At 37.9% G+C, this 72,089-nt stretch overlaps 2 protein-coding genes across 2 annotated transcripts; one reads left to right on the forward strand and one right to left on the reverse strand.

Annotated features, from left to right (window-relative positions):
- Nucleotides 1-21,379: 21,379 nt before the first annotated feature.
- On the reverse strand, nucleotides 21,380-23,016 carry LOC143574063 (small ribosomal subunit protein uS15-like). The gene is made up of 5 exons (XM_077058786.1): nucleotides 22,885-23,016; nucleotides 22,717-22,789; nucleotides 22,151-22,289; nucleotides 21,864-22,050; nucleotides 21,380-21,534 (listed from the first exon to the last, which is right to left on the reverse strand). The coding sequence occupies exons 1-5, from the start codon at nucleotides 22,905-22,907 to the stop codon at nucleotides 21,501-21,503; spliced, it is 456 nt and encodes a 151-aa protein (XP_076914901.1). The 5' UTR covers nucleotides 22,908-23,016; the 3' UTR covers nucleotides 21,380-21,500.
- A 20,985-nt stretch (nucleotides 23,017-44,001) lies between these two features.
- LOC143574060 (uncharacterized) lies at nucleotides 44,002-44,391 on the forward strand. The gene has a single exon (XM_077058784.1). It carries the CDS (start codon nucleotides 44,002-44,004, stop codon nucleotides 44,389-44,391), a length of 390 nt encoding a protein of 129 aa, XP_076914899.1.
- The last annotated feature ends 27,698 nt before the right edge of the window (nucleotides 44,392-72,089 follow it).

The following is a 72,089-nucleotide window of genomic DNA, read 5'->3' on the forward strand; positions in this document are numbered from 1 at the left end:
AAAAAGGCTCGTAGGCCTTAACGAAAAATTTTAATTCACTAATGTAAATGAATAAAACTTTTATCGACTGATTTATTATAAGCAGGATCTATTCTGAGCATGTAATTATCTCATATACTATTGCAAATAACCTTATTTTTAACACAAAAACATATATATGTAATATGTATAAAAAAGGTTTATGCCCCGAAACTTATTTGCCCCGGTCGATGGTGCGAGTCGCACACCTCTGAGCATCCCCTGATATTTCCGTTTTAGGTGATAATTAATATGAAAGTGTAAGGTCTCAACAAGTAGATCTTTTATTGTTCACCTAAGTCAACAAATTAAAATTGATAACGTTTGGTTAAACAAAGTGATCACAAGCAAATACCATATTAACATGACACTAGTATTAAACAATTAAAAATATGTAACGAATCAATACCGATAAATAACATTAGAATGTAAAAACAATGTATTTGTTAAGAACGTTGAACAAACACGTTTAAAGATCCTTCTAACCCTTTTAATCCTCTGAGCTACAGGTCTCACTGTGTCTTCGCGGGATCTGTTTCCGGAAGTACCCTAAAAAAAGGAACATTTGCTCTCCCAGCCATTTCGGGTTAAGTAGATGTCAAAGTGCCTTTATCTCTGTTGTATCTATATAAGAACGCCGCGTTCCGAGGTGTGAAGTGGGAGAGAAGGGATGTCGTAATTGGGGTTTTGAATAAGACGACCTTTTTATTTTTCAATTTTTTTTCATTTTGAAAAAGTATGAAGACGGGGAGGTGTGAAGTTTTTTATCATCCTGGCGTCGAGCTATTTTTTATCCCTTACAGTATCGTCACCACATTAGAGTTTAACCACCAAGTTCGGAATGGGTTGGTATGGTTCCTCTACGCCTAGGACAACAGAATATCGTACCATGAACGTAGAAAGGTATGAGATAAAACAGTCATTGCGAGGCCCCAATTATTGACTGGGGGTTGGGGAGGGGGCACCAAAGGACTCTACCCTTCCATCCCTTGGATAGATAGTATAACATCGTGAAAATATTGAATCAAAAATATCAAGTTTCTAAAGTTAAATGATCAAAAATGAAAAATTCTAAACCTTAGGGTTAAAAATGAAAATTCTGATTTTCCGTCCCATAGCGATACGCGACGGGACAAGAGACAAGCCCATCGCGTATCGCGAAGGACTTGGTTATAACTCCAAGAACAGAGGTGCATGGTTATACGCGATCGTCTAAAAGCCAACGTCATCGCGTATAGCCATGACGTGATTTGGCATGTGTGACACGTATTGCCACGTGTCAGACGGTGGCATAGTGTATCGCCACGTGTCATCACGTGGCAAGCCTAGTGATGGCAGCGTCGCGATACGCGACGGGCTAGCCAAAGAGCCATCGCGTACCGCGATGGGCCCACTAGTTTGCCTATAAATAGAGGGCTTGGGTTCTCTTTCTCTCTCCTCACACCAATTCACAACCACTTTCTCTCTCTAAAATACTCCCTCTCTCACAATCTCGAAGTTCGTGCCAAGCCTTCTCGTAAACCATGCCAAAATATTGACGTTTCCTCGATTTCCATGCCACACACCGACGCCGTTACAACAAAGAAGGTGTTACCATCCCGACAACCCGCCTCGTAAAGCGTGCCGACATGAGAAGACTTGGAGTGCATCGTTTTGCGTGCCAAGGAAAAGAGTGTGATCAATAAGATAAAGAAAAAAAGTCAAAAACGTCGAAGTGTTGCTCGATTGTGTAGGGTGCATCTAAGCCAAGAAAGGTAGGCATGATGCCCGAATAAAATAATAATAAAATATTGAAAAGGCTTAAAATCCTAAGTCGAGGATATACTTAGATAAATAAAAAGAAAATATAGCAAAGAAAAGAAAAGAGAAGAATATGAATATATATATATTTCAATGTGATTACTATATAATTCTTTGTTATAAAGAATACGTTTCTTAGTAAAGAAGAAACTTAGGGTTTTGAAGAAAAGTAAAATAAGATTTAACTAAAGGTTTATCTTATAAAAGAAAGGAAACGAACATAAGTTAAAAGAAAGACTTTTAATTTATAAAAAAATGCTTTTTAACTAAGGTTTTAAAGTAAAGAAAATATAATCGAGCTAAAGATTATAAAAAGACTAAAGGTCTTAAGCCGGATTGTATATCCGACTAACAACAAGTTATACTCGTACTATAGGTACGAGATATCAAGAAAAGGGAAAGACCCTCGGACAGTGTATTGAAGCTGATCCAAATCGAAAAAGGTCAATACGCCCCAAACTTTACAAACTTGTTTAAAACGAGTCAAATGAATTAAATGAAAAGGTTTACATGAGACTACGTGTCTTTAAAACATTATAAACAAAAGTAAGCGCTAGCCCTCAGGCTTTCGTTACGTTTGTCTGGATCCTTACATATGTGGTAAATGCGGTGGGCACACCGCACCACACCTGGTCATATGACGCTTTCGGTGACCATGTGTATACGTACGGTACCTAACTAGTGTCGAACGTTGCGGTGTTTGCTGGGATGTTTTGTGTAGAGACTTGAGTTTATAATTATGTTGTTTCAAAGCTTAATTATTCTTAAGCCACGATGGGCCGGTCATAACTATGTCTCGAGGGGTAATCAAGTAAAAGAAAATATTTTAGCGTCAGCATATTCACCAGCATGTGTTGCTGACGTATTTTCTAAACATTTTGCAGGTAATCAAGAATAGGCTTGGAAGCTCGAAGTGCTCAAGATATCCGATGGCTCGGATATTTTTGTTAAATATTAAAATATGAAATGGTGGTTTTGTAATTAAACAAGTAATTCTTTTGTTAAACTTAAAACGGGTATTTTATAATCCCGTCTTTTGACTGTAAATACAATATCTTAAATCCACATATTTATAACTTCCGCACTTAACTTTGATATATTTACAAATGTGGTACCAACATATGTGTCGCACGCCTAGGCCGTGGTCTGGGTGTGACAAGTGTTGGTATCAGAGCCATCGATCTTAGCGAATTAGGTATTAAAAGATAATACCTAAGCTTCGATCCAAGTATAAGAAAAATGTTTTATTACTTGTTTCAATTTAAAACACGGATAAGATAAGCTGGTAAGCCTTTTCTATCCCTCCTCAATCTAAAACACCCAACCTTTAGATGTCATTCAAGAAGATCATGGATGGATTTATGCTAGACGCACGAAGAGCTGGATATAACATCCGGCCCCTCGCACCACCAATATTGTCCGCTCTGCCCACAAAGAGCTCACGGATTTGGTTTTGGTTGCCCAAAACGCGTTGGTGATTGAAGAGGCAGGACATTACTTATGAACCAGTGATCTCTCTTGTCCACGGCCGATGTGGGATAGCCTAAGAGTGGGACAATGTTGTGTTTGCCAAGGGTGTTACAGACAACCCCCCTTTGGACTCATCGTCCTCGATGAGGCGTGTCCCAACATCCCGAACAGCACAAGAGTGACTTTGATACCAACTATAACATCGGCCCCTTGCACCACCAATATTGTCCGCTCTGCCCATGAAGAGCTCACGGATTTGTTTTTGGTTGCCCAAAACGCGTTGGTGATTGAAGAGGCAGGACATTACTTATAAACCAGTGATCTCTCTTATCCACGGCCGATGTGGGATAGCCTAAGAGTGGGACAATGTTGTGTTTGCCAAGGGTGTTACACTGGAATTCCCGAACCTCTACCAAAGGATAACATGAGTGAGGATTATTACGAGCCTTTCATCAACCAAGACCAATTCATTGACCGAACCAAACCAATATACCTCCCTGTAAACGAGCAATGTTCGATCAACCTACCTGATAGTCCACCGAAGCAGAATGATCCCCTAAGACACTTAAGCTATCACACGTCAAGCATACCGATATACCAACCGTCCGAGATCCCGACATATCATCCATCTGAGATCCCAACATACCATCTGTCCGATGTTCCAACATATCAACCACCCAATCCTCATCCGTCGTATGCATTCCTCTCCAACAAAAAAATCAAGGAGGAGCCTGAGTCTGACTGGATGCGATGCCACTTTGACCAACGAAGATGGCACACTGGAACATCTGCTTTTGACTCTGTTGACTCTCTCCCCAACACACATGATGAACCTTCCCGAAAGCCAAGAATGAGGGTCATGATGTCGTATGAGAGTTTCTGTATGCCCCCGATAGTGAAAAATATTGCCCAATTAATGGAAGAGGAGGATCCTGAAGAAGAGGAAGAACCGGAGGAAGAAGAGGACCTTGAGGAGGAAAACCCCAATGAAGTGACAACACCAATGGAAGAACCGTCCGACTGTGACTGCCCGCCTGGGCAAGGATGTGTGCAACCACTCTTCCACAAAAACTTGGTTTATGGCTCCGTTGATCCCTATGTGAAATACCTTGAAGAACTCAAGAACAAATCGTCATCAAGTTTCCCACAATACCAAGGCATGATCCATTCAATTGAAGAGCAATCAAATGAGATCCACGAGCAAAATGAAGCGGCCGAAGCTTTCTTCAATTATCCGTCTGACGTGACATCATTGCCATACCCAACCCCAAAGAACCACTATGATATAGTCATGATGGGGTACCGCGATCCGCCACCTCGATATGGATATCCGAATGAGATCCCGCGATCGCAGGAAGAACATCTCGACAGGGCGTTGCACGAAACTGATGATTTGAGGAAGAAGGTGGTCGTTGATGGTGTTAAAAAGAAGAAGATAGGAGATAAGCTTCTTCGAAAATGTAACAAATTGACCAAGATTGTGAAGAAATACATGAAGGACTGAGAACCCATAATGAATCGAATAGGGATGTGTGTTATGTTGTGTTGTTATAATGTGTGTTGTAATCAAGGACATGGAAACGTTCTATAAATAAGGATAGGTATATATATATATATATCATATTTATGATATATATATATATATATATAAATGTGTGGAATGAATAAAACATGTATTTTAAGAAAAGAATATTGTTTAAATTTCAGGTGAAAAAGAAAAGAAAATGTGAAGCTTATCGAAAAGAAGCAGATAAAAGAAAAGAAAAGGAGAAAGAACACGAGAAAGAACAACAATATAAAATACCCGAAAAATATATGAACCAAATTCAACAAATGATAAAAGAAGCTGTTAGGGCTGAATCACAAGCTAGAACTCACTCTAGACAATCCCAATCTGTTGAACCCTCTCGTAAGTCCGTCAAATCTCGTCCGAAACCGTCTCACATAGAAGAGAGTGTTCATGAATCAAATGTTGATGGTGATGTGAAGTAAAAGTCTAAGAAAATGAAAATCGACAGTTGTTCGTTTAAGGATTTCAAGTACTTTGGACCCAAGGAGTTTTATGGCGACAAAGGCGCCATTACGACCGTTAGATGGCTCGAGGAAATGGAATCAATCGTGATTATATGAAAGTGCTTCGAGCTGGAAAAGATTCAATACTCTGCCCAAATGTTCAAGGGTGAAGTGTCAAATTGGTGGAATACACTGATAATGAGCAAGGGGAGGAAAATGTTGTACAACTTATCGTGGGAAGAATTTAAGGAGATGATGATGGCGAAATTCTGTCCGATGCATGAAACCGACCATATCCAAACTAAATTTCTTAAGGTCGTAGGAACAAATCTTCGTGAATACAACACGAAATTTCACGAGTATTGCCGACTTGTTCCTCAGCTGGTTAACCCTGAGTCTAGCAAAGTCACTCGATACATTTGGGGACTCCCACGGGAAATCCGCGACATGGTGAGGTCACACATCCCACAAACTGTCGACTCCACAATGGAGTTAGCCGGATATCTAATGGGCGGCCTTGCCCGTAACAAGGAGGAAGACAAAGAGGTCGTGCCGACGAACGAACAAATGAGGACTTGAGGAAGGGGCCGATTCAAGGGTAAAGGCGTAAATCAACATAGAACTGGATTCAATTCTAATTCTACGCCATGCTAGACGTGCAATAAGTACCACAAAGGTCAATTCCGTTTTGATCCGTCTTCAACCATAACTGTTTGTGATTCGTGTCACAAACCCAGCCACACAACGGCCGATTTCTGGAAAAAGACGATGACTTGCTTCAGTTGCAAGAAAATGGGGCATCTAAGCTTTGAATGTACCAATAACACACCCGCGACTGGTGGTGCGGGTGGAAGTGGTCAAGCCAAGAAAGGCAATGCAAGGGTCTTCATGCTCGATGCCCGAAAAGCAGCCGACATACCGGAAACCATCACCGGTACGTTCCTAGTTAACGACAAGTATGCTACAGTTTTATTTGATTATGGTGCCAATTAAAGTTTTATAGATTATAGTAGTCTATTAAATGAACCATTAACGAAACTTAATAAAACTCTAAGCGTCGAGACCGCTAGTGATGAAATAGTTAAAATCTCCGAAGCTCTAGAAAACGGAAAAATCTTGTTTGTTGGTTATATTCTGTCTATTCAATTGCTACCAATGACTTTTGCTGGTTTTGACATTGTACTTCGTATGGATTGGTTATCCAAAAACCATGCTCGTATCATTTGCAATAGCAAAACCGTTGAACTTCGAGCCCCTTATAAACAAACCATTCGATTTGAAGGGGACAAAGACGTTGGCCAAGTTAACATAATTTCCATGATTTGGGCTAACAAATGTTTGAATCAAGGATGCTTAGCAATCTTGGCCTAAGTCACCGAAAAATCCAAACCAAAGGAGATAAAGGACGTACTTATTGTCTCCGACTTTGACGATATTTTTCCCGACGAACTTCCCGGAATCCCTCCCGATCGTGAAGTAGAATTTAGGATCGATCTTTTGCCTGGTACCACCGTGATCGCCAAATTCCCGTATCGACTTGAACCGACCGAGATGAAAGAACTAAAGAAACAACTTGACGAACAGCTTGAAAAGGGTTTCATCCGACCAAGTTCATCACCGTGGAGAGCACCAATCTTATTTGTCAAGAAGAAAGATGGATCAATGAGCATGTGTATCGACTATCGAGCTCTAAACAAAGTTACAATCAAGAATCGATATCCACTCCCTCGAATCGACCATCTTTTTGACCAACTCCAAGGCACGAGCTATTTCTCAAAAGTCGATCTTCGTTCTGGCTATCACCAACTCAAAGTTCAATCCGAAGATATCCCGAAAACCGCATTTCGAACAAGGTAAGGACATTATGAGTTCACGGTCATGCCGTTTGGTCTCAGTAATACGCCAGCCGCGTTCATGGATATGATGAATCGAATCTGTAAGCCTTTCTTGGATAAATCTGTTATCGTATTTATCGACGACATACTTATTTATTCTAAGTCTAAGGACGATCATGAAACTCATCTTCGAACTCTACTTGAAATACTTAGAACCGAGAAGTTGTACGCCAAGTTCTCAAAATGCGAGTTCTTGTTGCACGAAGTGCAATTTCTTGGACATATCATAAACGTCAATGGTATTCAAGTGGACCCCGATAAGATTGAAGCTATCTCTAAGTGGAAGATTCCAAAGTCGCCAACCGAGATCCGAAGTTTCTTAGGTTTGGCCGGCTATTATCCTAGGTTCATAGAAAACTTCTCTCGTATAGCCGTTCCCCTAACCTCGTTGACTCGTAAAAACATCAAGTATGAATGGGGAACCAAACAACAAGAGGCGTTCGATATACTTAAACAAAAACTCACTCAAGCACCTATATTGGCCTTTCCAGAAGGTACCAAGGATTTTGTTATCTTTAGTGACGCGTCTCATTCTGGTTTGGGATGCGTACTAATGCAACGAAAAAACGAGATCGCTTATGCCTCTCGTCAATTCAAGGTACACAAAAAGAACTACATAACTCACGATCTAGAGTTAGGCGCCATAATCTTTGAATTAAAGATATGGAGGCACTATCTCTATGGAGTTAGATTTATCGTGTATACCGATCATAAAAGCTTAAAACATATATTCGAACAAAAAGAACTCAACCTGCGTCAACAACGCTGGATGGAAACTCTGAACGACTACGTCTGTGAGATTGTCTATCACGAGGGTAAGGCCAACGTTGTGGCCGAAGACTTGAGTCGTAAAGAACATGAAAAGTTAAGAAGAGTCTGAGCATTAAGGTTAGAACGTCAAATTTATCTCAACGAACAAATCAAATCCGCTCAACTCCAAGCGATCAATGAAAACAAGATCGCCGACGAAAAATGTAACGGCACAATTGACGCGTTAGTCAAAGGTGACGATGGTATACTTAGAATGGGAAACGAATTTGGGTACCAATCGTTGGGGACTTGCGTGAGAAAATTATGAATGAAGCTCACAAGTCCAAGTACATGATGCACCCCGGTAGTGACACAATGTACCAAAATCAAAAACTGAACTACTGGTGGAATGGAATGAAAAAGGACATCGCTTCGCATGTTGCGAAATGTTTAACGTGTTTGAAAGTCAAGGTTGAACATAAAAGCCATCGGGATTGCTTCAGCAACCCGAACTTCCCGTTTGGAAGTGGGAGTTAATAACCATGAATTTCATCACAAAACTCCCGAAAACGACTTGACAACATAATGCTATTTGGGTCATTGTGGATAGACTAACAAAATCCGCACACTTCATACCCATCAATGAATCATACTCAATGGATAGATTAGCGCGTATCTATGTGAACAACATTGTTGCTTTGCGACTACCCAAGGAAATGCAAGGGATACATGACGTATTCCATGTCTCTAATTTGCGAAAATGTTTAACCGATGAATCTTTGTCGATGCCCTTAAAAGACGTTGAAATAAATGAAAACTTAAAATTTGTTGAAAAACCAATTCAAATAGAAGATTCAAAAACAAAGAAATTAAAGAGACGAACTCTAAAGATAGTAAAAGTAAGGTGGGACTCATGAAGAGACCCTGAGTATACTTGGCAACTCGAATCCGAAGTGAAAAAGAAATACCCCACTTGTTTTAATGAAGCAATCTCGAGGACGAGATTTATTCCAAGGTGGAGAGGATGTAACATTGTGAATATATCGGATAAAAAATATCGAGTTTCTAAAGTTAAAGGATCAAAAAAGATAAATTCTAAACCTTAGGGTTAAAAATGAAAATTCTGATTTTCTGTCCCATAGCGATACGCGACGGGAGAAGAGACAAGCCCATCGCGTTTTGTGAAGGGCTTGGTTATAACTCCAAGAACAGAGGTGCATGGCGATACGCGATCGTCTAAAAGCCAACGTCATCGCGTATCGCGATGACGTCGTCTGACATGTGTGACACGTATTGCCACGTGTCAGACGGTGGCATAGTGTATCGCCACATGTCACCACGTGGCAAGCCTAGTGGTGACTAGTGATGGCTACGTCGTGATACGCGACGGACTAGCCAAAGGACCATCGCGTATCGCGATGGGCCCCCTGGTTTGCCTACAAATAGAGGGCTTGGGATATCTCTCTCTCTCCTCACACCAATTCATTGCCACTTTCTCTCTTTAAAATACTCCCTCTCTCACTATCTCGAAGTTCGTGCCAAGCCTTCTCTTAAACCGTGCCAAAATACCGACGTTTCCTCGATTTCCATGCCACACACCGACGACATTCTAACAAAGAAGGTGTTACCACCCCGACAACCCGCCTCGTAAAGTGTGCCGACGTGAGAAGACTTGGAGTGCACCGTTTTGCGTGCCAAGGAAAAGAGTGTGATCAATAAGATAAAGAAAAAGGTTAGAAGAAGTCAAAGTGCTGCTCGATTGTCTATGGTGAATCTAAGCCAAGAAAGGTAGGCATGATGCTCGAAGAAAATAATAATAAAATATTGAAAAAGGCTTAAAATCCTAAGTCGAGGATATACTAGATACCACGATAAATAAAAAGAAAATATAGCAAAGAAAAGAAAAGAGAAGAATATGAATATATATATATATATATATATATATATATCAATGTGATTATTATATAATTCTTTGATATAAATATTATTTAAGTAATTATGAATATTCTTAAATAATAAAGAAAAGAAAAGAACACATTTCTTAGAGAAGAATAAACGTGGATTTTAAAGAAAAGTAAAATAAAATTTAACTAAAGGTTTATCTTATAAAAGAAAGGAAAAGAACATAAGTTAAAAGAAAGACTTTTAATTTATAAAAGAAAAAAAAAACAAAGAATGCTTTTTAACCAAGGTTTTAAAGTAAAGAAAATATAATCGAGGTAAAGATTATAAAAAGACTAAAGGTCTTAAGCCGGATTGTATATCCGACAAACAAAAAGTTATACTCGTACTATTGGTGCGAGATAGCAAGAAAAGGGAAAGACCCTTAGACAGTGTATTGAAGCTGATCCAAATCGAAAAAGGTGAATGATGACCGTCGTTCTAGTCAATCAAAAACCTAATTAAACTATATAGATAGGATAAGTAAGGTATCGTATCCACCAGGAGTATGTGGTCAATGTGATTCGTGTAAACAACTTTAATTTATGAAGTAACAGATTTAGTGCTGATCACATAAGCAATTTAGTTGATTTTAGAGAATTAAGCAAATAAACAAATAAACAAAGTTTCAATCAACTAATAAAGCAAATCACATCCGGGAATTTAAGTAAGCAACCTACAGTGATCTCATGCAACCTAACAGATTAATTATTAATAATTAACAACAGACTGATCAATCAGACAAAACCTTAGACATCAACAATCGCTTTACACACGGCACTGGTGTATATATTTTATTGTATTCAATCTAATCAAACAATCATATGATCAATTATCTAGCAACTGGTAACAAATCATTCAGACCAACGTAAACCTAAACCGATTGAACACACAGAAATACTAAACATCAATAATCATATATCAACCATAAACAATTATACATATTGTTCTTAGTCACATGAGAAAAATTGTAAAAGTTACAAACTATACATCCCGGGTGAGATTCTAGGGGATTACCCGAGCCGCGACATCATCGAATCGTCAATATTGATGATATAGATCATGTATATGGTCTTGGCATGAGCTAGAATGGTGAAATCGCCTTCTTGAACTGCTGGAAATCGCCTCCCTTGGTAAAAATACGAGTTAGCGTTGTTTATGATGAAAACTTATGATATAAACCCTAACTCCCGTCTGCACACCCCATCGCGATACGCGATGGGGTCTTCACTGGTCCATCGCGTATCGCGATGGACCAGAAAGTCAACACTTAATTTAAAACCCATCGCGATACGCGATGGGCCTTCAGCCAAGCCCATCACGTATCGCGATGAGACTTGTCACCGGCAAATTTCATTAATATTCCTCGTTTCGTGTGCTGGACATCCCGGGTCTTCATTCCGTGTTACAACAGGTCCAAATTGAGTACTTTAACGCCTGTGACCTGAAATACAATAATACACATATGAAGTATCGAAGTTCCTAAAATAAACGATTAAACTAAAGAATAAATGAACTAAAACATATACAAATTAACCAACCATCACATCCCCACACTTATCTTTTGCTTGCCCTCAAGCAAACTCTAAAGCAAACATCAACCTCTATCATATGTATGTAAATTATCACCATTAATACTAGTAAGGTTTAAGGTCATACCCAGTTTCCCAGACTGACACTTTCTAGATTGACATCCCACAAATAAGGTTAAGTGCTATAATAAAACAGTAGAGCCGCCCAGACGAGTGTACTTTGTTTCCGGTTAAGGCACACATGCTCATAACCCTCATAATATAATATCTCTCCTCTCGGTTTAATATCTGGACTAGTATCACTCTGCTCTCAATATCGCTCATAAATAGGTGTCCCTCCATAAAACTTCTTTGACACAAATGCAAATCAAGAGGACTTAAAAAGGGTTGCCACGGGGCTAGGTGTAAGGGTATGGAAGGGAAATTTTCAAGTAGCTCAAACGATCCGACCCGGCTTATTACAAAATATCTACATAAACAAAACTAACGTACATACTGATTTCAACATTTTTTTTCAAACACAAACGAACTACTAATTACGTAACTGAATATAAACATACATCTTTTTGGCTTTTTGCTAATTTTTTTAAGCATAATAAACGTGATGCTTAATAAATGAACAAAGACAAATACAAAATACAAATACAAATACAAATACAAATACAAAGAAACCTATTAAGCCGGATCGTCTTGTAACATAATATCGGGGTTAATCAAAAGAAAAATAGGTCCAAGAAATGTTTTCTAAGAGAACCCCCCCCCCCCCCCCCGCCCCTCTCATTAACCCCGCTCATATGTATAATGTATGAGGACCAACCTGTAACACCCTTGGCAAACACAACATTGTCCCACTTTTAGGCTATCCCACATCGGCCGTAGACAAGAGAGATCACTGGTTCATAAGTAATGTCCTGCCTCTTCAATCACCAACGCGTTTTGGGCAACCAAAAACAAATCCGTGAGCTCTTCGTGGGCAGAGCGGACAATATTGGTGGTGCGAGGGGCCGGGATGTTACAGTTGGTATCAAAGCCACTCTTTTGCCGTTCGGGATGTTGTTAACGCCTCATCGAGGACGATGAGTCCAAAGGGGGGTTGTATGTAACACCCTTGGCAAACACAACATTGTCCCACTCTTGGGCTATCCCACATTGGCCGTAGACAAGAGAGATCACTGGTTCATAAGTAATGTCCTGCCTCTTCAATCACCAACGCGTTTTGGGCAACAAAAAACAAATCCGTGAGCTCTTCGTGGGTAGAGCGGACAATATTGGTGGTGCGAGGGGCCCCACACTCTCGCTCATCCAGACGAGGCTTAACCTAATTGCCTCTATCACTTTTGCATTTTGCCAACTACGATCCCGTAATCCATGAACATCGATGAAAGCACTCAAATGACATGTGTGTACTATGTATTGTATGTGTATTATATATATGTGGTCAACTCACACACGCACCAGAGGAATAAGTTTGCCGATATAAACATGTGTACATGTCCCCATGACTCGTTATCCCCGCCTAAACGACTCCATTTTCAACTTCTTGTTATGAAAACATTTGTGAGTAAGACTATCGAGAAGCTGAAAAACCAACCATGACCAGAAACCTATAACTTTGCATTAATGGCAATAATTAACAGTTAACAACTTTGGTTTCTGAACACTCTTCGAGGTACTATTGGGCTAAAATTTTCAAATATCCCCCATCCCCACACTTGAGGTTTACATTGTCCTCAGAGTTAAAATATTTAAACATTTAACGAACATTTGAGGGATGGGGTTGAAATTGACTTTTTGACTGTTAAGCAATTTTTAAAAACTCGGGGCTCAAATGTAACGGTTCTACTAGAAATTATACAATTACACTTTTAACATTTAAACTAAGAAAACAAAATAAACTATGAAACTAAAATCACCTGATATCAATGAGACTGGAAAAGGACCAGTCGGCTCGCGAACTCTCATAAACCCTCGTATACTCTCGTCTCGACCAAGTACTAAACTGACAACCGAACCTGCAAAATCTCGAGACGTGTGGAAGCAAGCTTCTCACAACTGTAAGAAATAGATCTTTTAAGAGTTATGAAAATGATTTTTTGTTAATTTTAGTAAAAAAATTACCGAGCCAAATTAAGTCGTTTCATAATTAATTTTGTTAAACAAGTTATAACGTTAAAAGACCTAACTCACTTTCGTAGGAATCACGATTGCATTTAGCATATGCAACAAGCCCTGTAAACCTCCCGGTAGCCCTGGAGGACGAGTGGGGTCTCGTGAGGGTTTATAGTGAACAACACCCACAAAGTTCAGTTACAACATAATATACAAGCAAATCAAACCCAACATACATCAAAAGATATATAACCATAGACACCCAACCGGTTACCCATACAATATTCCCAAAAATATAATATTAATATAATACAGAACATGAGAATAAAAACAAAATAAAGTAAAAAGGTAACCAAAAGTCTACTGTGCTGGCGGATCATCATTTGAACCATTCTGCGGGTCCACAGGCTGCTCCTCTGTGATAATTAATGAGGCTGGGAGCGGTACCTGCAAGGCAACAAATAGTAATTGAAAATAATCATCATAACGGGCCAGGTGGTCCCGCTGTGCCACCTGCTCCTGCTGCATCACCGACTGCTGCTGATAAATCATAGCCAATATGATTGGCCGCTGCGGCTGTTGCTGTGATGATGATGATGATGCCTCTCTCAGCGGATGCTGCTGCTGAGGGCGCTCAATGCGCGGGAGCCGAACGTGCTGACGATGAGTAGGAATGTCACACCCCGACCAAAGGCGGCGGAACATGCCGGGATGTAACGATTGCCCATAAGCACATGACACTATTTAAAGCGACAATATTTAATAAACTTATTTCATTTTACAACATCGAAAATGTCACATAACGAATATTCATAAGACAAATACAACAAAACATAGCAAATAATATATTGTTCTTTTTTGCTAATATCCTAAAGGTATTTGTGACGTTTTCTCCATAAGCTCCATAATCAACCTAGAAGCAAACCTATAACATTTCATAAAATAAAGTTTATCAACACAAAGGTTGGTGAGCAATTCATAAGTTTGAGCATATAGATATATAGTAAAAAGATCCACAAAACTCGTATACGAAACAATAAATAAAAGCAATAATTTGGATAAGATCGCTAATAGATTTACGTTAGCGACACCTAACTATAAGGGGATGCCAAATAGTCAAGAATTTTATAGTTATCGTTAATTGCATTACGTTAACGAAACCTTGCTACAAGGGGATGCCAAGTAGTCTAGGATTTATAGATCAACCAACCAAAAACGATAAACACATAGGCATATAATCATAGAACACCAAATCGAGCAAGTATTTAAGTAAAGTATACAATAACATTTGTGGTTTAAGACCCAAGTATAAAACATTTAGTTTAGATAAGATGAAATGTCACCCCCAAAATAAAAGATAGAAAATGGGGTATGAAAGTACTCACGTTCAAGTAATAAACTTAAAAAGTTGGTAATTTGAAGATTTGCCGGAACGACGGGTTTAACGTACGAAGCCTAAATAAAAGAAAATCTTAGGTTTAGAAAGGTTGTCTTAAAGATATTTAAATAAAATAATTGTTGCAAAAAGTAAACAATTAAAGTTCAAAGTTTAAACTGTAACTATTTAAGAATTTATAATACTAACCTTTTAAAAATGTAAGTTTGCTCAAAACTGGGTTAAAGTATCTAACCTTAATATTTACTTAACCAATGTTAAGTAATAAGGTAGGAAAAATGCTAAAATGCAAGTTCCATTGGGTTAAAGATACTAAAACGGGTTTTTAACGAGTGTTCGGGTTGTTGGTTCAGGTCTTGATAATTGGTCAAACCCAAAGTCAACTTTCCAAAATAATAAATGTTATGAGATAGCTCAATAAAACTTTATAAGACTTAACCAAGTATGTAGATCTATTGTTTTAGAACTAACAACGTTCGTTAAGCCAGTGTTCGGTTTTGTCGGTCCAAACTTTGTTATGAGATAAAGTTGGATCTAACATTTCAAAGTACTTAAGAAAATAATTAAAATTAGTTTGTTAACTATTTTTAAAGAAATATACAAGTCTTGATAGCTAAAAACACATTTGTGTGTCTTAAGCGAGTAAAAATCAGATCGGTTCGGTTTCCATTTCACAACAAGTTCATAGATGGATTCCACATACCCATATATCATTGATCTTGTATAATAATGTACAAATGAAAATATTTAAGTTCTACAACTAAAAAGTCAACAACGAGTCTTTTTTAACAAAAGTTCGGTTTGGTTCGATTTCCATCTCACAATGAGTTCATAGATGGTCTCCACATACCCAAGACTTATAAATGTGACTAAAAAACTAAAATGAGCAGAAGTTAAGCATAAATAATATGTGCAAACAAGTTATGTGAGTGTATATATATATCATGAAGCCTTGCCTTACGAGGTCCGAAACTTAACCAACCGGAGTCGGAGAAGTAACTACCAAAGGTAACAAGGGGAGTGTATTATATATATGTTGTACCACCATATTCAAGTGTTAGTAAGGTTAGATAAACAAGTTAGAATGAAAGATTAAACTCAGTTTGACTTTTAGAAGTCAAACCTTCAAGAACAACTAATAAACAACCTTTGAATCTTTGATATTTTGAGAGAGAAAAGGGAGATGTAGCAGGTGTAAATGAGGGGGAAAGAGTGTGTGCATATATAGGGTAATGTTGGTGGTCAAATATGGGTGTTAAACATAAGAAGTTTTATACAAAAAGGATCAAAAACAAGCACAAAACAACAAAAAAACGTTTGCTGATCTGATGCAGCTCATGCCGCACGACGGCCTTCCTTGCCCTGGTCGCGCAGCGCGACGTGCCCAGGGGGGGCTTTCAGCTCGTCTAGCGTAGTTCGTTTCGCATCCAGGAGTTCGTTTTTGATGTATTTTGCTCGTTTTAAATGCATTTTCGAATCCCTAAAAGGAGTTTTTCAAATTGAACAAATGGGAATGCTTTGATAACATAAAAATCCAATATTTTATATATCATGAGTTTCGGTTTACAAAACGGGTCGGTTTACAACATAAAACAACACCAATAAGAATACAATCGAGACCCGAATTTGACAAATGTCAAAAGGAATCCCCCTATGCATAGTCACATCAGCTGCACTACCCGCTGGTGGCGGTACCTGTGGTCCCTCTCGGATTGGGATGAGCGCGGGTGGATCGTCCATCTCAAAAATCCCGGCTCTCCGAGCATTCGCCAAATCAAACGTCAATGTGGCCAGTCCAAGGGTGAAGTATGCAACCGGATATCTGTCAAAGACCCCTAGACTCTGCGTAATCTGCGTAATATGGCCCCAAAGATAACTGGGTTGTCGCCCCCTATAAATTTCGGCCTCTGCCGAACGATGTGAGGAGCAGCATCGCTATGTTGGCCTCCCTGCCAGTGATGATAGACATGAGGCACAACAAATCGAAGTTGCTACACTTATCGCATACCGAATGACGGCCAGCAATAGTGTAAGCAACAATACGGTGTAAGTAGCGGTGGACGGGGTCCCGAATAGATAACGCCACTACAGAGCTCGAATGGGCGTCGTTCAAGTCAATCAAAAACCTAATTAAACTATATAGATAGGATAAGTAAGGTATCGTATCCACCAGGAGTATGTGGTCAATGTGATTCGTGTAAACAACTTTAATATTATGAAGTAACACATTTAGTGCTGATCACACAAGCAATTTAGTTGATTTTAGAGAATTAAGCAAATAAACAAATAAATGAAGTTTCAATCAATTAACAAAGAAAATCACACCGGGGAATTCAAGTAAGCAACCTACAGTGATCTCATGCAACCTAACAGATTAATTATTAATGGTTAACTACAGACTGATCAATCAGACAAAACCTTAGACATCAACAATCGCTTTACACACGGCACTGGTAATCAAACAGTCATTGCCAGTGTGACTCAATTAAGGGCAATTATATGTTTTATTGTATTCAATCTAATCAAAAAATCATATAATCAATTATCTAGCAACTGGTAACAAATCGTTCAGACCAACGTAAACCTAAACCGATTGAACACACAGAAATACTAAACATCAATAATCATATATCAACCATAAACAATTATACATATTGTTCTTAGTCACATGAGAAAAACTGTAAAAGTTACAAACTATACATCCCGGGTGAGATTCTAGGAGATTAGCCGAGCCACGACATCATCGAAACGTCAATAATGATGATATGGATCATGTATATGGTCTTGGAACGAGCTAGAATGGTGAAATCACCTTCTTGAACTGCTGGAAATCGCCTCCGTTGGTAAAAATACGAGTTAGCGTTGTTTATGATGAAAACTTATGATATAAACCCTAATTCCCGTTTGCACACCCCATCGTGATACGCGATGGGGTCTTCACTGGTCCATCGCGTATCGCGATGGACCAGAAAGTCAACACTTAATTTAAAACCCATCACGATACGCGATGGGCCTTCAGCCAAGCCCATCGCGTATCGCGATGGGACTTGTCACCAACAAATTTCATTAATATTCCTCGTTTCGTGTCCTAGATATCCCGGGTCTTCATTCCGTGAAATACAATAATACACGTATGAAGTATCGAAGTTCCTAAAATAAACGATTAAACTAAAGAATAAACGAACTAAAACATATACAAATTAACCAACCATCAGTGAATACGCCCCAAACTTTACAAACTTGTTTAAAACGAGTCAAATGAATTAAATGAAAAGGTTTACATGGGACTACGTGTCTCTAAAACATTATAAACAAAAGTAAGCGCTAGCCCTCAGGCTGTCGTGTACGTTTGTCTGAATCCTTACATATGTGGTAAATACGGTGGGCACCCGCACCACACCTGGTCATATGACGCTTTCCACGAGGAGAGCACGACCATGTGTATACGTATGGTACTTAACTAGTGTCGAACGCTGCGGTGTTTGCTGGGGTGTTTTGTGTAGAGACTTGAGTTTATAATTGTGTTGTTTCAAAGCTTGATTATTCCTAAGCCACGATGGGTCGGTCATAACTATGTCTCAAGGGGTAATCAAGTAAAAGAAAATATTTTAACGTCAGCATATTCACCAACATGTGTTGCTGACGTATTTTCTAAACATTTTGCAGGTAATCAAGAATAGGGCTTGGAAGCTCGAAGTGCTCAAGATATCCGATGGCTCGGATCTTTTTGTTAAATATTAAAATATGAAATGGTGGTTTTGTAATTAACCAAGTAATCCTTTTGTTAAACTTAAAACGGGTATTTTATAATCCCGTCTTTTGACTGTAAATACAATATCTTAAATCCACATATTTATAACTTCCACACTTAACTCTGATATATTTACAAATGTGGTACCAACATATGCGTCGCACGCCTAGGCCGTGGTCTGGGGTGTGACAGGTAGAGAGGGAGGGCAAAGCTTTGTGTTTTCATGTTGTCAAAAAGTTGAACAATGAAAATAGATGGCGAGTGCCTGATCGAATTGATCGGGTCATGTAGGAATAAGGTTCAAGAATTCTCAAAATTTCTGCCGCTCCATCCCCGCAGGGCAGAGAACCAGTTGTCTCGGCTGTGCTACCGGAGGCTTTGGGGAAGTCGGAATAGGAGAGAAGTCATCTTGAGGTAGGCTTACTACTTAGATGCTTTCAGTAGTTATCCGCTCCGCACTTGGCTACCCAGCGTTTACCGCGGTAATGATAACTGGTACACCAGAGGTGCGTCCTTCCCGGTCCTCTCGTACTAGGGAAAGCTCCTCTCAATGCTCTAACGCCCCCACCGGATATGGACCGAACTGCCTCACGACCTTCTGAACCCATCTCACGTACCACTTTAATGGCGAACATCCCAACCCATGGAACATACTACAGCCCCAGGTGGCGAAGAGCCGACATCGAGGTGCCAAACATTCCCGTCGATGTGAGCCCTTGGGGAAGATCAGCCTGTTATCCCTAGAGTAACTTGTATCCGTTGAGCGACAACCCTTCCACTCGGCGCCGTCAGATCACTAAGGCCGACTTTTGTCCCTGTTCGACGGGTGGGTCTTTCAGTCAAGCTTCCTTCTGCCTTCGCACTCGAGGGCCAATCTCTGTCCGGCCCGAGGAAACCTTTGCACGCCTCCGTTACCTTTTGGGAGGCCTACGCCCCATAGAAATTGTCTACCTGAGACTGTCTCTTGGCCCGTACGTCACACAAGGTTAGTATTCTAGCTCTTCTATAGTGGTATCTCACTGATGGCTCGGACCCTCTGCAAGGAGGCCTTCTTCACCTTCCACCTAAGTTGCGCAGGAAAGGCCCAAAGCCAATCCCAGGGAATAGTAAAGCTTCATAGGGTCTTTTTGTCCAGGTGCAGGTAGTCCGCATATTCACAGACATAACTATTTCACCGAGCCTCTCTCCGAGACAGTGCCCAAATCGTGACGTCTTTCGTGCGGGTCGGAACTTACCCGACAAGGAATTTCGCTACCTCCGCTGTTCACCGGGGCTTCGGTCGTCGGCTCCCCTGTCATCAGGTCACCAACTTCCTTGACCTTCCGGCACTAGGCAGGCGTCAGCCCCCATACATGGTCTTACGACTTTGTAGAGACCTGTGTTTTTGGTAAACAGTCGCCTAAATTATGAAGTTTTTATTTTTCCAGCTTAAAAATGAAGTTTTTATTTTTCAAGATCAACAAATATTATTATGGATAAATTTTGATTGGCAAATATATAAAAAAATCTGATTCAATTTTATTATTGATGTAAGATTCACATTTGGTTGAGAGTAATGAAGAAAAGTAGGTTTAATGGTATTAATTATTAAAATACAAGTTGTCTAATGAAATTAAGAGTGAGAAACAAAAAATTATCTAAGAACACCCTTTTAATAAATAGTTTTGAATCAACACCAAATTGGTAAATATTTTTATCAGCAACCCTCTTTTTGGAAAAAAAAAGAACATTTTGTGTATTCTGGCATGGTATTGGTATTTACGGTTGGCTTTTAGCTCCTCCATTCTATTGGAATTTGAACGACTCAAACATAACAGTGATGAACGACCAAGCAGTGACCGTATGTTCAGTAAGAGATGAACGATATCAATGACTAAAAGGGGAAAATGAGCATCTAAATCTTTATCCAAAAAAACAATCTGTGCTTCAATCAACATGATACAAAGTTGTGTACAATCAGGTTTTTCACTACATATCGCATAACCAGCACCATTAATCTTTTTAAAAGAGATTTTATTTAACAGAGTTTGTCAATAAAAAAGGTTAACTGAAGGAACCCAATTTTTCCAAGCACTGAGAAATGAGAATAACTGATCATGCTGGCATTAAAATTGTTCTCACATCAAAAATTCACTAACGACAAATAACGTAAGCTACTCATAAAAACTTTCATAACCACTATCAATAAAAATTTAATTGAAGTAATTATCTAAACTACACCTAAAGTTTAAAGCAAGGTTGCAAAAGTCGCTAGACCGACGACCCTAAGAGGCCGATTGAAGAGTTGGGAGTACTCGGTCTTAGTCATAACGTATTCGAGGATGGCTCACCAAGAACTCGGCCTAAGCAAGGATTAATCAAAGATTACTTGTGGAGTACTCAACATCTAGGCGCGATATTTACAACTATAGTTTAAGGCATGAAACAACACACTTTTTGTATCGTCTTTTTAATATGCAATATACTAAATCAACAACTTGGCAGGCACATATTGCTTTCATAAAAACAATTTAAGGAAAAAAAACCTAGATTGATAACATATTATCCAAAACAAATAATTTGCAGATTTTGGCTTAAAAGGCTTATAATTTAACTTATCATATGGTAGACTGCTAACACTATATAACACACGTAAACAAAGTAATTACCAAAATAACCCAACTTCCAACAATTTAGCTCACAAAACCCAACTGTTAATGTGAAAAGGTACATCTTTTAACAAGTTCTTCAAAACAACACAAAATCTTTTTTGATAGAAACCATAAATGATTGACTCTTAACAAGATAACCTGGACATCAAGACTAGGTTCGACTTCAACGATTCTCTAAGCCACAAGAGTGCTAGCGGTGGTTGACTCACTGCAAAGACAAACAGCAATTAGTAAACAGAGTACAATAAAAAACACCTTTAAACATAAATAAAAAGTGCGAGTAAATAATTACAAAAACTCCATAAGTAAAACAGAGTAGATGGACCAGAGAGTTTTAATGGTTTAACAATTTAAACATATTTTAAAATCTATATAAAATATATAGTAAATAATAAAAAAAGTTATTAAAAGTGACAAATTAGGCAACCTAGCTTCAGTTTGGATTAAACTTGCAACAAATTTCAAGTCAGTTTATGGGAACACAAGTGCTTTAACAAAAAATGAACAAAAATATTACAAAAAGAATAAGTAACATACTATTTCCAGACGGGTGGAAGCTTTTTGGTTTTCTTGTAGTAACGGGCAAGTCGATGAATCCTGCTCTCAACAAGAATCAACCTGAACTTGGAATCTTTGTCTTTCCTGTTCCTCTCCAAATGCTTTCTGATTGCAACCGCCTTCTTGATCAGGTGGTACAAATCCTCAGGGATTTCAGGAGCAAGCCCTGTTAATGTGTATAATAAACACAAATCAGCCAACTAACTAATAATGATAATAAGAATAATATAACAGTTAATGTACTAGAATGATAGTATAATGCATACCATGAGCCTTGAGAATTCTGAGAATCTTGCTTCCGGTCACACTGTTAACCTGAGCAATACCGTGAGAGTCACGAAGTATGACACCTATCTGGGACGGTGTGAGACCCTTCTTCGCAAACTTGCAGATGCTGTCTTGAACCTGATAAATTTAAAAAAACTTTTATAATCAAATTGAAATTCATCACTAAAATAATATCTTGTTGAGCAGAAAGTAAAAATATGAAAACTAAACAAAATGTGAAACCCTAGGCTTTACTTCAATAACTATGAAGCTCAATTTTAGCAAACTAGCAGTTTAAGCATCTATCACTAATATCATTTTATAAAAACAAAAAGTAAAAAATAAAAAATTATGATTAATCTTTATCAGTTTTATTTGCATTTTTAACTTGGATAAACACACTAAAGTATATAAATATAAATCAAACTCTAAAGGCAATGGATTAAAGAATATTCAGCAGTTTCAGTGTTAAAAACATCAACTTATAAGGTCAGCAAATTAATAAAAAATAGCCAATAAACATAAAACAAAATAAAAATGAAAAACGTAAAAAAAAAAAACATACATCCTGAGCAGAGATCTTCAACCAGCTTGGTGGAGTCCTCTTGTAGGGCTTGGCTGATGCAGAAATACCCTTTCTGTAAATTAGACAATTATCATTTAGTAATTGATTTGAGTCTACTAATAAAATGAGATGAGATAATAATAATAATAATAATAATAATAATAATACCCTTTGCTGTGCATACGACCCATGGTGACGGTGGTTAGGTGTTGCTTCTGCTGCTGCGCCGGTGGATGAAGAACAAAACCCTAGATATGCAAATGGAGGCGCAAAGAGAAAACTTATGGATCCATGACCATTTATAGTATGGATTTAAGGGTATTCCAGTACAGGCCCGGTTTTTAGATAAGTTGGGCTTCGTATCATGGTAATTGGGCTCAATGCATTTGAAGTTTTGAAATGTGATATTATGATAAAAGAAAATGCTCTATTAATTATGGTTAAAATAAATTTTATTTAGCTTTTTTAGAGGTGTTAAAAAAGGGGTCTGGAATAACCTGACGAACCCATTTCTAAAATCGGTTTGACCCAAACGGATTTCAGCTGTGTCAGTTTGTATATTGGCTTTCCATGACGTCACTCAAAAAGGTTTACAACCCGATCCGGGTTGCCCAACCTGGTCCTAGCATGCCGCCAATTTGGACCACAAGCCAGTTTCAACTCAAACCAAACTAATCTGTATATGGTTCGAATATTTTCCTCCATAACCGGTTTGTGACCTGAACCGGTTTTGACCCATGTTAACAAAAGTGATTAGGTATAAAACCGGTTTGGGAAAAAAATGTACACCTCACATATTGTTTTAGCAATCTACCTATATAATAAAATAGTGGATTTTCAATTAACCATTCCCCCTACTTTTCATCAAATCTATTTAAATTGTTACATGACATTTTGACATTTTTTTTATATTTTCATTTTCATAAAAATATTTTTTATTAAATCTTTTTAAATTGCCACATGGAACTTTGGCTTTTTTTTATTTTTTCCTTTTCATCAAATATTTGTTAAATTGCTACATGCAATTTTGGCCGTTTTTTTTATTTTTTTCTTTTTATTAAAATATTTGTTATCAAATCTCTTTATATTGCCTCATGACATTTTTGGCATTTTTTTTCCTTTTCATTAAAATTAAAATTGAATTTACATATAGCTGATTGTGTAAACAACCAAACTATGTCAAAGGCAGTTCTATTTTCATCCTTCAGGTTTAAACCTAACAATTCTCATTGGCTGATGCTCTTCTTTATCAGAATTCATTTGTAATATACATGTTCTATTTGCATGATTCCATTATGAATATTCAATTTACAGATTCTATTGGAATATACATGTTCATATGTAATCCTCAACCCTAATTCGGTAATTGTTATACACTAATTTAAAGTATAAATGTGATTTGACTATACATGTTCAATTAACGATCATCGTCTGCTTTTGTATTTGTCTTTTACATTAGAATTATAAGGTTTGTTTGATTTCTTCTTTTTACATGTGTTTCTGTCGATGTTCATCAACATGAGTGTAGATTTATCGAATGCAACACAAAATTAAAACATTCATAGGAGATTCGTTGGTAAAAACATGGGTTCAATAAAATTAATTATATCCTTTTGGTTATTTGATTAAATCCAATTTATGAAATGAGACTTCTCAAATTTTATAACTTTGGTTTGAAATTAAAGAGTTATATTCATATTTCTATATAACTTTCTACAACATGACCTAAGTTTGACTCAATCGATACGATGATGCAATAGTTTCAATTAATCAAAATTTATCATGTTTATCTAACTCTGTGTCATAAATTAATCAAATAAACTTTTGATTGTTACAATTCTGATTGGTAACGTGATTTAAAAATTTGTGCAGATTGTCAAAAAACAATAGGGTTTCGATTTTGGGCAAATAAATTAAGAGTGTTGAGGAATTCGAACGTGACTATGGTTCAAACTTACTCAATAAAAGAAATTTAGTTTTAAAAACCAGTTTCATATCATTATGATATCCTTTTATGGGCTTTATAGATCCAAGTGATATAAACAAGTTGGTAAGTTAACAATTTTATCCATTAAATATCAATTATGATTCTTTGGAGTGTAATATTATGAAATGTAATAAGACTTTAAGTGCCAAATATATATATATACAGAAAAGAGATCAAATAAAGTTAAGAAGTAATCTAGGAATGGTAAGAACCAATAGATTTTTTAAATGTGGCATTACAAATTATGGTGAAAGAATAGTTCCAAAAACTATGTCGGCTACAATGGTGAAAGGGTAATTCTAGAAAACTATATCGGGTTTTTGTAATTTTAAATCTCAATCATTGATTAACATGATCCAATTGCTATTATCTATTCATGGTCTTCCTAAAAAACTACTTATTTTAGGATAACCCTCCCACACACACACACACAGATATATATATCCAAACCTCTCGACCCTTTTCATTGAACCATTTTGATCTAGAGCTCATCAAAGAGTTTACTGAACTTGCCATGGATCATTCTATTTGCGTCTTCATTGTCTCAATTATTATATTTAATGTTATCTAATCAAGATCGGTACGTACGGATACTGTTTTGTGTTCAATTTCTTTAGAAGCAATCAAGCAATTGAATTATAATTTTGTTTTTCCTTGATTTATTTTGGGTCTAAATGTTATCATGTTTTATCAGGCCGAACGATGTTCAGTTTTTTGACCCATAGAAGTTGAGAGACTTGATCGATAGAGCTAAAGGGCTTATTTATACTATTGTTGATGTTGTTGCAGCTATTCTTGACTTTGTTATCACTATGAACATGCATTTCTACAAAACAAAGTAATAATTGATTGTCTGATATCCCCAGTTACATGGAAACTGTTCTTAATGTTTGAGATTTTTCCATTATAATTTTGTGTCATTATTAGTTTTTTTTTTCAATTTAGATAAATACATTTATACATATACAGTAAGTGTGTAGTGTTTATAGGAATAATGAGGACAATGCGGACATAGTGAACCCAAGTCTTAGGTTATGTTCAAGTAATTGAATGTGTTTTGTATAAGAAAAGGTAATTGTTTATTTGTGCATTTAAATTGCACCATCTGAATTCATGTTATGATTTTAACATTTTTTTTATTTTTTTAAAATAAAATATTGTTATGATAGGACAATAACATATGTACCCTTAGTCTTCTACAATTTTCTAATTTTTTTAGGTCGATTACAGTGGTTAAAATGCTCTTGAAAGGTTTTCCATTTGGTAAAGAAATCATCATTTTTGTATCAACCAATATACTTTGAGACGTTTTTGAAATTAAAATTTGTAGCATTTTTTTAAAAAAAAAACTAAACTTGAATGATGTTTCACATTGTTATAAGAATGTAAGGGTGATGATAAGCACCCGTTTTGAAAATAAATATTTTAGTGTTTTGATGTTAAAACTGATTAACATAGGTATATGAAAGGAATTAGATTTTCATTCAAAAAATGAAGTTTAGGTATACATTCTTGTGGTAACGGTAGCACGAGAGCATTATGTTCCTGCTCTCGGCTCTTCTTTTATAATAGTTGGAATTACAGCTGCTTTTTCAGCTTTTTGTTATGCTGAGTCGGCAAACCATTGCCCTTTAGCTGGACGCGCACAGTGTTGTTCCTAAATTTATGTTGGTGAAAGGTATATTCTTTAATATAATACTTATTCATATTGTAAAACATTGAATGCTTACATCATTATTATTTTGTAATTCCTCAGTCTTTCTTGGATAATCAACTGAGTTTTGAATTTGGAATGTACAATGATGTGTATCTTAGTCGTCCGTGGCATTTCTTTTAATCCGCTGCATGCATTTAACATTATTAAAGAATAATTATATGTAAACTAATGTCCTGCATTTGGTGTCAAATGTTATGTTCTTCCTTCAAGCATTGATCTTTGGCTCATATGGTCTACCAGCTTTTTCGACATTCTGTTCCCGGGCTCGGGCTATCATGTGTTGGAATCAAGGAGGTATTTATTAAAGTGGGTATTTATATTATTATTATTATTATTTTGTCTCTAAATAGTTTTTTATTATAATAAAATGAGTATTTATTTATTAATTTAATTTTTTACAAGTTATTTGTTCAAAACATATTTTCAGAGTTTAGGACCTCTTTGGATGAGTCTTTTTTTACATTTTTTTTTTTATTTTCCTAATTTTGTTTCGATAGGGAACAATCAAAGTATTAGACAACTTTAAGATTTAGTCTCTATGAAAGCTTACCAATAAAAAATTTTAAAGATTTATAACGTTTATTAACTACTACAAAACACGAATGTCTATTACGTGTATGCTATTGGTAATTTTGTGATATTAACAAAAATGTTTGTAATTGTTTATATTATCATTTTGTTTTATTATTATCCTATGTACAACATGTGTTTTTGTTTTGTTTTTTTAATTATATATTTTTTACTAACCCGTGTATCACACGGGTTCTAACCTAGTTAACTAATAATATAATTTTTTATATTTATTCTTACTTCTTCTCGCACCTAATTATCCTATATATTAATTTGGAACTCTTGACAGCTTTGGATGTTGCACTCTTAGCTTCATGTGTTGTACAATTCCTCATCTTCTTTCTTTAAAACATTTTTGAATAGCGTGCTATTCTAATTGGACCACACAAACCACTAACTACTACTCCCCACAGTCTTTTATTCTTTTCTATTAAACAAACAGACCATACAAATCAAATAATCTCTCTATCTCATCTCTATCCCACCTCGACTGGTATGTCTTTCTTCATGCACTAATTACTCTTAATTTGTTTCAAGACCTAATGTTTGTTTGAATTGTTTAATCAGAAGCTTGAAATAAAGCTCAGGCATTTGTAATCGTAATCGAATTACGGTCGTTCGACGGCTTTCTGGTAAGTTGTCTCTCGATAAGTTCATTTGTGATTTTGTTGACTTTAGGGCTTATGCCTAGCGATTATGATGCGCTTTACCTCAAATGTTGGATGTAGTTTCTTAATTGATATTGACTTTCAGTTTCAAATGATAATCTACAGGATTAGTATTCATAGGTTTCATCCATCAATCAATTTGTTTGATATAGGCGACAATGGATAATTGAATTCGGTGGGAAATGTCTTCATCCTGGATACGGAAGAGTGATTACGATTGGTTTGGCTATGGTTTTGCCCTAGGTAAGATTTTCGATCAAAATTAGGGGTTTGTTCCGCTTATGCTACTGTGTTTTGTCGTTTATAATTGTGCGTGTGTGTGTATTATAAAAATTATATAAATAATAAGTTCGGTATCTTTCATTGTAAATAATAAATGTTAGGTCATGAAAAAGATACCAAAGAGGAGGATGCTGCAATGTCTCATGGCGATGTTTTGGCTGTTGTCTTCGGCCAACGACCGTTTTGTAACTTTTTCAAGCCTGTCAAATAATATATTTGATTTTGTAATGGTATGTATCTTTGTGCATCAAGTCTCTATGTTTTGTTTTCGTTAAGGTTGGTTAATATTTGGTAAATGTGTTTTATAGCAATTTTAGGGTGGATTTGTGGAAATGTTATGCTTAATGGTGGTAGTACCTAATTCTTGGCATTCAATTGATAGCAATCTTCTTGAGTTGTTTGACTTCAGCTAATGGTACTGGTGTTATTATTTCCATTCAAGCTATTGAATTGTGCATATACTCTAGAGTTGTTACAATACCAAATTCAGTGGCATGACATTATGAAATAGGGAAAGTACACATATAAGATGGCATAAATTTTTATTTTGATATGACATAAATTATATGAAATAATGAAATATAGCACCTGCATCGTCAGTGGACTTGTACATAGTTCAAGAGAGGTAGTATGCTAAGCAAACAATTGTGTATGATGCTTCAAAAACATTACACATGTGATTCGTATTGTTACAAGACATAGTGTTATTCGAAGACAATTTGGTTCGCATAATGGGATTATGTTTTTTTCATCTTTATATGCTTATTCTTTGTATAAAATGATTCAAGTTTTGTGTTTTTTTTCAACATCTGCAACACAATTGGGAGTAGTTAAAATTTTCAATTTGCACATTATATGTATTCAATTGATAGTTTATCTTTACTCAATGTAAGGTCCAAGACGGATCTTTCAATTATGATATCAACGTATCTAACTGTTGGTGCGGAAATCCAACAGTAGACGATTCAAGAACAAGAAATATGAACACGTAGAACACGATGAATTGCTTCAAAACACACGTTATATAGAACGCCGGGTGCTTAAGCACAATACAAATCTCGTTCACTATGTCAAGGTGAATGGCCAAAACCACAAGTGAATGAACCACTCTAAACCCTATACATCATGTTCTATATATAGGGTATTCAATATGCTAGCCCAACAATAGCCCAAAAGTCCACCGAGATCCATAAGGATCTAGGTTTAGATACACAATCCCATAACATACAAACTAAGTACAAATCATCTAATCTAGGCCTAACAATCTCCCCCTTGGTTTTTAGCTTGGTTCTCAGTCTTGCTCCATATAGTCAATGTCAGCGTCTTTCAAAGCACCTGCCCAAAACTTGCACCTGATAATAGAGGCTACCATGCTTGTAATCTTTAGCAGCCGTTTCAAAGATCGGATCAAAAATTATTTGAAATGTATAGAGGGTCTTGATATCTTTCTATCCAAGCTTTAGCAAATCTCTTGGATCAACAAATCTGAATTGCCCTTTGCCCTTCTCCAAACGTACAACAATGGTGGTAGTCTCACTGTCATACATACAGAATCTCATGTTATCCAGAGTACCGTCTGGAATAGCCTTAGGCACAAAAATATGAGTAGCCTTCTTTGTAGCATGCCACATAACACTGACCATTGTCTTTTATGTCTTTGGATCCTTGACCCCCTTAGCTTTCTTCAAAAAAGATTCTGCAGTTGACATGTTCGGAAAGCCTCTATCAACTTGGCCTTTCAGAAAGTTCCAGAAATCTCTTCCACGTTTATCATTTGTTGGGTTGTGGAATGGAGAGTTTATCAAGTCACTGAGATCCACCTTAGTCTAAGATCCAAAGTCTTTCATCTTCTTATAGTACTCGGTGGTCCCGGACTTCCGTTTGACCCACCACATGTTCTTCTCAGCATCAAAACCCCATGACACAACTCCACTCCAGATCGATCCCCATAGTTATCTGAAAAACTCTCTGGAAAGGTGACAACGAACCTGTCTGGGTGATTAGATGACTCAACATTCTGATTGGAGTTTTTCATCACCATAAGCTTCTTCTGAACTCTATCTGACTTCTCTTTGGTAATTGGAGGTACAGACATATACTGTTTCAGCATCTCAGATTCATTTATGTTTTCAACTGGACGAACAGTAGAGCTACCACCTTGATCAACGTTGGGCATCTTTGAAATTACATCAGCACTGCTCTTGAATTCATCTCCAAACTTCCAAACAAGTTTTTGTTGGAGGTCTAGATAAATAGTAGTTAGCTCTCTCATGTTTGACTGAAGCTCTTTAATTTTGGAATCTTTGTCGGAGTTACTAGCTTCCAGTTCTTGGATCCGTACATCTTTGACAACAGAATCTTGTTCGAGCTTAAAGACTCGACGTTGAAGAGCATGTACATCAACAGGAGTATCCTCAAGTACAACTCCCTTACCTTTGTTCTTTAAATAAATTTCTTGCATGGCAAGAATCTGGGCAATCTTATCAGAAGCACCAGAGCTTGACCGACCCTGATTGATTGGGTCAGATGATCCAGAGGGAGCATCAGTGCATGGAATATAAGCCTCATCAGAGTGTGAATATCTGCCTCAAAATCAAACTCACTAGCAATGTCATCAAAGGCTCGATCTTGAGTATGAGGCTAGGCAGAGGATGGATTTGAATAAACATGAGTCTTAGGAGCAATCGACTCAGGCTGATGTGATTCTAGCTGTGGGCTTGTTGTTGTTGACGGTGTGGTTGCTTCATCATTAATGACCCGCACGCCAGGTCTCAGATCTTTCTTCCTTCGTTTACGTGTGAGATCGACGGCTGGTTCCTCGGGGACATCTTCATTCTCTTCATTTACAGCAGTTTCTTGAGGAAGCTTCGATGTAGTTGACTGTAGTAATTCTTTGAAAGTCTCAAAATTCGTTAGTTGCTCAGCAGTCGGAGCACTAACGGTGTCACGGTATTCTGTCTCTTCATTTTCATCATTAGAGATCTCAAATGTGGCAACACGCCTTTGAGTTGGCGCTGCATGTTCTTCAGCCACTTGAGCAATGACAGGAGCAACTTCTATTTCGGCAAACCGGCCAAATTTGACCAAAGCATGAAGGCCGTGATAAACGATCTTTGATCCTTTCCTGGACTGTTTCATCAACCCAAAAGTGTTATGTCCGTTCGACTTCATATCTAATGTTTCAACAGATTTGACAAGGTTAGTGTAATGAGAGTAAAAAATCATCTGTAAAAATCTAGGATACATAAGAAACATTTCCTTCTTCTTCTTCCCCTTTAAGTTTCTCATCATCTCATCAAAGACAAACTTGGAATAGTTGAAATTCCAATTCATGATCAGAGAAACTATAGCCGACATCTGCGTGTGGCTTATTTCGTCAGAACCTCCCTTTCTTCCCGACACACTTATGAAGAACGTGTGTATCAAGAATCTCCAGTACGGGTGAAACAATTTCTTGATTGCTGGAGGATAGGTTCCCTCATATCCCATTCGTGTAAGAACATCAGTGATTTCAGCAGTTGAATATTCCGTTGGGTAATCAGGTTGATCCCCAAACAAAAGCACCTCTCGTATGATGGCCTCTATGATGACGACCGACTTCTTTTGTAATTTGGAGTCAATCGAAACAACTCCACATGGTCCTCGCTGGTTGATTGAGGCGTTGTTCCAAAAATCTATGATCATTTTCCTACAGATGACAGGATTTTCTCGTAAGGCGTAAGAAATTCTGCAGGTGTTAAGGCCAACTATTATAGACTTGAACTCCTTGTGTGTTGGAGGTGGATCAAACAGGTGTCCAGCTATATTATGAGTGTCAACGAACTTTAAGGTGCCTAATCAGCCATTACTGCATCAAACGAGTCAAATTAGTGAATGCAAACTTGACTATAGTTAAATATAACAAGATCACATTTGGTGGACCATAAGAGAAAAATAATAATAATATAATTGAGTTCGGTCAAACACATTGGTTTTCGGTCAAAAGCCAAAGTTCTCTGTCAAGATTAACCGAGAACGTGAGTTCTCGGTCAAGGCCAGCGATTTCGGTCAACTAAAGTCAACCAAGAACGTGAGTTCTCGGTCAAATCCAGGAGATCTCGGTCAACGAAAGTCAACCAAGAACTTTTTGATTGGTTGACAGCTGGGGACAAAAAACCCTTTGTATTCCCACTTGGAAAGTGTGCCGTCTTCTCCGAGAACGCCGAAAACCCCATTAAACCTACAAAAAAACACCTTTGGATCCCCAACAATTAACCCTAACACATCCAATCGAGATCTCAAACACCAATTTAACAAATCAAAATCTTTGTTTGCCGATGAGATTTGTCTATCTATCTATTCATCGATTCTTGCGAACACAGCTCATAGGACCTCACAAAGAGCACTTAACTGGAACTTGGTTTCATTTACCTGTGATTCAAACAAAGAAGCTAACACCGATTAGAGCTTTTGATTAGTATAGCAGAAGAAGGTTCTCGGCCAGATGTTTTGTGAGAGAGAGACATATGTGATGAAAAACTTGATTTTGAAAATAATAACGATAATTGAGTTTAAGAACTTTTTATATCTCACAACTCGTGGGCCGAGAACCCTCATGGCCCGGAATGAACCCACCAAACATGGCCCAAACACAAAAAAACTTCTGACTTTTCCAATAATTTGGGCCGAGAACCCCTAATGACTGGCCAAATGGGCCCAGATAGCCATTTTGTCCCAGACCAGGTTTTAATGTATCCTTTAGACAAACAAAGCCCAATAACAACGTCCAATCAATCCAGTAGATAAATTTTAAGCCCAAATCACATTTTAATCACGTTGAAGACAGCCCAGTAAGAACATACGTTTCGAGGAGAGTGGTTTCGAGATAAAACAAAGAAAACATAAATAAACAAAAATAATAATAATAAAAGTAACACGAAAAAAAAATAATCCTTTTGAATTTTGCAAATTTGGGATCAAATTTCAGTACTTTGATAAAACTGCCGCCTTTATGAAAAGATCCGAACATGGAATCATATTGTTCAAGATGCTTTCACAAGGATTTATGTTCAGCGTTATTATGACATAAAGAAGCAGGTTGATAGCATGTATAACAAACTTAGCATGATTTTCATTGCATCAGTGATATGAGTTAGGTTCAGTTCGGCATAAAGCTTAGATAGACATCACTTATGGACCTGTGATGCCTCCTATCTCTTTTCAAAGCGTATTTGGCTTTCCCCAGATCACCCCAATTTGACTTCAACCCCTTAGTTCTTGATTAAAACATAGTAAACAATACAAACTTTGACCTTTAAGCTTATCAAAAGACAACAACACAGACTATATACGTACTTAGCTTCTCAACAACATTTTTTTTAAAATAACAATAGCAAATGCCTGTAAGTCCCGAATCTGGATCACTACAGTATGACAACAAAATATTTGTGGTAATCAAGATACTAACGGGCTCGTGTATGACTGGGTAATTACTTTTTTGCCTATCATTCGGAGAGATGTATATGGAGACATGCACATGTCTTCAAAATGACTCTCCACAGTAAGTTTAGCAAATTTAATTTATATCACTTCTACTTTTACACATCATGGAAAGCTACTATACAAATCAATGACTGTTCTAGAGCCTTTTAAGCTTAATAACTTCGCCCGTTAGGCACACAAACAATTTATCTATTATTTTCCAACGGTTGGATCAAAAAGTTGTTAACTGAATAAATATATCACTTCCCAGAGAGTTACAGAAGACACGCATGTTAAGAACTCAGTCACCCCGGTCACTCTTCAGTTTTCCGGTAAATGGCTATCCCGTATGACCACTGATGGTTAACAGGACCAAAACACATATGAAAATACGTGCCCCTCAAACTTGGAATTATCTACATAATTTTAAGTGAGAGAATTCAAAACACAAAACAAAACACATCACAATCACCCCAGGTGCTTTCCGTCTTTAGATAAATAGCTATCATGTGAATCTACAAGTAAATCGCCGGACCAAACATATACAAGTATATGTTCTTCAAACTTGAGCAACCGACATAATTTTAAGCGAGAATGAATTTAGAAAGACGTAAACAAAATTTTTATTATTATTATTATTATTTATTTTTTTAAATAAAAACACACACACTTCTTTTGGATTTTTGTAATATTTTCTCCCCCTAAATTTGTGCAAAAATAAAATATGTACAAATTTACCCTTAAATAGACTTAATCCTCGAAACGGAGCATTTTAAGAAAACTCACAAGCACATTAAATTTGGCTGTTCCGATCGGTTTTGTAAATAAGTCCGCCACATTATTATTAGTGTGAACTTGTTCAAGATGAATCAATTTTCGGTCATAGCAGTCATGAATAAAATGAATTTTAATGTCGATGTGCTTGGTTCTAGAGTGTTGAATCGGATTCTTAACAATAGCAATAGCAACATCATTATCACAAAAGATAGGAGTGTCAAGAAATTCCAAACCTTAATCCAGCAGTTGGTTTTGCATCCAGATAACCTGTGAGCAGCAAGCTAAAGCAGCAACATACTCCGCCTTGGCCATCGAAGTGGACATCGTTTGCTGTTTCTTACACTGCCATGAAATGAGACGATCTCCTAAAAACTGGCATCCGGCATATGTGGATTTTCTACCAATGTCATCTCCACCATAATTGCTATCGGCAAAAGCATAAAGATCAAAGTGTGAGTGTTTGGGATATAAAAGACCTAACTACGGTTGCCCCTTCAGATATCTAAAAGTACGTTTAACAGCAACAAATGAGAGAGTTTAGGGTTAGCCTGAAAACGAGCACATTGACAGACTGCAAACATGATGTCTGGGCGACTGGCAGTGAGATACATAAGAGACCCGATCATCGATCGATAGTATGTTTGATCTACGGGACTCCCTTCCGGATTAGACGACAGTAGAGGCCTTTCTGCCATGGGAGTGTTAGCACACTTGGAATCTTGAAACTCAAATTTTGCGAGCATATCCTCAACATACTTCCCTTGATGCAATAAAATTCCCGCCAAGCTTTGCGAACCTGTAACCCCAAAAATGTAGTCATTTCACCGAACGAACTCATTTCAAACTTTTTCTTCATTACTCCTTCAAATTTTGCACACAACTCAGCATTTGTGGATCCAAAAATAATATCATCCACATAGATTTGTACCAGTATCAAATCTTTTCCGACAGTTTTACGAAACAAGGTCTGATCAATGGTCCCTCGCTTGTAACCATGATCTAGAAGATGTGCGGTCAATGTGGCATACCATGCCCGAGGAGCCTGATGAAGCCCATACAATGCCTTGTCTAACTTGTAGACGTGATTTGGTTTCTTGGAGTCAACAAAACCCGGTGGCTGATCCACGTAGATCTCTTCTTTGACTTCGCCGTACAGAAATGTGGTCTTAACATCCATCTGATATGCTGTGAACCCCATGAATGACGTGTAGGCCAGAAAAATTCAGATGGCTTCAAGTCTAGCCACTGGTGCATAGACTTCCGTGTAATCTAACCCCTCAACTTGACGAAAACCGCGAACTACCAATCGTGCCTTGTTTCGAACAATAACCCCGGTGTCATCTTGCTTGTTTCGGAAGACCCATCTCATATCAAGTGCTTCGTTCCTTCCGATAACTCAACCAATCTCCAAACCTTCAACTTATCAAACTAATTCAATTATTCATGCATAGCATCTACCCAACTTGGTTCCTGAAGGGCCATTTTTACGGTATTTGGCTCAATTTGAGAAATGAAACCGGAAAACAAACAGTTGTTTATGTGTCCTGTCTGACTTCTAGTGGACACACCCGTTTCAAGAGGACCTATGACATTCTCAATTGGATGATTTTTCTGAATTCTTGAAGGAACCAAATGATCGGAAACATTCTCGGTAGAGTGCAAGTTTGTCATATTTTCATTAACATCGGCAAGAGGGTTCTTCCATCCAGAAGTCGCTGTACTATGTGAGTACGAGGTGCTGGTGACATATTCATTTGGAATGACATCGGGAAATAGTGTGCTCCCAAAAATTTGACAAATTGGACTCTCCCCCTTAACAATTGAAGTACTTTCTGATGGAGTTGGTGAAGATGTTGAAGTTGTGACCGTTTCTGGTTGGTGTACAGGCATGGACGGAGTGACATCGATTGGTTCTGTCAGATCATCAACAGGAGATATATGAGACACGGCATTTTGATCTTCTTTCACAATGTCTACGGAAGCTTCACCTGAGACGTTTGAGTTGGTGACTAGAAACACGATGAACGGTTTGAATAGTTCATCTTAGTCGAACAACCAGTCAGGACCGACGCGAGCATCAGTTTTGTTTTCTTCCAACCAACGAACATCGTATGATTCCAGAATCTGCTTGGTTGACTTGTTGTAGACCCTGTAGGCGGTATGACCCGCATAACCAACAAAGTAACAATCATCAGCTTTGGCCCCGAATTTCGGAGTAGATTCGAGATTTAGTAGAGTGCACGGACAACCAAATGCTCTGAAATATGCAACAATTGGCTTGTAACCATAGACAATCTCATATGGGGTTTTCATTTGTGACTTGTTGATTAACACCCGATTCTGAACATAACAGGCCGTGTTAATAGCTTCTGCCCAAAAGAACAATGACAGCTTAGAATCACACAACATAGTCCTTGCAGCTTCGATAAGAGTTCTGTTTCTCCTTTCAGCCACACCATTCTGTTGTGGTGTCCTTGCTGAACTATACTGACGGAGCACCCCCTTTTCGGAACAGAAGTAATTCAATGATGCGTTCTTGAATTCAGTACCATTATCACAATGTATTACCTTCAGTTTCAAGTTTAGTTGGTTCTCCATAAGCACAATAAACATCTTGATCAAATCTATAGTTTCACTCTTATTTGACAGGAAAAATACCCAAGTAAAGTGTGAGTAGTCGTCAGTAATAACCAGACAATAAGAACTGCGTGAAAGACTCAAAACATGAACCGGACCAAAAAGATCCATATGAAGAAATTGAAAAACAGATGAAATAGTATTAATAAATTTTGGCTTATGAGATTTTCGATGATGTTTACCCAAAGCACAAGCCATACACTTTTCAATAGTAACAAAATCTTTAACGGGTAAACCACGAACCAAATCATTTTTAGCAAGGAGGTTCAAGTTTTTCATGTTTGCATGACCAAGAAGAAGATGCCAAAGCATGGCATTATGTTCGGACACTTTTGAAAACAAGCAAGTTATTCATTAGGAACATTTTTGTTCATGTCAATCACATAAGCATTATCTTTCTTTGTGATCGAACAATAATCCAGTCTTCTGGTATGATGATACCAGGTTTTAAAATTAAACACTCTTTCTTAGTAAAGTGAGTTGAAAAATCTTTATCACAGATTTGAGACACGCTCAACAAATCGTGCTTTAATTCTGGAACAAAATTAACATTTTCGAATTTTAGAACACCGTTACTTACAGTACCATTCTGAGTAATCTTCCCCTTTTCTCCTCCCGCAAAGGACATATACCCACCATTGAATGTTTGAATGTCGTGAAGTTGGGAAATGTCTCCTGTCATGTGCCTGGAACAGCCACTATCAATATACCAAGGTCTGATGATATTCCTCCATAGTTGTCCCTGCACGAAGCACGGAATTAATTAGTCTTTGGTACCCAGTCCATAGTTACACTGGGTGACCCTGACTCATCTAAAGTTGTCACGGGTTGCCATGACATGTCCTTTTGATCATCAAACGTTTGGTTTGCAGACTCTTTTACCGGAGATTTAGGCAACCATTTATGTCTACCATTGTAAGATTTGGCATTATAAGTACGAATGGTTGACTTCATCTCCGGTGTTTTTGGATTAGTAGGACACGATTTTGTCTTCTCTACTCGTTACGGTTTAGAATGCGCTTTCGTTTTTGAAAGCCTATTGCGAAACATGTCAGGCTTGGTCTGATGAGGACTAAACCTGCCAGATTCGTTTCGGTTCCAAACATCGTTAGAGGGATTAGCCTGATTATGCCTGAATCTTTGTTTGTACGAATTATGAGGCATATTGGGCATATTCCTCTGATAAAATCCATAATATGGAGCATATGGACGATGTGGACAATTTCTGGCAATATGACCAGGAGTGCCACAATTAAAACACGTTTGACGTTTTATGTATAAATCATTTTGGGCAACTCCTCGTCTGGACTGGTTGTGTGGACCAGTTTGCTTCACATTACGAGGATCGTTTTTCACATTATTGAACTTACCACCTTGTTTGTCATTAGAGCATCCCTCTTTAACAAATTTGGGTGGTGAGTATTTGTTAGAATTTTTTGAATTTTTAATTTTATTGGAAACCACATTATTTGAATTTAAAGTTTTAACATAATCAACCACACAAGAATCATTGCTCTTTAAAACAGAGCCCACACAAACAGTCGGAATAACAGAATTTAAAACAGGTAGTTTTAAAGAAACATCATAAACAATGTCATTGTTAAACTCGAAAAAAGGGTCGTCATCCTCATCAGTCCATTCCTTCACAATTACTTTTTCTGCACATGAAGTAAACATGTTAGAATCGTTCACTTCTGAAGTGGACAGACTCGCATTCATAGGACTAGCTTTACCACATTTATCTTGTTTGTCGTACTTCATGCCCTTTATCTTTTCTTCATGTTCTTCGGTAACAGGAGTACTAACATAATTGTGGTTATAGGGTGGGGGAACATGAATATATCCTATGCCCTCACCCTCATTTTCTTTCCACCATAATTGATTTTCAATCATTGAGTTAACTACTTCACTGGAAACATCGAATTTTTTAAAATCTAGTTCAGCCCTTTCAAATTTACTAGTTAGATTTAAAATTTCCAACTTAGAGGCTTCCAGTTTAGCAGTTAAATTAGAAATTTCTTGTTGGGAATCTATATAATGACAGCATTTTATACTAAATTCAGACTTAAGCTTTGACAAATCCTTTTGAGTTGCTTCTATCTTATCTAGAAAGCCTTTTTCATTTTTCTTAAGTTTGAAATTTTCAGATTTTATTCTTTACATATCTCTAATTAAGTTACATTATGGAGCTTATATAACTCTATCTTATCAACACAATCTAGAGAACAAGGTTAAAAACTTACCTCAGATGAATTTGGAGAAGTGAAAGCCATATATGCGAACTGAAGCTTCGTGATTTTCTCCTCAGTAGCATTTTCTTCTCCGGTGTCTTCAACACTTGCGAAGTTTGCGGTATGATTTCCAATGTTGAGAGCAGCCATCTGATCCTCCCAAGAGAACTATTGAGCAACCATTCCCCTTTTACCATTTCCCGAGCTACCTCGAACCTCTCCTCTAGAATTTACCACTGGAACCAGCGCCCTTTTTGTGTTCCCTTCCTTCGCCGGGTTAGTACATTCACGAGCAAAATGACCCGGCTCGTGACAGTTGTAACATCTTAGAGTGTCCTTGTTAAAACCCACTTTCTGATTATTAGACATATTCCAGTTGTTTCTACCCGTCCTCTTAGTGAACTTCTTGGCCCGAAATACTGCCATGGCGATTTGCCAAGAGATATCCATTTCTTCAACATCGTCAAGATGGATCTGATCGAGTTCAGCAGCAACTACAGGTTGAACCAAGTCTCCTGCTAGAAATGCATTATAACAGTTCATGAATCATGCCATTAGAGCTATATTCTCCTGAGTCTCTCTTGGAATAGAAGGAATCTGACTGTAGTTCTGACCATAAGTAACACCAGAGGATGTAGATTTTCCATTGACAACTGAAGATTGACCAGACTTAGTGAATAATACTGGAGCTGGTTAAGGTGGAATGGAAGATAGTTGGCCTTAAGTGGATGTGAACATTTGAAAGTTTCCCCGAGGTGGTTATTGAGTGGCCTTGAACATTGAGAAACTGTCTTTAGAGATGAGGGCATTGTTGGAAGCAACGTTATACCCAGCTGCACTATAGGAGTTTGCATGATTTATTGCACGTTGCTTGTCATCCATATCACATGCCTTGATAGTAGCCATCATCTCAGAGAGAGACATTCTGTTGAGATATTTAGTCTTCTTGATAACAGCAACATTCATATCCCAACTCTTTGGCAACGAATTCACCAGCTTGTTGTTTATCTCAGAGGTTGCTAGATATATGCTTGCGGATCTCATTTCAGTCATCAGGGCTATGAACCTTTGGAGTTGAGTCTCCAATGACTCTCCTAGAACGTGGTTAAACATATTGAATTTTTGTCATAGCAAGTCTTGGCGACTTCTTTTCATGTCTTCATTTCCTTCATACACCTCAATCAGCGCCGCCCATAATTCTTTAGCAGATTGCAATTCTTTAAAACCAAGGGCAATCTCAGGTGAGAGTGCCATGGTTAAAGTTGAAAGTGCCTTTTCATCCTCCTCAACTTTAGCGAAATCATCATCATCATACAAAGCAACTGGCTTCACAATAACTTGAGTTGAGTTAGCACGTTGATACGTGATTCTTTGAGGTCCCCTAACAATACTTCTCCAAACCTTGACATCCTTCATCTTAACATATTTCTCAAAACGAAACTTCCATTCACTAAACCCCTTATGAGACAAGAGATGGGGTATACGAGTGGTGGTCCCCATTATTGAGTCCAACTCTTGATAGAGTGAAGCGTTGGTTGAACCACTGCCATTTGTTAACTGATCCATTTTAAGTTAGTCCATGAATAATTTTAGTCCAAAAAGTTTTATAGTCTAAGCACACGGCCCAAATCAAATTAGTCAGGCCCAAACAAAGTTTACAGTTCACTGGGCCGAGAACCAGATATTGTTGACCAAGAGTTGACCGAGAACCAGTCAAACTGATAGAGAACTATTGTATGTTGACCGAGAACCCAGCTGTTGACCGAGAACTACAGCCGAGAACTGCAAAAGTTGACAGAGAACAGGAATTGTTGACCGAAAACTCAACAATTTAGCCGAGAACTTGGCAATTTAGCCGAGAACTCAACAATTTTAGCCGAAAACACTTATTCTGAGCCGAGAACGATCAAAAGTTGCCCCCGAACACTAATTTTAGGCCGAAATCCAATCTAAATCTAAACTAGCTTCCGAGAAAATTGGGATTTGATTCCAAACCAAAATCAATCTTTTACCAAAAACGAATCTTCTCTTCTCCGATGAGCAGATCGCCGGAATGAGTAACACAACCACCAAGAAATCAAGATCTTGAATCCTTGATATCACAATAACGAGCCTGAAAAGGTCTAAGGCTCTGATACCAATTGTAAGGTCCAAGACAGATCTTTCAATTATGATATCAACGTATCTAACTGTTGGTGCGGAAATCCAACAGTAGACGATTCAAGAACAAGAAATATGAACACGTAGAACACGATGAATTGCTTCAAAACACACGTTATATTGAACGTCGGGTGCTTAAGCACAATACAAATCTCGTTCAATATGTCAAGATGAACGGTCAAAACCACAAGTGAATGAACCACTCAAAACCCTATACATCATGTTCTATATATAGGGTATTCAATATGCTAGCCCAACAATAGCCCAAAAGCCCACCGAGATCCATAAGGATATCGGTTTACATACACAATCCCATAACAATACAAACTAAGTACATACCATTTAATCTAGGCCCAACACTAAATATGATCATTTTTGTTTAGTTAGAATAAAATCGTTAATTTTTCGTTTTGTAGGGTGAATTTCAAGAATCAACAATGTCATTTGGTAGTCTTGTAGTACATTTTTGATGGGCTGGCATTTATACTTTTCGAATGTGTGGAAGATAACTTAACGGTAAATATGGTGAAAATTGATTGTAATCTTATATTTTTTTCATCTCTTTTATTTTATGTTTATTTACCCTCAACTTTGTTATGGACACAAACCCGCGCAACGCGCAGGTTATTAAACCTAGTTCTATATATAATTAAGAAGAATGGAAGTGAAATCAACCAAGAACTATTAACACCGTAACCGTTGAAGACTTAGAATCCGATGAGAGAATCCATAAAAGCATATGAACTATGAAGTAATCATGGTGCTAATAATTTTACCATTTTAAAAGTGGAATTATCACATAGGTGATTTTATTCAAATGCTTAAAAATTATCTGGTTGTTAGTCTTTTAAGTTGTTTTCACTTATTGTCAAAAGAATGAGCTAAGAGCATTCCTAATAGGTCCCTATACCCTTCTTCATTTCAAAAATTAAAAAAAAAAATTCATCTAAATAACCACTCCAACCAGTTCCCTATCTCCAAACTCCAATTCTAAATTTTAGTGAAATGGTACACAAAGCCTCCAAATTTATAGCATTGCCACAAACTTCATTTCCTAATTCCTACTACCCTTCTATAAGTAAATATTATAAATCAATTTATATTGAAAATTATAATAAGACAAAATAGTTAGTAGTTAAAACTATAAATGTAAAAAATAGAAAAAATAACAAACAAAGAATATAGAGATGAGAATGACGAATGGGTTGGGGGAGGATTTTAGAAATTGATGTATAAATTAAATAAAATTGTGTTTTTTTATTAAATTTTAAAGATGGAGATGAGAGACCCATTGGTGAGTGTGATTTTTATAATTTAGGGAGTGATTTAGGGTGTTGTGAGTACATTAGAGAGAAAATGTATGATTTTTCTGTATATTTGAAAAAATTATTGTTCATCCCCTATAATTTCTTAATTTTTGTTGAAAGTGGTTATGTGTGAAAGAGAGAGAAAATGTAATTATAAAGGTATAAAAAGTATTATTTAATTGTAAAGGAAAGAGAAATGTAGTGTTTTTAGTGTAATTTTAAATTTAGTGACGGTGGATTGGATAGGAATGCTCTAAGTAGTTTATTAGCTTCCTCAAATATTTAAGGAAACGTGAACCATCCCCACATTAACTTTTCTTAGTGTATAGAAGTAGGGTGTCATATATGTTTAGACATGTTTTCCCCAAGGATGTATAATATGATCCTAGGTGATGATAAAAATACTAACATGTTTGTTAAATGCATAATGTACAGAATATATATGTCACTGGACGAATCGCTATAGTGATAGTAGTTGTGCGGGGTAGATCTTGATGATAGAAACAAACCAGGAGTATAGTATTCTATTTTAATGATGCACCAACAACATGGTCAAGTCATAACCAAGGGACAATAAAACTCGCATCTTTCGAAATTTTTAGCAGCGACATTAGCAGCTTACCAAGCATTGAAATTAAGAAGCATGTTGAGCGAATTAAGCGGCTGGAAGCATGACAAAGCATTACTTCGTGTGGACAACAAATCAACCATCTTTTTATTGAAAAACCTAGCATATATTTCATGAGAGAATCAAGCATGTACGTTAATGTAAGCTTAGATACCACTTCATTCATGAATGTGTAGAAAAGGAAAAATATTCATGTTGAAAATGCGAATATGGAACAACAAAAGGCAGATATGTATTAACAAATTAATTTTTTTTACCACTACATTAAAGATGTTGGGAATCATCGAACAAGTTTCGGTGAGTTGGGCCAAACCAGGATTTCAAGTTATAATCAAACTCGTTCTAATAAATTAACGAATAAATAAACATGTTGGTTTAGCTATTAAAAATATTAGATAAAGATAGTTTGCATCTTTTTGTATTAGAGTTTGAGTAGAATTATGACTTATCTAGTTCTTATAAATACTCTCCTTTGTAATCATTTTTTTGATGTTGATTTTCTAATTTATAATATTTGTAAGTTGACATTACGTTCTGTTTTTTATTTGTTATGATTCTATTATCAGTTCAATACCATAATTGTTATCAGAGCTTGAAGTTCTGATCAAACATGCTGCTATGAAGATTCAACAGATGAGATGCCCGAAGTTAGGTTAAGAGAGTAGCTGCAGCGTGACTAGGGTTTAAGGTCACGTTCTGGATTCAGAGCCACCAACATCGAAGTCTTTTAATCAGAAGTACAGTCGAACATGAAGAAGGTCAAATATAGTTGAATTGAGTTCTGGTTAGGCATTAGGAGCGGATAAGGACGGTGGGACGTCGGCTCTTCATCGCCCTATGTTAAACTCGATTAATTCCATCATGTGGGCTATGAAGATGAGGACAATTTCTAATGTACATGGGGTTTGGGATGCGATTGGTCCCGGATCGCAAGATGTCAAACATAATAGTTTGGCTGCTGCTATCTTATTTCAAGACATTCCCGAAGATCAGGTTATGCAAGTCAGGAACATGGCTACCGCCAAGGAGATATGGGCGGAACTTAGAACTTTTCATATTGGTGATGACCGAGTAAGGGAGGCTAGGTTGCAAACCCTAACTCAAGAACTTGACAACATGAAACTGAAGGAGATGGAAACCATTGATGAGTATTCCAATAGGTTGTCGGGTATTGCTTCAAGATCTTCATCACTTGGTGAGGTTGTGGATGAGACGAAGCTCGTCAAGACGTTTCTTACTAGCCTTCCTTAAAGGTATAACACATTGTTGCTTTAATTGCTTCACCCCACCAAGCACGACTCACACAATCTGTCTTCGTGTTGGATATTCGACAATCCATGTACCATATCTCTTTTTGCCATGGTTTTTAACTTTTCAAAACTTACATGACCGATACGAGCATGCCACTTCCAAGTATCTTTCTCCCCCAACTCAGGAACCGTCAAGCCTAAGAAAGATCGATCCAAAGTGTAGTGTTATAGATGTGACCGGCTCGGACACTTTGCGTCAATGTGTTTGGACCGAAAACCACCAAAACAACATGAGGCAAAAGTAGATGAAACCAATAAAAGCTAATGGGGTCGTTTATATGCATGAAACGGTCCACTTCAACGAGGAGCGTTTAAGAGCGGATCTATATAAAAACGGTACCAAGTTGGAAGACACTTGGTATTTGGACAACGGGACTTGTAATCATATGACGAGAAATCATGAGTTTTTTTCGAAGTTAAATGAACGAGTAATTGGAAAAGTTAGGTTTGTTGATGGTTCGTGTGTCGATATTAAAGGGAAAGCGTTGATTTCAAGAAAAAAACAGGAGAACAATGGTTAATGACTGAGATATATTGCATACTGGAATTGAATAGTACTATAATCAATCTCGGAAAAGCCACCGAGTCAAGGTGTGATGTTCGTATTAAAAACGAGTTCCTGCCTATGCATGACATTGAGGGTCGACTGTTAATGAAGGTAAGCAGGTCAAATAATCGGTTCTACAAGATAAAGCTAAATATTGGTAGTCCGGTTTGTCTAAAGACGATGATCGAGAAAGATACTTGGAATTGGCATGCTCGTCTCGGTCATATAAGTTTTGAAAAGTTAAAAACCATGGCAAAAAGATAGATGGCACATGGATTGTCAAATATCCAACATGAAGACAGATTGTGTGAGTCGTGCTTGATGGGGGAAGCAAACGAGGAATGCATTCCGAAACGCAGCTACGTATCGAGCAAACCGGGTTTTGGAACTCGTACATGGTGATCTATGCGGGCCCATAACACCGACTACACTTGGTGGTACTATGTACATATTTGTTTTAATTAATGATTATTCACAATATATGTGGATTATTTTGTTGAAGGGAAAAGGTGATGCATTCATGAAGTTCAAAAGGTTTACAGTCTTTGTTGAGAAAGAAACCGAAAAGACAATTAAAACGCTCCGAACAGACATGGGGTGAGTTAACATCACACGAGTTTCACGGTTTTTGTGAAGACCACAGAGTACATTGACATCTCACTGCGCGTTATACGCCTCAACAAAATGGCGTGGTGGAACGTTGAAACATAATTTATATGGAGATGACTCGAATTACTATGAAGTCATTCCAAGTTCCAAATTATTTATGGGGGGGAAGCAGCTCGCCATTTAGCGTATTTAAGAAATAGAGTGCCGACCCATGCTTTATTAAATTAAACCCTTTATATGAAAAGTTCAAGGGTAAAAAACCGAGTGTAAGCCATGTAAAAATATTTGGGTGTTTGGCATATGCAAAAGTGGTGACAAATTTAAAGAAGCTTGATTATCGGTCCACTCCGTTAGTTCATCTCGGAACTGAACCGGGTTCAAAGGCATATCGTTTGTACGACCTGATAACCAAAAATATTCATGTCAGTCGGGACGTGATTTTAACGAAGAAGTAGGTTGGGACTGGAATGAACCGGGGTGAAAGAAACGAGAGTGAACTGGGTGTGCTCACATATGTCTGGGGAAATTTTGTGCATTCTGGACTTGGATTGATAAATCCTATTGAGAATGTGCCTAGTATTGACAGCAGCCCATAAGGTTAACCGAGGGGCCCAGAATCTGCAGAAAATTACAGCCCAAGTCAAACTATAAATTGTTATTCGAGCACACAAAGTACAGCAACTGAAATAGCCCATTCCGGGCACCAAAATGTGCAGTCAACAGTTCAGGTCACATCCTTGAAATAGATTCCAACTGTAACATTTCTCAATTTTCAGACCCGAAAACTCGGCTCGTTTAAAAATTTTATATTATTTATGTATTGTTATTCGGATGTTCGTTATTAAATTACGATTTATTAATTATATTATTACTTTTTTATTTTTATTGCATAAATTCCATTTTGCTTTACTCGGTTCATCTATTCGTTAGATGTTTTATAAAACTAACCATCATGTGCAAAAACCAGCCTTAACTGTGTTTTGATCCAATTTAACTAACTGATCTAATGCGAGGGGATTAAAGTGTAAATATATTTTTAATTTTTTTCTTTTCTTGTTCTTCTTCTTCCCCACGTCGGACCTAACTCCCCCCTATTTTTTTGCTTCATTTTTGATCCGTCAAATCAAATCCGGAATCGATCACTGGTATACGCCAACTAATCAATCATGCGTTCAATCTAATGTTAAACATGCCAATAAATAGCTAATTGATGCGAATTACAATAACAAACCACTGCCAAACCGACACCAAAACCAAATACACGCATATAACTCAATTAATTCATCCTACACGGTCTTTATAACATTCCGACCCTAAACCCTCACTTAATTTCAACTCAGAAAGTCGTTTAGTGGAAGATTGACCGCGTGTTCCAGCTGTAAACCCTAGCCGTCAATTATCCTCCAATTTGATCTATATCTGAGTATTTGATTTGTATTTTGGCTTTGATTTGTTGTCGTGATCCGAAGCCCTTGGCCAGTGAACATTGACAAAGGCTTGATCTTGTCCAATTTAGGACTTGTTGACTCTTGGAGGAATTGTGATCAAAATACTTGGCGTTCATAAATAATCAAACGAAATTTCAAGCGTGTTAGTCACGTGTTAGTCACTGGTTCAGGTTCGAGTCCCAGCTTCACTTGTTTTTAATATTATTTTTTTCTTTTGTTTTTAACTAAACATTATTATTTATCCTTTAAATATGTTAAAAGCTAATATAATTTTCAATCATTTGACGAATCGAACCTCGTTAAACCTTAAAATAAAAAGATAAAATGGCAAAAGACGTCCTTTATGTTTGAACGTTTTTTCGAAAGACATCCTTTAGCAAAAGAAATGGCAAAAAACATACTTCACGTTTCAAATCTCTTTCACGTTAAGTCTTTTAGCTCTAACCCAGTTAAATTTTTCTGTTAGATTTGGTCATGTGTATTGCACATGAGGGTATATAAGTCATTTCACTATTTTATTTAAAGAATATTTAAAAACATATAAAAATATATAAACTCTCTCTCTCTCTCTCTCTCTATCTCTCTCAAACAAACAAACAAACCTTAATAAACCGATTATTAATCAATCAACCCAAATCGACTCACTCAGATCTTTAATCAATTAACCCCTACGATTCTATTATCCTGATTATTATTAGGGCTTGTTTAATTTTTTCAATTGGATCTGATATGATATAATTAGAGGATGTCTCGGTGCTTTTCGTACCCTCATCATGGTTATTGCAGGAATAGAGGAGCTCTACATCAAGCCTTGATCAATTCAATTAAGGTTATAACCCACTTTTCAGATCTATTCTCATTCGTATCATATTCAGATGAATATCATATTGATCTGAACTGTGATTTACATTATTAGGGTTAGATATGCGTGTCATTGATTTCAAGATTTGGGTGAATGATTGTGTGTATCAGTTATTATGCGATGATCTGTAAGAATTGCTAATTGGTTGATTATTGTGGTTTAGAGAGAGAGAGAGAGAGAGTTTATATAATTTTAAATGTTTTTAAATATTCTTTAAATAAAATGGTGAAATGACTTATATACCCTCATGTGTTTTGCACATGATCAGATTTAACAGGACAATTTAACTGGGTTAGAGTTAAGGACTTAACGTGAAAGAGATTTGAAACGTGAAGTATGTTTTCTGCCATTTCTTTTGCTAAAGGACGTCTATCGAAAAAATGTTCAAACATAAAGGACGTCTTTTGCCATTTTGTTTAAAAAAAATCTCGATTAACGTTTCCGTACATGTATATATTAATATAACTTTTACATGCATTTGTAAATTTATATAAAACCTAACTTTTAAATGCTAAATAAATTAAGAATAGTTTTTACTCAACTAAACGAATCTATCATCTCGAAACTTTGAAACCAAGTTTTCGTTAATATATATAAATTAGTATTTTATTATTTAAAAATCAAAAAGTAATGATATTTTATTTGCTTACGCTTTTAATCCAACTTTTATAAAAGTAACGTAAAATATATTAAACGTCTTATTGATCCAAAATCCGTTATAAAACATTACTTTTCATGTCTTTCCCATTTCACTTCGTTAGATTGTGTATTTAATTATAATTTTAAATTAGGATAATTTGTCTAGACTTCTCAAAGGACTAACTAACTTGTCCAGTTTAACCGCCTCCTCGTTACCTTCTACCTCACCTCTAAGGTGAGTAATCACATACCCTTTTTCTATTTTGTTTTGGGGGCACTATGCGTACTAAGCTATTTACTATTATTATATTATTTCATTCAAATACAATTCCCTTATTTGCGTGGTTGCGATATTTCTCGCTTGTTTGTTGAATGCTACGTGAATTATGTGTTTACTACTTTTATGGTTGGTTGGTATCTCATTCTCATCCTCATCCTCATCGTATGATCATACGCTATCCAAGTAGACATGTTCGAATCTAGTGGCATACTCGAAAAGATACAATCGTTACTTATATTTTGTGTTGTTTATTGGTTGCGAATTCGTTCGAGTAGACATGTCCATAATCTAGTGGCATGATCGAAGAAGCACTTATACTAGTTTATATTAATTGATGTTGTTCACATATGCAAGGAATTGTTTATTTATTTATTTATTATTATTAGTATTATTATTATACACACTAATAACCACTTGGGGATCATTCCCGAATGACGGTACGCGCAATATCCGAAGATCGTTTGCACACCGACTAACCTTCCCTGTCTACGCGTGGAATATCCGAAGATCGTTCACGCACCAACAGACATCCATTCATAACATACGCAAATATTTCACATCAAAAATTATAGCATACACTTACCACTTAAGGTAAGTGTATTCACACTTCACATCGAGTATGCACACAGCCCCGAAAATATAACAAGGAATGGGGCTAGAAACTCACCTAAACTCGGTTAACAATTACTCCTTCTTTAGCTGTGCACGACTAACTGTATAGCAAATACACACATCAATTAACTATCACTATCCATATCGCGTTTCTAATCTATTTACAACCCTCAACAAACGGGGGTCCGGGGACAGCGCCCCTTGCAGCGGGGTCTAGGGGCGGCAGCCCCTAGCAGGGTCCAAGGGGCAGAGCCCCTGGATGGGGTCGAGCTGCCAGGTCAGCTTGGAAAAATTTTATTTCTATTAAATAAGACATTTCACATTAAGATTTTAAATTATTATTTTATTCACCATCACATTTTCCATAACAAATTTTGCCTAATTCGTTATCACATCACAGTCTAATTCGTTATCTAGCACCAGATCTAATTCGTTATCTTTCCTTAGCTGATTCGTTATACTAGTTCATCCTCTTTCATAACGAATTGGACCTTTATGACGAACTAGTCCCTTAACGAACTGAACCTTTAACGAACTGAACCCTTAACGAACTTGGGGTTCATTTGTCAGTTCTCCCTTAACGAACTGCTTAACGAATTGGAGATTCTTCGTTACTTATCCTTAACGAATGACTTAACGAACTGCTTCTAGTTCGTTACTTCCTCTTAACGAAATGGATTAACGAATTGCCTTCTAGTTCGTTAAGTCACCACTAACGAACTAGGTGTTGGTGCATAGATGTCAATAGTTCATATGTCTAATGTCTGTAATCGAGTCTGTAATATTGTTTGTGTATTTGTCTGTTAAAGCGAAGTTGTTGACAAGTTCGCTTAGGCGAACTTGTTAACCAAGCGAAGTTGTTGACAAGTTCGCCTAGGCGAACTTGTTGAACGAGCGAAGTTATGGACAACTTCGCCTGAGGCGAAGTTGTCGTGTATTTATATAGTGTACGGCTTACTGTTTACGAGTTAGAGTTTTAGTTGATAGAGTAGTTCAGTTTACGTGTAATTCAGTGAGTCAAGTGACGTGAGATCGAGAGTCTGTAAGTATCACGGTTCGAGTTATTAATATAACGTGTAGTTGTTCGTATCGTGTTCGTGTGTTCGTGTGATTGTATTCTACGTCCGTAACGATCTACACAGGGATTCCGCACCTGTGTATATCGGGATATCTCGTGTGATCCGTCCAGGGAACCTACAATTGGTATCAGAGCGTTTGCTCGATTGTGTGGTTAGGGATATTCACGCGGGTGTAGAATTCGTCTCATTTCGGGTATTCACGGGACGAGTTTGTGGTGTTTTTGCTCATTCTAGCCTCCTACCAGTGTGTTTAAGCCTTTAAACCGTCAAAAACATCGTTAAAATCCGATTTTCAGATCTGCAGAAAGTTTCAGTTCGTCAGGCGAAGTTGCTGTTCATCAGGCGAAGTTGCCGTCAGGATACGTAGGGTTTCAGCGAAGATATAAGGAGAAGCGAAGTTATTCACAACTTCACCTACCTCCTCAACTTCGCCTAACTCAGCGAAGTTCTCATCAAGTTCGCCTAGCTCAGCGAAGTTTTCTTCAAGTTCGCCTACTTTCTAAGTTCGCTTACCCTAAGCGAAGTTATTCTCAACTTCGCCCAGTCACGCGAATTTAAGAAGAATCCAGCGAAGTTATTACTTAAGCGAAGTTATCCTTAACTTCGCCTACAGTACTGTTCAGAGGAATTTTTGTTTAACTTCGCCTACTCAGAATTTTTCGGGTTTCTAAGTCTTCAAGAAGGATGTCGTCGATCAACATTTCGGAGCTTGTAAAGATGGAAGTTGAAGCGGGGTCAGCTACAAAGGCTCCAAGGTTGCTGAAGGGAACCGATTTTGTCGCGTGGAAGGATCGGTTCATACAATACGTTAAGTACCAGGATGCGAAAATGTGGGTATGCATCCAAGATGGATATATTCCACCAATCATGGTGTATGAGGGTCGAGACCAAATCAAGAAATACAGTAAAATGGAAGAGGAGGAGAAAAAGATGTATGAAGCCAAAAGCAAGGCTCATGCTGCAATCACAATGGCTCTTCCACAGGAGATCCTCCATACGTTCAGAAAGTATACATCAGCTAGAGAGCTTTGGGAAGCTCTTGAGAGCAGATTTGAAGGGAATGTAGGTATTCGGGCTTCAAAGATAAAGTTGCTCAAGACTCAATTTTTAGTCTTTAAGTACTTAAAGAACGAATCTCTTGATGATATTATCACTCGATATTATCATCTAATGACTGAATTGAGTAACTACTCCATTTCCTACCGAGAAGAAGAGATTGTGGAAAAACTTCTCGATGCTCTCCCACCAAAATGGGAGATGTATACTGTGCTAATGAGGGAAGACAAGGACTTCCCTACTTATGATCTTGAAACCACTGTCAACAAGCTCAGAACTTTTGAGCTTAATATGGTAAGAAAAGAAACATCTATGGATCAGGTTCAAGATCCAGGCATGTACGGTGCTAAAGTAAACTCCAATTCAAGTTCAAAGACTGATTCTGCCGCCTACTACTCGAAGGGTGAGTCGGGTGCCAATTCTTCACAGGAGGGGCAAGTGTCAGTAAACTCAAATGGGGATGTTTGCTTTGTTGCGGGTGGATCAAGTGGTACTCAACAGACAGCAAGCAAGAGTAGTGGATCTTCAAGTTCCTCAAGCAATAATTACACTAAGATGCCAATGAGCGTCAAATCTGCTGAAGAGCAGTTTGGCCTCTATGCTTCGTTTATTGCTTCATATGAAAACTATATTCAAGGAAAGGTTGTTGATCCAGCGATGCTGGATGAAGACTATGACCAGATCGATGCTGATGATCTGGAGGAAATGGATTTACAATGGCAGATGGCCATGATAGTGAGGAGAGTAAAGAAGTTTATGAGAAAGACGGGGAGAAAGTTTGTTGGTGGCAGGCCAGGGTTCGACAAGTCTAAGGTGAGGTGCTATAACTGTCAACAAAACGGGCACTTTGCCAAAGAGTGCAGAAACGAGCGAGTTGAACGTGGTCAGGGCAGGTCTGCACAGTACACTGGGAATAATAAGGAAATCAATGCCATGTTGTCCAGAGAAGCAGGTGAATACAACTGGAACCTGCATTCGAATGAAACTAGTGAACAGGCAAATATGGCTAAGGTTGAGAATGAAGAACGTGAGAAGACTACCGGAGAAGTGAAAGCTACTGGTAAAGAAAAAGCTTTCATGGCAGATAACAATGATCAAGTCTCCGAGGTAAGTTCTAAATCTATTTGTACTAAATGTGAGAATTTGTCTGAGCAGCTTGCTACCATAACTGATCAGTATGTTCGTTTAGATGCTGAATTTAAAACTCTTAAAGAAGATCATCACTTTATGAAAGCAAGAGAAAACAGTTACAAAGTTAAAATAAAAGCGTGTGAAAAAGATGTTAAAAGCTTAAAAACGAAACTCGCTGAAAAAATTGAAGTAATTGATCTAAGTTATGAGGTTTTAGAAGAAAAGACTAAACTGATTGCTGAACGAGAAAAGCAGATTGCTGACCACCAGGTGAAAGTGGTGGAACTGAACCGAAAACTTGAACAGTTCAGAAATTCCTCAGCTATTCTTGATCACCTTGTTAGTGATCAAGGTACCTCTACAAAGAGAGGAGGAATTGGTTAACACGAGGTTCCACCACCTTATAACCATAATTACACTTTTAACCCTAGTGTTCAGAAATCTGTTGATATTGAAGTTCCTCAGACAGATCCGATCAAGGTTACGAGTAAAGAACCAAGTGTTAGTAGTGGCGAAACGAGTTCGCCTGTTTCAAGTGAAAAAATTTCTGTTACGAGTCCAATCTCATCAGATTCGGATAAGTTGTCCGAATCAGGTAAGACAAAAGAGAAGGTAATGTTACCCACTGGTGGAGAAAAAGATAAAACTTTTAAAAGGAGTACTCCACTCAACCCGTACGTCCCACCTTATGTGAGACGAACGGCCGGTAACACAGCCTCTACATCCAAAACAACCTTTGAAAAGAAATTGGGGTATAGGTGTTGTTTTAGGTGTAATAAGTTAGGACATCTTGTTGCAGATTGTCCTCTGACGCCGAAATTCAGAGGTGTGAGACCTATTAAAACTGAGCATAAGTCTAATGGTAATTTTAATACTGCTAAAAATGAAAACCCTTCAAAGTTTCGAAATGTAACTAATTCAGGTTTTCACAGAAACAGACCTCAGTTTAACAATGCTAATAACCAAACCGCAAGATATAATACTTTCAATATACATAGGTTTGGAAGGCCTCACACTCAATTTCCAAGGAGATTTTCTAATAGGACTGACATGAATTATCCAAATGCTAACTTTGGAAAGCAGAAGTACGGGATGTATAGATCCAAGACCAATTGGTCTTGGGTCCCTAGATTCTAATCCTTTGCTTTATTGTGCAGGAACAGTTGAACAGGGCTGCCCACAGTCTTTGAATTGTAGATAGCGGCTGTTCCCGGCACATGACGGGTAACAAATATTTGTTGCACGACTTAAAACCTGTTCAAGGAGCGAGAGTTAGTTTTGCAGGTGAAAGTGGAGGAAGAATTACTGGAAAAGGAACGGTGTCCAATGGGAAAATAAATCTTGAGAATGTGAACTTTGTAGAAGAGTTGAAGCACAATCTGCTGAGTGTGTCGCAGATTTGTGATAAGGAGTACACTGTTCATTTCACGAAGAATGAGGCGATCGTGTTGAAGCCTGGTTTTCAAATACCAGATGAGTGGATAGTGATGAAAGCTCCACGTGATACAAATACTTATGTGATGGATATGAGGTCTACTGAAATGGCCACGGGAGAATCATGTTTAATGACGAAAGCAAGCGAATCGGAATCCGAACTATGGCACAGGAGAATGGGGCACATTCATCTTCGGAAGATGAACCACATTGTCAGAAATGGGCTTGTGATGGGCGTTCCCTTGAAAAGTTTTAACTTTGAAGACAAATGTATTGCATGCAAGAAGGGAAAGCAACACAAGAAATCCCATCTCACCAAGAAGGTCAACTCAATTGCCAGTACTCTAGAACTGCTTCACATGGATCTCTTCGGTCCTATGAATGTAAAAAGTCTAGGAGGTACTTCTTACTGCTTGGTGATCACTGATGACTACTCGCGATATTCGTGGGTATATTTTCTGAAATCGAAAGATGAGACGGCTCAAATGGTGAAGAATTTGATTACCAAAGTTGAGAACGTCATGAGTAAAACAGTAAAGTTCATCAGAAGTGACAATGGGACGGAGTTCAAGAATTTTGAAATGGAGATCTTCTGTCTTCAGAAAGGAATTGAACATCAATACAGCGCTCCGTATACTCCACAGCAGAATGGAGTGGCTGAAAGGAAGAACCGAACTTTAATTGAAGGAGCCAGAACTATGCTGGCAGATTTGAAGCTTCCTGTGATGTTCTGGGCTGAAGCAGTTGCTACAGCCTGCTATGTTCTGAATAGAGTGTTAACCGTTAAGAGACTTGGTAAAACGTGTTACGAGCTTATGCATGGAAGGAAGCCCAACTTGAGTGGTCTTGAACCATTCGGGTCCCCTTGTTCGATCTTGAAGACAAACTCTAAATTTGGCGAAGTTGCCGATGAAGGAATCTTAGTCGGTTATGTTGTTGGTACACCCAACAGACGTGTCTTCAATACTTCGACTTGCAAGGTAGAGGTGGTGTGTAACACTGACATCACAAGTTACCAACCGCCAAAACCAAGCAATGGACCTGCTGAGCTTTTCGACTATGTTAAGCTTTTTAAGTCGTTTAACGTACCGGATTTGGAAATTTCTGAAGAAGAAGAAAGAGCTGCGACAAAGATGATACTCGATGAGGAAGAAAATCTATTGCAAAGACAGCTGATTGAAAAATGTCAACCTTCCTCATCAAACACTATCGGTACCCCTGCTGCCTCTGCTGAAGAAGAATTTATCAATCCTTTTCACTCTCAGCATGAAACAACCATTGATGAGATCTCTTCTAATTTGGAAGATAATCTGCATGTCGGTTCTGTTCCGACCACGAGAATTCATAAAGATCACCCTTTGGATAATGTGATTGGTGATGTGTCCTCAGGTGTACAAACGAGAAGTAGCTTGAATGAACATACCTGTGTTTATACAAGCATTAAGGAGACTGGAATAATCAATGAATGCCTGTATACCTGCTTTATAAGCCAGATTGAACCGAAGAATTATCAAATGGCTTTAAAGGACAGCTCGTGGGTCGAAGCCATGCAAGAAGAGTTGGCTCAATTCGAGAAGATGGAAGTTTGGACTTTGGTTGAAAAACCAAAGAATGTGCATGCGATAGGCACAAAATGGGTGTTCAAGTGCAAGAGAGATGATAAGGGGATTATTATAAGAAACAAGGCGAGGCTAGTCGTTAAAGGTTTTAATCAACAAGAGGGGATTGATTATAACGAAGTGTTCGCTCCTGTCGCTAGGTTGGAAGCCATAAGATTGTTTTTGGCGTTTGCTGCTTATGAAAAGATGAAGGTGTTTCAGCTAGATGTGAAGAGTGCGTTTTTGAATGGGAAAGTTGATGAGGTTGTGTATGTTGAGTAACCTCCGGGTTTTCCTGACCCAGACTATCCAGATCACGTGTACAGATTGAGCAAGGCGTTGTATGGATTACATCAGGCACCTCGTGCCTGGTATGCAACTTTATCGGATTACTTGCTCGAGAATGGTTTTGAAAGAGGGAAAATTGATAGCATATTGTTCTTCAAAAGAGATGGAAGCGACTTCCTGCTGGTACAAGTCTACGTGGATGACAGTATTTTTGCTGCATCAAAAGTCTCCATGTGTCAGGAGTTTGAAGCCGTCATGAAGAAAAGGTTTGAAATGAGTGCTATGGGTGAACTAACTTTCTTTCTAGGATTGCAGGTTGATCAGAAGAAGGACGGGATGTACATTCATCAGACGAAGTATGTTCATGATGTGCTCAAGCTTTCAAGATGGAGGATAGTTCTCCATATGATACTCCAATCTGCGTCAATCACAAATTGGGTGCTGAAGTAGACGGTGATGCAGATGTGGACCCAACTCAATATCGGGCAATAATAGGTTCTTTAATGTACTTAACTGCATCTAGGCCTGATATAATGTTTGCTGTTTGTCTTTGTGCACGTTTTCAGGCAAATCCAAAAGAATCTCATTTGAAAGGTGCAAAGAGGATACTGCGGTATCTCAAGGGCAAGCCGAAGCTGGGGTTGTGGTACCCAAGAGGAGGAGACTTGGAGCTGGTCGCTTACACAGATTCTGATTATGGAGGGTGCAATCAGAGTCGAAAGTCAACAACTGGAGGATGTCAGTTTCTTGGTGGCAGATTGGTGTCGTGGCAATGCAAGAAGCAGACTTCAGTCGCAATTTCAACCTGTGAGGCAGAATACATGGCAGCATCCAACTGCTGCTCTCAGGTTCTTTGGATACAACAACAGTTGCGCGACTATGGTCTGAATTTCTTACTTACTCCTATTTGCATTGATAACACAGCTGCTATCTCAGTCACTAACAATCCCGTGAAACATAGTAAAACTAAACACATTGACATACGTCATCATTTCATACGGGATTGTGCTGAGAAGAAACTGATAATACTTGAAAAGGTGGATACGCTAGATAATTTCGCTGATTTATACACTAAAGCGTTTGACAAATCCAGATTTCAAAACCTTATTGAACTGAATGGGATGATCAATCCCGAGTAACCATGCTTTCCTGTTTATTAAAAAAAAAAAAAAACGTCACTAATCGCTTAAAAATATGTCGGTTACATCAGTTTGAAGGACTTGTCTTCGGATATGTTTTGGTCCTCATTTTCTACTTGTAGATTTTGAGGATAGCCATTAACCAGATTACTGATAGTGACCGGGGCGGTTTATGATGACTTTTTCATTCTTTCGCTTAAAATTGGTCGATCATACTTAGTTAGCAGGACACATACTAGTATGTGGTCGGTCCAGCTGATCCATTGGATCTTCGGGATAACCGTTTACCTGAAGACTTTGTTTTGGTCGGGGCAATTAATGTTAAATTTTTGAAAGAAAAGGGAAATGAAATTATTTTTCAAGTCTGTTACTTCGTAAGAAGTTCGTTAGCTGTGTTAAATGGAAAACTGATCCAACCTTGGAAAATGATAGTATACTAATTCTGTGTGCTTAGCTAGTGAAGTTATTAGGCTTAAAAGGCTTTAGGACAGTCATTGTATGTCATGGTAACTTTTTATGGTGCGTAAAAGTAGATGTGATACAAACTAAATTTACTTGATTTTACGTGGAAACTCCTTAAGAGTTTTGCGTGTCTTCATATGTATCTTTCCGAATGATAGGCAGAAAAGCGATTACCCGGTCATACACGAGCCCGTGTGTGTTCTGATTCCCGTAAAGATAGCATCTCAAGATACTGCAGTGATCCAGATTCGGGACTTGCAGTTAATTTCTACTTTGAAGTCTATGTTTATTAAAAAAAAAAAAAAAAAAAATTTGGATTTATTGAAACATTTTAGAGATGACACAATATCAAGACTTCTCAATCTTAGAGCAATAAGAAGAACGGGGACCAGAAGAAGAGTACTTACATGTTTAATCAGACACTATGGGTCGAAGTCAATTCGGGGTGACTTGGGGAAAGCCAAATACGCTTTGAGGATAGATATGAGGCATCAATATTTCTGAGTTGTTGCCCACTTAAATTTTGAGGCTTAATTGAATATAACTCGTATCACAGAAACGATGAAAACCATCTTAAGTTATACCTGCTTACAACCTGTCTATATATGTCATAATACAGCTAAACACGGATCTATGTGACAGTCACGTAGTTAGTGTGATTCCTGTTCGGATCTTTTCTAAAACGTAGTAGTCCCTATCGAGACTGAAATTTGATCCCTTATACTTTAATTTTTTTTTTAAGTTTTTGTACTTAGATAGTTTTATGAATTTTTAACTGGTTACTTAGAATTGATCATGTTATTTATTTCTTAAAGGAAAATTTATAACTTAATTGATAACTGTTAACATTTTAAGGGTTAAATTTTAAAATTTTAGGCGATGTTATTGAACAGGCGAAGTTATCAGTAACTTCGCCTGTATAACTCCGCCCATATATAAGGATTATCAACAGTCAAACTGTTCATTATATCAGCGAACTTATATCCACAGCGAACATCTTCCGACGAACTTGATATTTACACCGATTACGTGTTATTTATTTCCGATTTTCACACCGATCAAAGGTTCGAGATGTTGTTTTATCATATATTACAAGTTCTTTCATGCTAATCAAGGGTCGTTTCGACCCGGTTATTAACCTCGAATCGTTGGACATTCAACCGATTTTCAAAACTTGTTGTTACGTGTTAATCACCATACTGATCGTCAACATGTCCTTAAAAAGCTTGTTTTAAGGGTCCTTAATCGTCTAAACTAGCCGAAACATCGGATTTCGATGTTTGCAGTATCTTACTGTCGCCGTTTCAGATTCAGGCGAAGTTAGGGTTTAGGCGAAGTTATCCGTAACTTCGCCTGAAGCTTAAGTTTGCCTGAGGCGAAGTTATCCGTAACTTCGCCCGAAGCTTAAGTTCGACTGAGGCGAAGTTATCCGTAACTTCGCCTGAAACCTAAATTCGCCTGAGGCGATGTTGTGATGAGGCGAAGTTAACATTAACTTCGCCTAGATCATTTTTACTTAATATTAATTAGACGAACTTAAAGCTGAAGCGAAGTTGTTCCCAACTTCGCCTCACCTTTAACTTCGCCTATACAGAGTTTATCACAACTTCGCTCATGGTAACAAAGCGAACTTGTGCTATTCATTAACATTTATCTAACTTGGTTCGTTTGTTGCAGATATGGCTGCGATAACGGGTGCTGGTGGTGCAGGAGGAGATGATGGTGACAATCAGAGACAATTTTTCCCGGGTCACAATATGTACATCACTTTAGACCCAGAGGCGAGCGGTGTGGACGATTACCGCGAGATCATAACTTTCCTCTTGCGCTCGAGGATTTTTCATGCCATAACAAACACTCTGCCGATATCTCTGCCGAATATCAAAGACTTCTGGCAGACGGTCGAATACGACTGTCGTGTTGAGCCCCCGGTCATGCGAGCGACGGTGAACAATCATCAGGTTCAGTTCAATTCTGAACAGATCCGGGTGGCATTACGCTTCGGTGAAGAGACTAGGGACGACCCAACTGAGTCCGTAGCTCCGTTCCGTGATGGAGCGTTTCTCCGAATGGGCTACTCTTGTCCATTAGGTGATACCCAGAGGAGGAAGGGTTTCCTTCTAGATCAGTGGCGCTTCCTCATGCACGTTATGATAGTGTGCATGTCTGGGAGGAAGGCGGGCACGGATGGTATGGGTGCGACCATGCAGTCTGCAATGACTGCACTGACCTATAACAAACGTTATAGCTTCAGTCAAATGGTCTTTTACGAGATTGATAGACAAAGAAGGGCGATGTCTCGGGAGCGGTTCATTATGTACCCACGGTTCATCCAGATGATATTGAACCATGTCGCTCCGAATCTACCTCAGAGACGCCCGATAAGATACGTGGAATCGGTGAGCAAACGTATCTTTGCTCAATGCCGCACGTCGAGTGCGAGGAGCAACCCTGAACGTCGTCCCAGGCATACTCCACTGTTTGGGTTTTTAATTAACCCAGAGTATGTTCCTGCTGGTGGGGACGAGTTCAGAGATCCTCAACCGCAACAGGCAAGAGCAACTCAAGCTGTTCCTGCTCCTGCTGTGCCTGTTGTATCAACTGCTGAGGATATAGATCTTGACGCTGTTTTTGGAGGTCAAGGTTATTTTGATATGGATCAAGTTGAAGAGGTGCAGGTCTCGGCTGCACAGGGTTCGGGTGTGAGTATGACTAGAGCAGCTACGTCGATGGCTGACTCCGATTTGGATGAGATTATGAATGAGGGGAGACGGTTGATGGTGTCTCGAGAGAGAACGTTTGGGAAAAGAAAGAGAACGGAGGATGATGAAGAGTCAGAAGAGGAAGAAGACATACATAAGCTGATTAGAAGATCAAGACGGGAAAGGACAGGTGCTGGCATGGGAGCTGGAGAGACTTCAAGGACTGTACGTTTTGCTCCGGCCGCACTGTCTGGTATGTCTATTGTTCCTTCTTCTGTACAGGTTACGAGTACAAGCGCTGCGGATGTTCCCGTGGTGGCTACATCAACGACTGGCATTCCATCTACCATCCAGGCGTCGACTCCGGAGATCGTGTCTCTACCGCCTCCAACGCTTACTCAGTCGGTGGTAGCTGCACGATTTGTAGAGTCAACGGTCGTTACTGCTGCAGGGTTATCAGGTATGGTACCACCTGCGGTTACGCCTGCTTCTGGAGTCTCGCCTTCGCCTATGTCAGACTAAGAGAGAATAGCTTCACTAGAGCGGATCGTGGCAGAGCAATCTAAGACTATTCAAAGCCTAGTGGAAGCAAATCAACTACAGGCATCCCTCCTGGTTGAGCATGGGAAAATCATAGATGCCTTGAAGGAGTTCTTGGCATCTCAGGGGGGGATGAGCTGTAAAGGCGACGAGCTCAGAACGAAGAAGAGAAATAACCGAGACGATGATCCCAATGCATCGAAAGATGCAGGTGGTGAGCTGCCAAGAACTTCTGAAGCTCTTGGTACTTCCACAGCTGAGGGGGAGTCTACCGACGCGGCTGGTGGTGATGATGTGGTGTTGGTGGAGGATGACGTGATTGATGCGTTGAAGGAACTTGACGATGATATGTTCAGTGATGATGTGTTGTTTGATGAAGATGTGCTGCCGAGTGATGTGATTGAAAAGATCGGTGAGCAGATTGTGATTGAAGATGGGATAGAAGAGGGGGAAATAGTAGAAGAAGACGTTGAACACGAGATCCCTGACGTTGAGAAAGCCGACATGGGTGCTGAGATGGATGAGACTGAGTGGGAGGAGCAGCCTAGGTGGAAGGAAGGCTGTGCTCATTGGTTTATCAAGACCAAGAAGCCTGTTGTTCCAGCCATGTTCAAGAAGAGTTATAACATCAAAGGCTATGCTGAGTCGAAGAAGGGAATTATCTGTTGGATATATGATGAACAGATAAAGTTGTTTGTGGTGAAGTGTTATGATGGTATTCAATACTTCAAAAGAATGTTGAGATCTCTCAATACGTTGCCGGAATGTGAGGTGAAGGATTTGGCCAGGTTGGGCCTGATAAATAGAAGTGACAACAACATGGCAAGAATGATTGAGAAGATCGTGTGGAAGGAAAGCGTAAAAGAGAAGAAGTTTGAATTATTAAAGCCACAGAAGGGAAAGCTCGTGGAGGATACAGAAAGGGGATTGAGAGCAGATGGCAAGCCATGGATGGTGATGAAGTACAAACCGATCCGATGCATCAAGGAGGTTCCAATGAAGACTATGCCTCAAGATGTGTTGAAGAATCTAAAATGGTGGTACGTTGATTGCCAAACTGCTGAAGCCGTGATGGAAGACGAAGATGAACAAGAAGTGCTGAGGGTGTATGACCCGATGCATCTTGTTAACTTATCGAAAGCTGATTTGCAAGTGTTGAATGAAAAGAAGATATTCTATATTCCTGCTTGGAAGGATGAAGCAAGGAAATATCAGCGAGTAGTCACGGTATGTGTTAGAGAAGGAGTGCACGCTTGAAGATACAAGATTACGAGACAAGAGCTGAAAGATCAAGATATGAAGCTACTGCCAAGGGGGAGTCTGTTGGTGCATAGATGTCAGTAGTTCATATGTCTAATGTCTGTAATCGAGTCTATAATATTGTTTTTGTATTTGTCTGTTAAAGCGAAGTTGTTGACAAGTTCGCTTAGGCGAACTTGTTAACCAAGCGAAGTTGTTGACAAGTTCGCCTAGGCGAACTTGTTGAACAAGAGAAGTTATGGACAACTTCGCCTGAGGCGAAGTTGTCGTGTATTTATATAGTGTACGGCTTACTGTTTACGAGTTAGAGTTTTAGTTGATAGAGTAGTTCAGTTTACGTGTAATTCAGTGAGTCAAGTGACGTGAGATCGAGAGCACGGTTCGAGTTATTAATATAACGTGTGGTTGTTCGTATCGTGTTCATGTGTTCGTGTGATTGTATTCTACGTCCGTAACGATCTACACAGGGATTCCGCACCTGTGTATATCGGGATATCTCGTGTGATCCGTCCAGGGAACCCACACTAGGGTTAGGTCAGAATGTCAGAGAACATTCTCTGACATCCTTACCTCGTACACCCAACTCCGCCGCCGCCTTCGCCGGAAAACCGAGATATCGCCGGAAAAACGATATCTCAGCCGTTTCCCCACCGTTTTCATCGTTTTTCATCCCGTTCGATCCTGATCTGAGCTAGGGTGACCCCTAAGCTCATCATAGGTTCGGTTTATACCCGATTCCACCCGGATCTCATGACCCTAATGGTTTAACGGTGCCGGCTCGTCATTTCATGACTAAATCTAACGAGTTTGAGTATAAACAACATCATACTATCATTACCTCGGGTCGAAAATCAAATCTTCTTCTATTACGGCTAGAGAGAGAAGGTAGGAAGAGAGAGAGCTAAGTGTGTGTTTCAGTGGTGTATGGAATATGAGAAATAAAGGATTAAATGGTGATTTAAGGTTTATATAATTATGGATCATGGGCTTAGGCCCATGGTCCTTCCCTCTTTCCTTCATAACCCAAGTCCATAACCCATATTCATTACTCAACACTAGCCCGACCCATACCAACTCCTAATCTATTTAATTATTTCCCGTTAACCCGAGTAAACTTTCCCTCCAATACTAAATAATTTAATTAATATTATTTTTGAAATTTCGGGATGTTACAAGTCTTCCCCCCTTAAAGAGGTTTCGTCCGAAACCTAACTTATTCCTTGTAAAAGGAACACTTCTTATATTCGCACACTTTATTGGATCGTCTTTGCTTTCTGGGTTATTCTTCTTACTCTTGACTTGTAGTCATCGAGCGGTGATCATGTGTTTTAGCTATTAAGGTAGCTTGTCCATGAGGCCCTCGATGTACCAAGTCTCATCTCGTCTTCCCGAGGAACCTTGTTTTATATAATAACGCTAACTCCTAAGGCGATGATGCTTTACCACTACACAACTATTTATCATAACCGACATGCATTCAAGATAATTCATAAGTCATTCATACAAAATCACAAGAAGTCACAAGTAGTTCATAACATAAAAAGGAAATCATTCATAGGTTCAATTATAACATAAAACACTCCTCAACAGTACGAAACATAAGACAACTGTGACTTGCCACTTATTCTCCTGCAAACTCCTCAGCAGCTAATAAACCATCCTTTCACGCGTCTCCTCTCCTTTCCCCCACTTCCACGGCTTCTCCACACTCCCTAGCTATGTGACCAGACTTACCACACTTGTAACATTTCTGGTCCTTGGTGCATTCACAAGAAATGTGTCCCTTCTTCCCGCATCGGTAGCACTGGTTTGGACCAGCCTTACATTCCCCCAAGTGCATCTTCCCGCACACTTTGCATGTTTCTCTGTCTGCCATCTTCTGTGTCTTCTTCCCCGCATACTCCACAACATCTGCAGTCCGTTTAGTTCCCTTCCCTTCTTCCTTGCTTTCCACCTCCACATCATCTGCCGCCAGATCATCATAAACCACCTCGGCTAACTCCACTGCAGACTCAAAGGTAGCAGGTTTGTTAGCCCTGACTAACATGCGGATCTTCTAAGGTAGCCCTCTGACGTAGCACTTGATCCGTTTCGCCTCAGTGTTCACCATGTCAGGAACTAACATAGACATGCGGTTGAATTCAGTGGTATACTCGCGGTGCGTCATCTTGCCCGCCTTCAGATTCAGAAACTTCATCTCGGCTCTCTCAACCTAGGCATCAGCGTAGAACCTTTTCAGCACTAACTCCTTTAGATCATTCCACCTCATTACCCTAATCTCTTCTCGGGTCTTCCTTTGCTCCACAGTTTCCCACCAGTACATAGCCTCATCTTCAAATGACTGAGTGGCATAACTTACTGCTCGGTCGGGACGGAACTCGCTAATTCGGATAATTTTGTCCATACTAGTTATCCATTGGAGAGTAGCGATTGCGTCTCCTAGACCAGTCAGCTTCGGCGGGTCGCATCCTTTGAAGGACTTGTAGTTACACCCAACTCGGCCTCTCTTTCCATCATCAACTTTCACAGATCCAGCTTCACTCGAGTCACCCTTCCCTCCCTCACCATCCTTCTTACCATTCTCTCCTGATCCTTCAGCAGTTCTTCTAGCAGATCTTTCAGGATTCCAATTCTTCATGGCAGTTGCCACAGCTTGGGAAATGGTAGCTTGAACAGTAGGGTCAAGTTGATATCCCTCGTTGTTACTCGGATTTCGATCAGCTGCACTTTCTTCTCCCCCGGCGTTAGCAGCCGATTTGACAGAGGGCTCTCGAACCACCTGTGGCCTACCACGACGACCAGTGCGACCTCCAGTTCCAGCAATTTCTCCAGCTCCAACCATTCGTATTCTAAAAGGGAAAACACAAACGTCATCACTCAAGGAATTATTTAGCACGTGATTCGTAAGGTAAGTAGCTAATGACATTGATCAAGTGTAATTAACTATTTAAAATTACTCCTCAGGTCCTACATACTTCCCTTCGTGATTTCACTTGTGCTAGTTTCTACTTTTAACAATTAATAAATCAAACAATCAGAAATCCTATCCCTAACCTGCACATATCCTTCCTTTAACAATTAAGCGATCATCTTTATACATTAATTAACATACTTTACCGTTACTGAGCTTGTCTGAGTGACACATGGCTATCTTGAACTGGCATCTTCTTTCTTTTTTTACTAAAATCCCATTCTCTATCCGAGTCTAAGCATGTAGGATGCTTAAATCTCTCGAACTTTGCTCTGATACCAACTTGTAAGGCCCCGTACCCGGTGACCCTACTTTAGCGTCGGATTTACACATAAACACAGTTCTTACAATCAGAGTTAATTAAAACTTTCACGGAAACGTTAACTTAAAACATTCGTTACAAAGCATTATATCTTTTCTTTGATACCATAACACAAAACATTATATTCAAAACATCATTTCTTCCATATTTAGATGCCAGTCGTTCAATCCATGCCATGTGCCATCCTCATGCTAGCTCTTCAGTCTGATCACCTGCGTGCATACTAAAAGTCATCTACGCTGAGTGAGTTCTAGTTAGTTAGGCAACTTGTCATACAACCAATACACACAACATATGCGTATCCGAAGACACACATTCCACTATCTAACCTGCTACTGCTTAGCCACTTAATTACCCCTACAGCTTAGCCTCTTATTTACCCCTACAGCTTAGCCACTTATGCCACTTTATGCCACTTTAATAATGAATAACGTTATGCCACTTTGCCACTTTAATAACGAAGTCACGCATAGGCTTACCCTACCACGTACTATCGTCATGCCACTAACACTCTTACTAGACCCTTGCCACTTCTACCACACCCTACTTCTACTTGTCTACAACACACTTTATATCATCACGTCATTCATATAATAATCAAGTTACATCACAACATTTATATACACACTAATAACCACTTGGGGATCATTCCTGAATGACGGTATGCGCAATATCCGAAGATCGTTCGCATACCGACTAACCTTACGTGTCTACGCGTGCAATGTCCGAAGATCGTTCACGCACCAACAGACATCCATTCATAACATACGCAAATATTTCACATCAAACATTATAGCATACACTTACCACTTAAGGTAAGTGTATTCACACTTCACATCGAGTATGCACACAACATCTAAAACATAACAAGGAATGGGGCTAGAAACTCACTTAAACTCGGTTAACAGTTGTAACACTCCGGCTAAAGCAGAATACGCCCGAGTGTGACATACAGATTTCCCAAAACACATGTGACACTATTAAGTGACAATATTATCATTAATTAATTTAAACATCAAGTACACAAGTTTGTAACAAGAAATACAAGGAAAATACAAGAACAATAAACAACTTGTCCATTTATTAATATAACCTAAGTTCTAGTGTCTTCTCCGTTTCATCCTCTAATAATTGTACCTGTAACATATATATAAAATAAAGTCAACTAAATGAATAGTCGGTGAGTTCACACAAGTTTTGATATATGTACACAAAAACCATACAATTCCATGAACAAGTGTAAATGAGCAAGTAATGTCCTTTCCAATTGGGATTGTGCACAAGCGTACTCAGATAAGCGCAAGTAAGGTCCTTTCCAGTTGAGATTGTGCACCAACATACTCGGATAATGAGGCCCTTTTCCACTCATAACAACAAATGTATTGAGCGCAAAGGGGGGCGTATGATCATACTATCTTGAAGTAATCCATGAGCAAGTAATTTGTAGCAAGTAACAAGTAAACACATAAGTCCATGTAACGAATTGTAGTTTGTAAATAATAAATAAACGAAATTGCATTGTTGATAGGATATATATGCTACCCCCAAAATGTATACAAGCGTTAAAAAAGGGGGTGTGAGAAACTCACCTTTGAAATAGGAATACAACTTGGAAACGAAACGGAAAGCGCGTTATATGAGACCGAATGATCGAATCTCACGAGCTAAAATAATAAGAACACAAGAATTACTAATTAATTTAATAAAGATAACATGTTGGTTTTAAGGTTCATGTATTATTATTTGTATATATATACTTTTCCCTTTTAAAGTATATTAATATTAAAGTTTAACGGATTCTAACGATATATTATTATAATATTATTCATGAGTTTTATATTAAATTTGTATATAATAATGTTACGGAATCCTAGCGTTACCGGTGTATTTTATTTTAGTATAATTGTTGTCTTTTTAGAATCTATAAAGTTTACGACGATAACATATTTATATATTTATTTTACGATTTTTAACGAACGGTTCGGGTTTGTAAAAGTTTAGTTTTTGGTTAAAAAGGTTAAAACAATCTAAAACAATTGTTAAAATGATTTTATTTATTTTATAATGATTTATAACACCTATATAATTTATTATAATTTAAAAAAACGTAGTTTAAAAAATATAGAAAGCATGTGCAGTGACCCGGGTTTGAACCCGGGTCTCCATGACCAGACTCAACATACACAACCACTGGACCAAACCATTTTTATATTTTAATATAGTAACAAAAAATATAAATATATTAACTCCAAATTCATCACCTTCCTTAAAAAACCCTAAATTCAATTCTCTTAAATCGTTCCATGTTTGCCCGATCTTTGTTAGGGGTTTCGTTATGCGGCTGAAAACAATCAAAACCATATAATTATTAACTCTAATGGTTCCGGGTTGACGGAGAACGAGACCTCGCCGGAAAACGAACTTGAGATATTATTACAAGAGGTTGAGAGTGTTTGAGATGAAAAGGATGATTGGGGACAAGTTTAGCTGATACATGGCCTCCTATTTATACTAGTAATTGAAGACTTATCGTTTAACTCGAGTTATTGTGATTTTGGTTCATATTCCGACAAACGGGAGATTAAAACGAGTTAATTGGTTGTTTAATGGGGAAATTAATCCAATAATAATGTTTAACATTAATGGCGAAGTTGTTTGGTGCAAAATAACGGATTAAACGAGGTGTTTATACGTGTATTGAAGATCGCCGGCGTCGTTATCCGGCCGCCGGACTTTCCGCCAGAAAAACGTGAGGAAAAAAAGAAGGATGGAGCTGCTGTTACTTTTGTATTATTATTATTATTATTATTATTATTATTATTATTATTATTATTTTTATTTTTATTATATATTTTGATTTATATACACTTTAACCCTTGATCTTTTAAGTTATATTTAAATAGAAGTTAAAATATAATTTACAAAATGAACCTCGGACTTTAGAATGTTATATATACTTAATAAACGTTATATACTTTGGTTTATTTTCATATTATACTCGTATAGTTCGGGGCTCGCTTAAGTATGCATGTTTGAACTTGGAGTTTTGTTAATGAACAATACGAATTAGATAAACAACGAATAATGACTATAACACGTCGTAAATATTATTAAGTAAATAAACAATACTTATACATAAAATAAAAGAATTATACGAATACATCGAAACGTTAAAATGAATCGGTTGACGAACGTATAAATATATACAACGAACTTGATTTAATTTAATACATATAAAAACCGAAAATTTAAAATGGGTCGGGTTTGAAAAGTAAAGAATGTTACAATAGTTACTCCTTCTTTAGTTGTGCACGACTAACTGTATAACAAATACACACATCAATTAACTATTACTATCCATATCGCGTTTCTAGTCTATTTACAACCCTCAACGAACGGGGGTCCGGGGGCAGAGCCCCTGGCAGCGGGGTCTAGGGGCGGAAGCCTCTAGCAGGGTCCAAGGGGCAGAGCCCCTGGATGGGGTCGAGCTGCCAGGTCAGCTTGGAAAAATTTTATTTCTATTAATTAAGACATTTCCCATTAAGATTTTAAATTATTATTTTATTCACCATCACATTTTCCATAACGAATTAAGCCTAATTCGTTATCACATCACAGTCTAATTCGTTATCTAGCACCTGATCTAATTCGTTATCTTTCCTTACCTGATTCGTTATACTAGTTCGTCATCTTTCTTAACGAATTGGACCTTTATGACGAACTGGTCCCTTAACGAACTGAACCCTTAACGAACTGGGGGTTCATTTGTCAGTTCTCCCTTAACGAACTGCTTAATGAATTGGATCTTCTTCGTTACTTATCCTTAACGAATGACTTAAAGAACTGCTTCTAGTTCGTTACTTCTTCTTAACAAAATGGATTAACGAATTGCCTTCTAGTTCGTTAAGTCACCGCTAACGAGCTAGGGTTAGGTCAGAATGCCAGAGAACATTCTCTGACATCCTTACCTCGTACACCCAACTCCGGCGCTGCCTTCGCCGAAAAACCGGGATATCGCCGGAAAAACGATATCTCAGCCGTTTCACCACCGTTTTCATCATTTTTCGTCCCGTTCGATTCAGATCTGAGCTAGGGTGACCCCCAAGCTCTTCTTAGGTTCGGTTTATACCTGATTCCACCCGGATCTCGTGAATCTAATGGTTTAACAGCGTCGGCTCGTCGTTTCATGACTAAATCTAACGGGTTTGAGTATAAACAACATCATACTATCATTACCTCGGGTCGGAAATCAAATCTTCTTCTATTACTGCTAGAGAGAGAAGGTAGCATGAGAGAGAGCTAAGTGTGTGTTTTGGTGGTGTATGGAATATGAGAAATTAAGGATTAAATGGTGATTTAAGGTTTATATAATTATGGATCATGGGCTTAGGCCCATGGTCCTTACCTCTTTCCTTCATAACCCAAGTCCATAACCCATATTCATTACCCAACATTAGCCCGACCCATACCAACTCCTACTCTATTTAATTATTTCTCGTTAACCCGAGTAAACTTTCCCTCTAATATTAAGTAATATAATTAATATTATTTTGGAAATTTTGGGATGTTACAGATATGTATTGACGATTCCGAGATGTTTGGATGTGATTTCATGGATCGATTCGTGAAAAACGGAATTCGCTTACGTATTTGTACGATAAGCATTAGTGTATTGGATCTTTTCACTATATATATATATATATATACTAGCTTTTATCCCCCGTATTACAGGGGTTTTACATTATTCGTTTATAATATTTATATATTTTTTGGATTTTATTATTATTAATTGTACATAAGTTAATAATATACTTTAGTTGATTATGAAAGGGTTTCACAAATAAATGAGATGCAATAACCTGATTTAAAAGCTATTTGGGTTTAATGATACCTGTGACCCGTTTATTTTTTTTACTATAAAATTGTTTTTTAATTATTAAATATATATTAATTTTTAGTATATCCCTACTTTATAGGATTCTCATATCAAATATTTGTTGATATTATTTTATAATTTAATGAGATATTATAACCCGTTTAAGAAATATCTTAGTCGTATTACAAGGTTATTTTACATTATTCGTTTAAAATATTTTTATTTGTTTTTTGATTATTTAGATTTTATTTGTTGTAACAAAGTTAATAATGTAATTAGGATTTGATGATGAATGTGACATTCCCCATTTTCGGGTCAATTTGTATTTGTTTTTATTATAGAAACCGACCGTTTTGTATCCTGAACCTTTCAGTAATATATTAATGATGAATTTTATGTTACATATTTGTTTTATGGTTGTCGGATCTCAAAAATATCTTTAACAACCCTTAAAATGCCCATAAAATGCTCAAAACGAACTTCAGGTACCAAAACTGCCAAAGTTGAAAATCAGATTTTTCCCTTCGCGACCTTAGCGCCGCTCTAAGGTCAAGGGCAGAGACCTTAGCTCCACGCTAAGGGGGCCCTGCAGTCAGAAGTTCGTTTTTTGTTGTTTTGTTGCATTGTTTGACTTGTTTAACCAATTAAAACACATGCAAGCTTGGAAATAAACCATAGAAATAAACCTTAACCTTTACCCTATATAAACAAGCTTATCTTCTTCATTTCAACCTTGTTCATTCACTTCTTTCTCTCCCAAACAAAGAACACAACTTCATCTCTTCAAGGTTTCTTAATAATCAAACAAGAACCATTTTTTAATTTTTGTTTTGTTACTTAGTAATTGAAGCTTGTGGTACAACATATATATATATATAATATGCACCCCTTGTTTCCTACGGCTTTCATCTTCTCCGGCTATGGTCGGTTGAGGTGATACGCTACAAGGCAAGGCTACATGGATGACTCATTATAGTCCTTGATTATACTATATTTCCTTTAATGCTTACAAGTCTTGTTTAAATTATAAGTATTTTAGTTTCTAATTCATGTTTAATGAGTTCCATGGTATTACGTATGTGGTCACTAGCCTCGGTTTTATCCCGAGTTGAGAACCGAACCAAAACCGAACTCTTGTTTACTAGTTTTGTTTTAAATAGTCAAATAAACATGATGTAAGATTTGGATATTATAACTTCTAAAATCGTTTTTATAGTTCTATGGTATTTAGGTATGTGGAAACCATCCTCGGTATCATTCCGAGTCAAGGACCGAACCAAAACCGAACTAAACCGAGTTCACTCGCTTAAGACACGCAAATGTGTTTTGGGCCACCGAAACTCATCTTTTTCTTCAAGATTATATTTTAAACTAATTTTAAATTATTTTCTCAACATACTTGGCATGTCGGATTCAACTTGATCTTATAACAAGTTCGGACCGATAAAACCAAATACTCGCTTAACGGACGTTAAGGTTCTTTACAACAGAATTATATACATGGTTAAGTCTTTTTGATTTTTATTGAGTTATCTCATAACATTTATCACATTGGAAAGTTGACTTTGAGTTGGTTAATTATCAAGACTCGAACCGACAAATCCGAACACTCATTTAAAACCTCGTTTTGGTATTTATATAACAAAGGGTCTTGCAATAGTTCATTATAACCCATATAATTACTTAAGATAGGTTGAGTAATATTAATGAATAGAATACCAAGACCCGGTTTCGGGTAAACTTATTTTTCAAGAAACATTTCTTTAATTTCTCAAATATTTACA

This window comes from Bidens hawaiensis, unplaced genomic scaffold (assembly GCF_021521415.1).
Source record: "Bidens hawaiensis isolate Kalapana, Puna unplaced genomic scaffold, B.hawaiensis_p1.1 tig00026827_1, whole genome shotgun sequence".
NCBI lineage: Eukaryota > Viridiplantae > Streptophyta > Magnoliopsida > Asterales > Asteraceae > Bidens > Bidens hawaiensis.

Bases quoted from the DNA above. Each gene is read 5' to 3' on its own strand.
- LOC143574063 (XM_077058786.1), bottom strand. From the start codon at position 22,907: ATGGGTCGTATGCACAGCAAAGG. The intron at 22,790-22,884 runs GTATTATTATTA...TCTAATTTACAG, and splicing joins GGTCGTATGCACAGCAAAGG to AAAGGGTATTTCTGCATCAG. The intron at 21,535-21,863 runs GTATGTTACTTA...TTGTCTTTGCAG, and splicing joins CTTCCACCCGTCTGGAAATA to TGAGTCAACCACCGCTAGCA.
- LOC143574060 (XM_077058784.1), top strand. From the start codon at position 44,002: ATGTGGGCTATGAAGATGAGGACAATTTCTAATGTACATGGGGTTTGG.